Consider the following 72,089-nt stretch of genomic DNA (forward strand, 5'->3'; position numbering starts at 1 on the left):
ATTCCATCATCAATTCACCCTCTCAAACCAAATAAATCAGCTCTCAGGCAGGGAAATATAGTACATGGTGACTGTCCTTCAGTCACTTTTTAGCTTTCAAAATATCGCACATAACCTTGTGCATGTTTTTTTTCTTCCTGCGAGAGCTGAATAAAGATCCGTGCTAGATGGAGAAGTTTGGCTTTTGGGTGGTATATGCTTAAAAGAAAAGTATGGAGTGTGGGCTATTTTTTAAAAATATACTTACCTAGGTGGATGCAGCATTGGTCCGATGCTGCATTTGTCTCCCGCTACCTCTGCACCTAGAGCCGATCGATCAAACACTGCCGATCTCACAGCCCCCCCCGAGCAGAGAGCTGCTGACTGCTCTGCTCCCTCTTCGCAGCGCTGGGCTGTGGAGGGACGGGGAGCCTCTCAGTGGCTCGCTGAGAGGCTGAACTGGCTTTCGGTCCAGGCACCTTGCAGATCCAGACTCTATTGTTGTGATGACGTGGTGCCTCAACCGACTTCTGTGATGCCAGCAGAGGGGAGACTTCAGTCCGCTCTCTGCTGGAAATGGGTCACAGGAGTGCAAAACGAGCTTTGGCTATACTTCTCCTTTAAAGGAAAAGTCTAGCCCAACACTAAAATCGCGTAAACGTGAAAGAAGATGCTCTGGTCAGATGAGACAAAAATTAAACTTTTTGGCCTAAAAGCAAAACGCTATGTATGGAGAAAAACGAACACTGCGCATCATCCTGAACACACCATCCCCACTGTGAAACATGGCGGTGGCAGCATCATGTTGTGGGGAGGCTTTTCTTCAGCAGGAACAGGGAAGCTGGTCAAAGTTAATGGGAAGATGGGGCAATCTTAGAAGAAAACCTGTTAGAGTCTGCTTTTATGCCCATGGCTCACCACCCCCCTCTCTTCAACTATGGCACATTAAAAATTTTTGGGGGTGGGGGGGGGGGTTTGCAAGTATCTTGTTTTGGCAGGTACCCACTCTCACTTTTTTTTTTTTTTTTTTAAACGATTAAACGAAAGAATGCGTTTATTGAAACCGTTCAGTTACAAGAACAAAGAACAAAGTATGTAGCACTCAATGGATCCAGGATCAATAAAGTATGAAAATAGAAAAAGATATTCACCATAATTTATAACTCTACTTTAATCTGAGAGTAGATGTTGCCCCCCGCAGCCTCCTGGGAAAGGTCACAGGTTCCAGAGGGCTGCAGGACTATTAAAGCGCTACACAGTGGGAATCCAGATGCAAAACCAGAGAGCCACAGCTGACTTCCCCACACTAAAAATGTGGGCACTGGGGGACCCAAAGACCACTGCGGCGAAGTCACCAGGAAGTTGGGATGGTTACCTGTCAAAAATAGGTACCCGCTCACCCCTCCCGAAAGGTGCCAAATGTGGCTTTAGGGGGGGGGGGGGGGGAAGCAAACAAGCGGAGCTTCCCCTTTTGGGTGGAGCTCCGCTTTAAAGGCTAAGCTCAGCAACATAACATGTTACACTCATATCTGGGGTGTAACTAGAACTGCACCATTAATCATTAAAAAAAAAAAAAATCGCGATCTCGATTCACCACCCCTCATGATCTTAAAACGGCATGTCCTCGATTCTTAGACCTGTTCTCTGCTCACAGCTGTCCAAAAAAGGAGCCTCTGGCAAACGTATAGCAACGTTCTTGAGGCTGTTAGACAACTATAAACACAATGTTTTACAATGTACATTTCGTTCTTTTAGATCAAAGGAATGATCTTCCGTCTGTAAGGGCGGTTTAACCTCTTAAAGCGGAGTTCCACCCAAAAGTGTAACTTTGCTGTAAATACTCCTGACCCCCTGACAGGCCACATTTGGCATGTCATTTTTTTGGGGGGTGGGCGGGTACCTGGATTTGACAGGTACCCACTCCCACTTCCGCTCGGGCCGCCTAGTTCTCTCCTCCCCCTCCCTGCAATCTTCTGGGAAACGTCACAGGTCCCAGAAGATTGCCTGGCCATTCACTACACGCAGCGCGACTTGCACATGCGCAGTGTGCACCCTGCTGTGAAGCCGCAAGCTGTCACAGCCGGGTGCCCACACTTGCGATGCCAGCACCGCTGAGAGGCGAGGGAGAGGGGCGAGGCTTCTGGCGGTCGCATCGCTGGACCGTGGGACAGGTGAGTGTGTGGTTATTAAAAGTCAGCAGGTACACTTTTTGTAGCTGCTGACTTTTAATAAACACAATAACGACTGGAACTCAGTGGGACTATGAGAATGCAGAGAAGTTCTCAGTGGGACTATGAGAATGCAGAGAAGTTCTCAGTGGGACTATGAGAATGCAGAGAAGTTCTCAGTGGGACTATGAGAATGCAGAAAAGTTCTCAGTGGGACTATGAGAATGCAGAGAAGTTCTCAGTGGGACTATGAGAATGCAGAGAAGTTCTCAGTGGGACTATGAGAATGCAGAGAAGTTCTCAGTGGACTATGAGAATGCAGAGAAGTTCGCAGTGGACTAGGAGTATGCTGATAATTTCTCAGTGGACTATGAGAATGCTGGGAAGTTCTCAGTGGACTATGAGAATGCAGAGAAGTTCTCAGTGGACTATGAGAATGCAGAGAAGTTCTCAGTGGACTAGGAGTATGCTGATAATTTCTCAGTGGACTAGGAGTATGCTGATAATTTCTCAGTGGACTAGGAGTATGCTGGGAAGTTCTCAGTGGACTAGGAGTATGCTGGGAAGTTCTCAGTGGACTAGGAGTATGCTGGGAAGTTCTCAGTGGACTATGAGTATGCTGGGAAGTTCTCAGTGGACTATGAGTATGCTGGGAAGTTCTCAGTGGACTATGAGTATGCTGGGAAGTTCTCAGTGGACTATGAGTATGCTGGGAAGTTCTCAGTGGACTATGAGTATGCTGGGAAGTTCTCAGTGGACTATGAGTATGCTGAGAAGTTCTCAGTGGACTATGAGAATGCAGAGAAGTTCTCAGTGGACTATGAGAATGCAGAGAAGTTCTCAGTGGACTATGAGAATGCAGAGAAGTTCTCAGTGGACTATGAGAATGCAGAGAAGTTCTCAGTGGACTATGAGAATGCAGAGAAGTTCTCAGTGGACTAGGAGTATGCAGAGAAGTTCTCAGTGGACTAGGAGTATGCAGAGAAGTTCTCAGTGGACTAGGAGTATGCAGAGAAGTTCTCAGTGGACTAGGAGTATGCAGAGAAGTTCTCAGTGGACTATGAGAATGCAGAGAAGTTCTCAGTGGACTATGAGAATGCTGGGAAGTTCTCAGTGGACTATGAGAATGCTGGGAAGTTTTCAGTGGACTATGAGAATGCAGAGAAGTTCTCAGTGGACTATGAGTATGCTGATAATTTCTCAGTGGACTATGAGAATGCAGAGAAGTTCTCAGTGGACTATGAGAATGCAGAGAAGTTCTCAGTGGACTATGAGAATGCAGAGAAGTTCTCAGTGGACTATGAGAATGCAGAGAAGTTCTCAGTGGACTATGAGAATGCAGAGAAGTTCTCAGTGGACTATGAGAATGCAGAGAAGTTCTCAGTGGACTATGAGAATGCAGAGAAGTTCTCAGTGGACTATGAGAATGCAGAGAAGTTCTCAGTGGACTATGAGAATGCTGGGAAGTTCTCAGTGGACTATGAGAATGCTGGGAAGTTCTCAGTGGACTATGAGAATGCTGGGAAGTTCTCAGTGGACTATGAGAATGCAGAGAAGTTCTCAGTGGACTATGAGAATGCAGAGATGTTCTCAGTGGACTATGAGAATGCAGAGATGTTCTCAGTGGACTATGAGAATGCAGAGATGTTCTCAGTGGACTATGAGAATGCAGAGAAGTTCTCAGTGGACTATGAGAATGCAGAGAAGTTCTCAGTGGACTATGAGAATGCTGGGAAGTTCTCAGTGGACTATGAGAATGCTGGGAAGTTCTCAGTGGACTATGAGAATGCAGAGAAGTTCTCAGTGGACTATGAGTATGCTGATAATTTCTCAGTGGACTATGAGAATGCAGAGAAGTTCTCAGTGGACTATGAGAATGCAGAGAAGTTCTCAGTGGACTATGAGAATGCAGAGAAGTTCTCAGTGGACTATGAGAATGCTGGGAAGTTCTCAGTGGACTATGAGAATGCTGGGAAGTTCTCAGTGGACTATGAGAATGCAGAGAAGTTCTCAGTGGACTATGAGAATGCTGGGAAGTTCTCAGTGGACTATGAGAATTCTGGGAAGTTCTCAGTGGACTATGAGAATGCAGAGAAGTTCTCAGTGGACTATGAGAATGCAGAGATGTTCTCAGTGGACTATGAGAATGCAGAGATGTTCTCAGTGGACTATGAGAATGCAGAGAAGTTCTCAGTGGACTATGAGAATGCAGAGATGTTCTCAGTGGACTATGAGAATGCAGAGATGTTCTCAGTGGACTATGAGAATGCAGAGAAGTTCTCAGTGGACTATGAGAATGCTGGGAAGTTCTCAGTGGACTATGAGAATGCTGGGAAGTTCTCAGTGGACTATGAGAATGCAGAGATGTTCTCAGTGGACTATGAGAATGCAGAGATGTTCTCAGTGGACTATGAGAATGCAGAGAAGTTCTCAGTGGACTATGAGAATGCAGACAAGTTCTCAGTGGACTATGAGAATGCTGGGAAGTTCTCAGTGGACTATGAGAATGCTGGGAAGTTCTCAGTGGACTATGAGAATGCAGAGAAGTTCTCAGTGGACTATGAGTATGCAGAGAAGTTCTCAGTGGACTATGAGAATGCAGAGAAGTTCTCAGTGGACTATGAGAATGCAGAGAAGTTCTCAGTGGACTATGAGAATGCAGAGAAGTTCTCAGTGGACTATGAGAATGCTGGGAAGTTCTCAGTGGACTATGAGAATGCTGGGAAGTTCTCAGTGGACTATGAGAATGCAGAGAAGTTCTCAGTGGACTATGAGAATGCTGGGAAGTTCTCAGTGGACTATGAGAATGCTGGGAAGTTCTCAGTGGACTATGAGAATGCAGAGAAGTTCTCAGTGGACTATGAGAATGCAGAGATGTTCTCAGTGGACTATGAGAATGCAGAGATGTTCTCAGTGGACTATGAGAATGCAGAGAAGTTCTCAGTGGACTATGAGAATGCAGAGATGTTCTCAGTGGACTATGAGAATGCAGAGATGTTCTCAGTGGACTATGAGAATGCAGAGATGTTCTCAGTGGACTATGAGAATGCTGGGAAGTTCTCAGTGGACTATGAGAATGCTGGGAAGTTCTCAGTGGACTATGAGAATGCTGGGAAGTTCTCAGTGGACTATGAGAATGCTGGGAAGTTCTCAGTGGACTATGAGAATGCTGGGAAGTTCTCAGTGGACTATGAGAATGCTGGGAAGTTCTCAGTGGACTAGGAGTATGCTGATCAGCACCATCATAGTCTATTAATTCTTCCTGCAGCTCTGAGACTGAAAGCCTGTACACAGGTATGGGCAGAGTGCTGGAGGAAGAGTCTGCAGGAACATAACATTGCACCTGTGAACCAGCGATCATGAGTGCAATGCTCTGCAGGCACTGAAGAAAAAAATTAAATGCAAAAACATTTAAGTGCATTTAAAAAAAAAAATGTAAACAAAGGCGAACTTAGCTTTTAAATACAAGTCCAGGGTCAACTAAATAGCAGGGACACGTGTCTGCAGAGAAAATGGGATGGGGGAGGGGTGCAGGGATCTATTTGACAGCTCTGTGTTTACCTCTGGTGTTCTGTGGTGAGAAGGAAGGGATCTGTAGGGCTCCTTCTTCGATCTCCTCTGCATCCAGGAACTCTGGATCCGATTGATCTGCTGGATCCACATCTTCGTCCCCATCAATCTCCCCAGTTTCTTCCTTCACTGGCAATAAACGTCCCTCAAGTTTAAGCAATGGCTCACATCCCCACCGACCTCTCAGTCGCAGGCTGGTCATTTCCACTTCCAAATAGCCGCCCTTGTGCTAGTGCCGCATACATCACCAGAGCGCGTCCTGCTATCAACAACAAGGCGGAAGTGTCGCCGGAAAGGCGACGGTCGGCCATGTTTATGGTTAGACAAACTCAGGTTCGTTTCTTTTTTGTTTTTTTAATCTTTCATACGTTGGTCTAAGTTAGAAGTCAATTAAAGATCTGAAGCAGTTTGAGCTGGAATACTTTGGAAAACGTTTACATTTTGGTTGGAATGATCTGAGCACAGATTTATTCCATGCTGCAAACTATAACTACAAAAAGTAGAGTTGCCACCTCATCCCTTTAAAACAGAACACAAATTAGTTACACAGGTTCTGAGGCTAATTTAATGCAGAGAAGGCTCCAAGTGAGTTTAATTACCACCTTAATCAGCCACAGAACCTGTGTAATTAATATGTGTTCTGTTTTAAAGGGATGAGGTGGCAACCCTAACAAAAAGACTCCTTTATACTGCCCCAGTTCCTACATCTGGGTTCAGGAATGTTCTCAGCTTTTGCCCCCTTTTTCACATCAGGCTGATTTGATATGCAATTTGACATGTCAAGTCGCGTGCCAAATCGGAGCCTATTGCTGGTGTTCCATGAAAAAACCCTACCCGTGAAAATTCCCTACCCTCGTCACTTCCTGTGCACGTACGTCATTCAACAGCTGAGCCGCTTCCCACTGCGCATGCTCACAGCTGCAGAGGGTAGGGAATTTTCACTGGGTAGTGTTTTTAATGTTACACCGCGTCAGCTGTTGCCGCTCCAACATTAAATCATCTCCGCTCCAACCCGTCAGACTTCCCTGATCTCGGCTCCAAAATGTAAAAGCGGCGGGTCTATGAAAATATAAATCACAGAGCCGAGATCATGTGGGACGCCGCACCTGCTGATGAACGACGGGCGCCCGCAGGGAAATCTCAGGGTTGAAGCGGAGATGATTTAATGTAGTGGCTGCCCATGCACAGTGGGACGCGCGGCAACAGCTGATATATGACGCCGTGTAACGTTAAAAAACACTACCCCATGAAAATTCCCTACCCTCCGCAGCTGTGAGCCTGCACAGTGGGAAGCTGCTCAGCTGTTCAATGACGTACGTGCACAGGAAGTGATGAGAGTAGGGAATTTTCACGGGGTAGGGTTTTTTAACATTACACGGGCAATCACACTGTCCAAATTGATGCGACACCGACTTTGCAGCGCCGCACTGATTCCCAAAAATAGTTCCTACACTACTTTTGGCGACTTCGGGGGTGATTTCAATTGACATCTGTGCAGGAACCCACACAGGTTTCTCTCAAGTTCAGTTGCCCCCAGAGTCGGACTGAAATGCTGGTTTAAAAATCATACAATTTCAAACCCGCATTCAGTGTGAACCTAGGCTTAAGGTTGAAGCACAAAAATTGATTTTGGTTTTGATGGCATAACCGTAAAGTGACACTAAATTATATCCTTATTCTCCCAAAATATTCCCTATACATCCAGTACATTATAGTTTGTAATCTTTCACAAAAACATTTGTTACAGTGCCTGTTACTGTTCTTACTTTTCTGCCTCCTTGTTACATACTATGTGAGCTCCCCAACCTCTCCTTTTTCTCATCACTTTCATGTTGTTTGGAAAACCCAGTGCATATTGGTTGCGGCCATTTGCACTGCTCTATGCACACTAGGGATGAGCTTAAGTATGTTACTCTCTAGATGTGTAAAGCTGGTAGAGACATGCCCAAACAGACTTGCAGCTGTCATTGCAGCAAAAGGTGGTTCTACAAAGTAATGACCCAGGGGGGCTGAATACAAATGCACGCCACACTTTTTACATATTTATTAGTAAAAGATTTTGATAACCATTTGTCATTTTGCTTCCACTTCACCAGCCCCGCCTGCCATCATTCTAAACCCCTTAAAGGGCCAGCAGGCCCCAGCTCTAAGGGATTAAACTGGAACTATTGTTAAAAAATTGCTAGAAGGAATGTTTTATTTGCATAAGAACCTCTGTAGGTCTATTTTACAATATATGATTCTTACCTTTGTAGCACCCTCCTAGATAGGTGCTAGGTAAATTTAGTTCTGAGCCCACTGTTGTCAATGTAGCTGCATGTGATTAGTCAGGTCTGTTCAGTGTTTCTCTGGCTTCAGGGTTGACTGCTTCCCCCTTTCAGTCTGGACATGTTCTGGAAGAGTATGGGCAGGAAGAGTCTAATCAGCAGCTGAATATTTATGCTGCCCTGGCCAAACCCTGGGGAGAGGTGCCCAGAGGGTGGCTGGTGGCTGGGAGTGTGTATAAATACTGAGAGACTTAGAACAGAAGTGTCCCATCCCTGAGGAGATCACAACCTGGGGGGAGGTTGTTTGCCCCCTGGTCAAGCCTGCCATGCTTCTACTGCTCAATTAGGTCCTAGCTAGGCTAGCTGGGGGCCTACTTTACCAAAAGTTTGCTGAAGCTGACTAAAGGACTTTTTGTCTAGGGATCTATTCTATTATCACTGGAAAAGTATCTGGAAGATTTTAGAAGGAGGCAACCAAATAACCAAGGACATTAGAGAAGTTTAGTGTCTTTAAGTTCACTACTAAGTGTTACTGGAGTATCCCACAGTTGCACTTAAAGTGATTGTAAAGTCTTGTTTTTTGTTTTTTGAAATAACAAACATGTTATACTTACCTCCTCTGTGTAATGGTTTTGCGCAGAGCAGTTTCTTCTCGGGTCCCTGACTGGAGCTCCTGGCCCCTCCCTCCTGCTGAGTCCCCCCACAGCAAGCAGCTTGCTATAGGGCACCCGAGCCGAGCTGCAGCTCTGTGTGTCCATTCAGACACAGAGCTGCCGTTCTTCCCCGCCCCCTCTCTCTCCTAATTGGATAACTGTCTTTGATTGACAGCCACGGGAGCCAATGGTGCCGTGGCTGTTTCTCAGCCAATCAGAAGGGAGAGTCCCAGACGGCCGAGGGACTCGTGGACATCGCTGGAGAGAGATGGGGCTCAGGTAAGTATGAGGGGGTAAACAAAAACAAAGAAAGGGCGCACCGGCCTAGCACATTATCCTCAGTAAGGCTTTATTAGTACAAGATAAAAATGGATACTCACAAACAGAAGTTGTAAACCAGCATGTCACATTCAAACTTTGGAGTCCATTGTTGCAATGTCCACTATTCTTGATAGCATTGTGGGTATCCATTTTTATTTTGTACCAATAAAGCCTTAGCCCCGGTTCACATTTGTGCGATCACGGAGATCGCATGTAATTCGGAGCGCACTGCTCCTAAATTACATGAGATCTCATGTGCGGCTTTGTATGGCTGAATTCGCACTGCATCCGCACTAAACTCACACATGAGGCTTTTTTTTATCCGCGGCAGAATCGGATCGCACAGTGGTTCACACTAGTGCAATCCGATTCTGTGCAAACTTGCAGATCGCACTGCGATATGCGATCACAACTGGGGGTGTCGTTAACTTTTAATTGACACCCCTTGCGTATCGCATATGGCAGTGTGAACTGCCAGAGGTGCGGATGCAATGCGGGATCACGCTGCACAGTCGCAGCATTCCCGCATTGCACAAATGTGAACCGGCACTCACTGAGGATAATGCGGTAGGCCGGTGGGCCCTTTCTTTGTTTTTGTTTTTGCTTGAAGTACTTTGTTGACCACCCCGGGCTTAGAGGGCAGCAAGGTCTTAGCTATTGGGGATACCAAGTAAGAGTTCCGTGATAGGAGTGGTCTGGGAACCCTGTTTCTGAGTGCAGAAGCAAGGTGCTATGCATCGCAAATTTGTTTTGAAGTATGAGGGGGTGCTGGGGACGGCTGCTACATACAGAAAGTTTTTTTTTTTTTAATGCATAGAATGCATTGAGATAAAAAAAAAAATTCTGACTTTACAACTGCTTTCACCTATCCAAGTTCAAGTTCTGCAATAAAGATCAGAAAAGCATATCCCTAGACTGTTTATCGAGCCAAAGGAGTGACTGTGTGCCTAGCTGTAGGACATCTATTGGGAAAAGAACCCTGAGCATCTATTCCGGGGCCCCTGCAGGGGTGAGCGCCACACTTGCCTACTAGAACATTTTGTTAGACTTCACTATTCTGAGTTGAGTGTGCACAGTTCAATGTACAATTTGGATATGCCTTTGGCGCCTGGGTGAACTAACTCCTGCGCACATACTTGAGGGTTACATCATCTTGGGCTCACCAGACAATATGGCTGAAGGCAATAAACTTTAAAGAAGACCAGGAGAAGTGTTGAAGAAACTCGCAGGCATTGCATCACTGAAGGGGAGTGAAGTATAATGAACTTTAGTTCTGCTTAAGGCCCCTTTCACACAGGCGGATCTGAACGGTCCCCCCATGCATCCCTATGGGGCATTGGATGTCAGCGGAGACATGTCCGCTGACATCCGATCCGTCAAATCTGGACGGATGGAAACCCTATTTTCCATCCGTCCAGCTAATCGGATCGGATGGCATCGGATGAGAATGGACCGGCAGTCCGTTCCCATCCGATTCCCCCATAGAGATGTATGGGGAACTGACAGCTGTGTCTCCGCACATAGTGCGGAGACACTGCACACCCATCCCCCGCTGAGATAAACCGAGTCCGTCCAACGGATGGGCTGTGTGAAAGAGCCCTTAAGCTTGTTACTCTCTTACAACTTTTAACTTAGTATGTTGTATTTAAAGAGAAAGAATCATGTACCTTGTTATCCTTGCCATGCAGCCAATAATATTACTTACATTTCAGGAAAGCTCATTTTAATGTGAACACACATTTTTCACCCAGGGGTTGTACTCAAGTATGGAATATATATATTCCTCTCACTTTCTTTGTCATTTCAGAGTACAGATTGTGATGGGCCATGCTCTCCACATGTGTGTACAATAAATTTCATATTAAACTCGACTGACTTGATCAACTACAGTATTGTATACATTCCAACGCAAGGAGCATTGGGGAAGATTAGAGACTTCCAGAGGGAAAGTGTAAGAGCCAGTTTACATCTGTGTGGTGCGTTTTAGGTGCTTTTTTATGCATTTTAGGCATGCTACCATTGCACTGAACTCTATAAAATGTGCATTTTGTTGACAGCACACCAAAATGCAGCATGCAGGATTTATTTTTTAGCGACCACTTGTAAAATGCACAGGTGTGAATGGAGCTTTACTCAAGCAGATGATGAGTCATACCTGAGAGGTGAAGCTGTCTTGGAACACTACTTGCTGGTGAGCCCTGTAGTTTTAGATAAACTGGTTATTAAACCATTTGAATGAACTGCTAATTGTGCTGAAGAGAAACCATTTATCTTGATGCTTTGCATGTGTTGATGAGAAACGTTATGTTGGAAAATAAACTTGACTTGATTAAAGGCAGAACTCCTGGAATCCATCTCTCCTTAGCACAGTCATGCAGGCAGGAGGGTGTGCTTAGCTAAGAAAGGCCCTTCTCCCCTCCTGAAGACTCCTGAGATGACATCATATGCCTAGGCATGGAAACCAGTAAGTAACTGAAGAAATGTAAAAAAAAAAGTTTCAATCAAGTACATTTGATTTTACATATTTTCCTATTTACTAATGCTAGCAGCATTAGCATTAAAAATAATCAATGTTGACTAAAAGAGTGTAGCTCCACTTTGAAGTTAACATTTATGCATACTTTGTGTAATTTTGTAATTAATTACAAGGTGAGAGTCAGAAGTAGGAAACTAATCTGTGTGAGACAACATGTGTATACACAGCAAAAACTGTACAGGTACCATGATATCTCTGGGGTTGGCATCTCAGTTCAGGAATCAAATACAAACTATACACAATGCTAAAACAAAGATGGCGCTGACTTTCGGTGGAGAAGGGAAGATGAAATGTCCACTGGCTCAATCCTGGGAGAACTAATAGTCTCTAGTTAGTTTAGCAACAGCCCATTAAAGTCTAGGAACTTGCAGTCCCATGGTAAAGTAGCACATGTAGAGTGAACAGCATCTCTCCCCACCTTCTGCCTCTTCATAGACACTGATCTCAGTTCTACTGCTTGCAGAAATACTAGCACGTCTGACTGCCACCAGTCTACTCGGCTGCTTTCTCTTTCCAGTCCTCCTGACTGACACATACATGGAAACTCCCCAGTGTGAGGTTGGATGAAGACTTGGCACACTACTGTCTTCAAGAGAGCAGCTGTTACAGCTGGCAGTCTCTCCCCTTATCTGTCCCTGCACTGTGCTGATCTCCTCACTGTCTCTCCTTGCTTTCTCTGCTGCCTCTTCGGCTTGAATCCCTCCAACTACCTCCTTTGGTGGGATGTTTCCAGGCCAGCCAGCCAAGCTCCAACCCTCCCCCCCAGGTAAGGGGTCCCTCAAGGCCCTCCCTCAGCACTGCTTCTCCATCTTCCACCTGAACTCCCCAATTGCATGGCCCAGGTCTATTTATGGGTTTTCTCAGTCTCCTGCCAGGCCCCTTTCTGGGGATTGGCTAAGGGCCTATAAATATAAATAGTGGCCCTTCCTAGCCTCCATCCACTAGGTCCAGAAAATTCTCCATTGTCCTAGAAACAGGGGGAGGCACAAAAGAGCTGGCAGGATGAGTTATCCAGCCCCTGCTTCTAGTAACCCTGACTCAGATTTAATGACTCAGGCCAGCTATGTTTTTCCTATTCTCACTACTAGTAGCACATACTAGAGGGTACTACATTAACTTAATGACACCCTAAACGCAGGTCCAAAATTACAGCTGCAGGCATCAACCCGGTATAGCCACTGCAACTCAAGAATGTACAAGTACAATGAATGGCAATGTATCAAAATAATATTGATTGGATTTTGAAAGAAAATTACAATGATACTTTTAAGATTGTTTACAAAGCTATAAAAAGTGAACAAAGTCAAAGAAACAAAAACTTTAAATGAAAGACTCCATATGTTTGACTTTCTCTTAATGGTTTTTACAATATGTATACGACTTTACCCAATCTTATTGTGGCTTTATTCTTATATCTGTCTGTTGTTTTGAAAACAGTAAAATGTATATTTGTCTCTAAATTAAAGACTCTATAGAGGAAATACTGTATTAATGTAATGTGCCTAATAACAACCTAAAGTACATAAATCGTAGACATCAGATTCACATTACAATTTGTCTCATAAAACCTCATCTTCTTTCAACTGTCAGTTTGTAAAAAAAAGTTGTTGCAACCTACGTACGTGCAACGTACAGTAGTGATGGTCGTCTCCATCTATCAGCCAAGGGGCTCACTATTTAGTTCAATGTTATCCCACTACAGTGAACGCATGAGAAACCTTCAGAAAACTTAAAGGGGGGCCCCAAGATTTTGAATGCCTAGGGACTTCCACAGTATGTAATCTGGCACTGGGGTGCAAGGATTTATCTCAACTTGAAGAGAAGTTATAAAATCATTGTTAACAAGTGATCTGTTTGGTTTATGATAATGCCAGCATCATAAGGTATTGTGTGTATGTTCATATCAGAAAAGGTAATAACTTAAGGTACTTGAAGTGTTACTAAACCCGGGACCATGCTTCCACTCTATCTGGTCTCCCACAGTACACAGAACATGGAAATGCAATTATTTTAGTAAACTGCTAAATACTTTTTTTATCAGCAGTTAGAGCAGTCTTGTGATTTCTATCATTGTCCAGCAAAGCACTGGTTAAAGTTTGTAGGAGGAGTTTTCTGACTGTCCTATGAGACTGCAAGACCTCTGACCATCTGTCTGGACAGTGCTGATTGGCACCCTCCCAATACAAAAAAAAAAATCTTTCTAGCAATACACACCAAACTGAGCATGTGCAGCCTGACTCCATAGACTGTGTTATCAGGAAATTAGTAGAAGTCAAGGAAAGGAGGGAAGGGGAGGATCAGAGAAGACAGGATCGAACAGCCTTTTTACACAATGCAGAGGATTACCCCTTAGGTTCCACAGTGAGTATAACAAGCATGCTTTACTGCATATACAGACTAATTTTACCGTTGTGGGTTTAGTAATACTTTAACCACTTCCCGCAAACTCAGATCTACGTGAGCTGCAAGAAGTGGTTGAACCGGGGTGATGCCTGCAGCTAAATGCATGCATCATCCCGATACCTTTTTTTAGAGCTGGCGGTCGGCTTTCAGGTGGTAACGGCCGATGCAGCTCAGGAGCCATTTGGTCTCTACCCCAGGGAGCGGGAGGGGACGCCCCCCCCCCCCCCGCGGCCTCCTTCCGTGATTCTACTCGGGTCTCCCGTCCCAACGGCTTTGATTGGGTCTCGGATGATGTAACCCGGAAGCGGCGTCACGTCCGGGTTACTTGGTGGCTAAAGGCCGAATTTAAAAAAGTGACAGTATTCAAAAATGCAGTTTTCAGCATTTTAAATACATTGAAGTGCAGTGGAGGAGTCTGAGGTCTTTTAGACCCCCGATCCCTTCATAAAGAGTACCTGTCACTGCCTATTGCTGTCACAAGGAATGTTTACATTGCTTGTGGCAGCAACAAAAGTGATCAGATTTTTATTTTTTTTTTAAATCTGTGCTAAAATTAAAAAATTAAATAAAATAAATAGGAAAAAAATAATAATTTTAAAGCACCCCGTCACCGTGAGCTTGCGCACGAAAGAAAGCATATACGGAAGTCGCACCCGCAAATGAAAGCGCTGTTCAAACCACACATGTGAGGTATTACCGTGATCGTCAGAGTGAGAGCAATAATGAAAAATTAAGAGCTACTCTATAACTCTAAACTGGTAACCGTGAAAAGTTTTTAAAACGTCGCCTATGGAGATTTTTATTGACCGTAGTTTGTCGCCATTCTTCGGGTGTGCGCAATTTTAAACCGTAACTTAGGTATCTATTTGCTCGGCCTGACATCATCTTTCACAATATACAAAAAAAAATATATAAAAAAAAATGGGCTAACTTTACTGTTTAGTTTTTTTTAAATGCAGTGAAATATATTTTTTCCCCAAAAAAATGGTGTTTGAAAGACCGCTGCACAAATATTGCGTGACAAAAAATATTGCAACAACATTTTATTCTCCAGAGTCTTTGCTAAAAAAATATTTATAATGTTTGGGGGTTCTAAGTCATTTTCTAGCTAAAAATACAGATTTTAACTTGTAAACAACAAGTGTCAGAAATGGGCTCGGTCCAGAAGTGGTTAATATAATAGGGAAGGAATTTGGGGATCAAATTAAGGTGTTCATTTACTGAAGTAGTAGGGAAAAGGACTGAGACAAACCAGGCATTCCACTCCCCTAGCTTTATTAGAAACATACCATATAAAATATTTGGCTGTTTATTTGTTCTTATTGATTCAGGATACACAGAATGGATGCATCTGATTTTTGTGTTATATTGAAGATGCAGAAAAAAATAGCCAGACAATTATTGCTGCTAGCAAAGCCTATTACGCAAAATATACAATCATTTCAGTTTTATAGTCTGCACTAATAAACTCATCAAACTGAGACTATACAGCTCATTTTTATTGAAATGATACTTTGCTTTACAATTCCTGGCAAAACTCTACCATGCTAGTTATTCTAACAATAAGATGGACAAATAAACTGAATATCGGCAACATAATTATATATGAGCTCTGCAATTGTTACCATTACAACAGTCCTCCTCTACGTGAAGCCTGTTGGATGGTCTGATGAATTCATTCAGTTGCCAGAAAGCCCTTAAAATATTGAACATGATACAGAATATTTAATTTCCAAGCATCTGTTCGTACTCCCTTTCTCTTGCAGGAATAAAGCGCCCTCTAATGGAATTTAAATGCCATTTGTCACTTCATACAATGAAATTTTAATATCTTCAATAAAAAAAAAAAGAGTTTCCATTTTCCACATCATCCAGTTGCTTGTTGTTTCTATTCATTATTCATTATAGTTACCAAATTCCTCATTTATCTTCGCATCTTCAAAAGCAGGCTTGGGTAAATTTTTGTTTTTAGGCTACAAGGCAGAATTTTTACTGCACTGGGGAAAAAAATTGTAAAAGCAATAATAAAACAATGTTAAGCTGAAACTAACAATGTTTACAGTTATCTTGTGGTCAGGAGGAAGCATTTTTTTCATGCAATATGGTTCACATACAATAAGAGCCGGTTCACATACAGGCGACCCGACTTGCCGGGGCGACCTGTGAAGTTGCGGTGCACAGCTCGCACCGTGACCTCGGAGCGACATGCACGGACTTCATATAATTGAAGTCAATGCAGGTCGCCCCAAAGTAGTACAGGACCCTTTTTCTAAGTCGGAGCAACTTGTGTCGCTCCTATTAGAACGGGTCCTGTGCTAATCTATGGCAGGCGACCCACGGTGACTTGTCAGGCGACCAAGTCGCCTGACAAGTCGCCCCAGTGTGAAACGGCTCTGAGTTAAAGAGGAAAAGAGGATCTTAAGTCCCCCCCCCCCAAAAAAAAAAATTAAAAATAAACAAAAAGTCAGCAGATACAAATACTGTAGCTGCTGTCTTTTTTAATAAAAGAACATTTACCCATCCAGGGATCCTGGGCTGTCCTCACCTGGGCTGGTTCTTTGCTGGTTTTTTGGGTCCCCAGGCTTCACCATGTTTAGTGAGGGAAACCGGCTGTGACTCCTTGTTTCTTCAAAGCCAGCTTTCCACTATGCATGCGCGGGCTGTACTGTACCTTTTGAATGTTCCAGCAGCCTTCTAGGACAAGTGATGTGTCCCAGAAGACTGCGGGCAAAGAGGGGAGGAACTTCCTCTCAGAAAGTGGAAGTAGGAGTTGGTACCTATCAAAATGTCCAAAAGTTAACCACTTAAGCCCCGGAAGATTTTACCCCCTTCCTGACCAGGGCCTATTTTGCGATTCGGCACTGCGTGACTTTAATGGACAATTGCGTGGTCGTGCAACGCTGTACCTAAACGAATTTGACGTCCTTTTTTTTCCCACAAACAGAGCTTTCTTTTGGTGGTATTTGATCACCTGTGGGATTTTTACTTTTTGCGCTATAAACAAAAAAAGAGCATCAATTTTGCAAAAATAACAATATTTTTCACATTTTTTTATATGAAATTCCCCAAAAAAAAAGTAAAAATCTAATTTTTTTAACATTTTAGGCCAATTTGTTTTATGCTACATATGTTTGGTAAAAAAAAATGCAAAAAGCGTATTTTGATTGGTTTGCGCAAAAGTTATTGCGTTTACTAACTAAGGGAAAGATTTTTGTCATTTTTGTTGTTTTTTTTTAACGCGTAATGGCGGTGATCTGCGATTTTTTTGACACTTTTTGGGTTACCAGTGACATTACTACAGTAATCAGTGCTATACATATGCACTGTTACTGTAAAATGACACTGGCAGTGAAGGGGTTAACTTTTTTTTGAGAGGGAGGGGTTATGTGTGTCCCTAGGGGCGTGATTGTAACTGTGACTGGCTGTGGCTTGAGGTGTATGAACAGTGATCAACAATCCTACATAGTAGAACCGTATGATCACTATTCATACACAGGGGAGAATGACAGGCGGCTTGTTTACATTAGCCGCCTGCCTTTCTCCTGCTCTAACGGACGATCGCGAGTGACCGGCAGACATCGGGTGCGCTGGTCACACACGCGGGGGGGTCCGTGACCGCGCGGGAGCGGGAGCGCGCCTCCGGTTGCCCGCGCTCGCTCCCTAGACCCTCACAGGCTAGCAACGTAGCCCTACGTTGCTTTGCCTGTGAGGGGCTGACTGCCAACATAAATCGTCGTGTGGCCGTCGGCAAGCGGTTAAAGAGGAAGTGGGGGTGGGTGGAAAAGCGTAACTTCTTCTTTTGAGTGAAGTTCTGCTTTAAGTATTTAATTGAAACTGAATTGGGCCTACCTAACCTCCAATGCCCCAAAGCATGTCTCTTGAGGGTGGTAGAGGATTGCCAAATTCTCTCACATGCTAAGATATTACTAATAATATATAATATGACGTACTTCCTGGCAGATGTCAACCACCCCACGTCACTTCCTATACTCTGTGGAACGCACGCCGGCAGCGTTCCCGGAAGTGGACGCATTGGATGTATTATTGTGGTTATTCAACGCTGTTTTACCTTAGAAAAGGTATGTAGGTAGTTCTCAGATCATGTGTTACCGTAATCCCTAAATACGTTAGAAGAGGAAAGAAAAGACCCCCTAGGAAGGGTGGGACTTTAAAGGTAACTAGTAAGGATCTCTTGGAAAAAGATAAGTTGAAATAAAATAAACAATTTATTGGAACAATTGTGATTGTAAAGGATCAATCAGATAGGTAATGATACATTCAAAATACGATACAGTATAATTGCAGATGCATGGCATGGCATTTACCTTATGCTCTTGTGAGTAGTTTTAATCTTTGCTAATTTAAGAAATATTTTGTGGGCTTCGCTATTTCTGGCTCCTTCCCTTACTTTTTTGAGTGCCTGAACAAGAGGGGACTGTAATTAAAGGCTGGAGGCTTGCTGGAGGTTTGCTGACCCATCCATACCTATGGGCTGTATTTTGGAAAACCACTGCTCATTTGAAGCTTGATTATCTTTAAAATCTGGTGAGTGGATCCCCAAAAGGGTCTTTTGAAGCACCTTTGTCACCGTGTGGAGCACTTCAAGCACTTTTTGCCCAGCACTTTATTGGTATTTTCAGTGGACTATTTTTTTGGACTGCACATTATTTAGCACTTTTGTACCATTAGCACTGCAAATAACTTTGATATTATTGCACCTTCATATGTATAAATTGATACATTTTTGTTACCACTAGTGCACTTTATATATATTATCACATTTATTAATTGGATGATTTTGTATTATTTATTTGATGATTGCATCTTTTATTTATTCACATTCCTGGTAGCGCTGTTTTTATAACATTTCAATAATATATAATATAACATATCATTTCTATACCAACAAAAATGGATTCTACATACCTGAAAATGGTCCTCTCCCCCTTTGCTAACTGAATGAAAAAAAAATGAATAACTCTACCCTCCTCTGTTTTAAATTACATACTCTAACAAGGGTTCTCTGTTGAGGTTTGACCAAATCTGGGCTCCATGATATCATTCACCTTATACAACAGCATCCACAGATGGAGGAGATAGGAAATAGCATCATTATTATCTATTCGATCTGATATGTTACAAGTGATTCTAGGTGTACTTTACTCCAACCACAATGGCTTTTGACAGTTTTCTGTCTTTCTTAAATGAAAGACACGCGTCTAAATAGGTTTTTCTTGCATGGTATATTGTAAGATATGCTGTTGCTTGATTGTCACATGGTGTGTTATTTGATTACATCCAAATACAATAAAAAAACATCTTTAAAAGAAAAAGAAATGATAGTGATCTAACTGGTCTGGTCATCAAGGGATCCATGAACAGATCCTCTGGTGAATCAGAGCAAAACAGGACAGATTTCAGTTTTTGACATCCATATCCATTCAGTGTTAAGCTTAATTTAAGAAACTGGAGCTTTCTCTATACATGTTGAATCCATGGGAAGCTGGATGTAAAAACTAGTTTGTGTCCATTCACATTAGACTATCTTCTATCCGTGATGATTAGGTCCAGAAAAATAGAAAAGGATGCAGACTTTTTTCAGTTATTTTCTGGACCTGGACAGAGCGTCTGTAAACTAAATCACATGTGCCTGCCCCCAAACTTACATGGAGCTTTCAATCAGGTCCACCTAAAAAAAACTGATAGACAGACCTAATGGGACCTCCTGTGTAAAAGGAGCCTAAAGGCCTGTACACACTTGATGAAAATCAGACGAAATATCCTCCGTTTTTTTCTCCCTCATGCTCAGAGGTCATAACCATTTTTAGTTGATAGTGCATAATGTTCACGAAATTTCTCGTCCGATTTGGTCTTTCGTATCCGATTTTTCGCGGACGTACTGCATACACATTAAACGAAAATTGGTCGTCTGGGGGACGGACAATAAAAAATGTAATTTTGTCCCTCCGTTTTTTTTCATTGAAAATGTCGGCAAAGGCTGCTGAAAGTGGTGTACACACTAGCCGAAAATCGTACAATTTTACCTCGGAGGGGAATTTTCAGCAGATTTTCTACTAGTGTGTACCCCACTTTATAGCTTTGACATGAGGCACTCTTCTAGTTTTGTCTCTGTACTAGCATATCAGCCTTATACTCTGTAAAGTCCTGTGCTAGCTCTCTATCTCTGAACCCCATCAAAACATCCATTGTTTTGGCAGTAATATAGGTATTTGTTACTGTATGAAGCTTCTAGGAAAAACATATTAGAACATTGTGCTCTCACTAATGGGAACTGTCATCATTGTTTATTTTTACAAAAGACCTCTGACTGAGTTACTTAATGTGAGATAAAATACTTATCACGAGTATAATAACTCAACATTTGAAGCCAATAATGAAATGCTTCATTTGTAAACTCTAAACATTAATGAAATAGTTATAAATAGCTACCGGATAGCTAAATGATGTGTTATGAGGAAGCGAATATTTAAAAGGCATAAAGATGTCATTTAACATTGGGAATTGAAAAGTACTATCCCTAATTATGTGTTAGAGCCTATGTCAACAGGCTATGTTTGGGTGTGTGCTGATAGATTAACACAGCTTGCTTTCTGGTGCATTCCGCTTGCAATTTAGAAGATAAAAATGAAAACAGCGCAATGGATAGAGCAGATAAAACCTCTTTAAACCTGGACACACACTATGAGAAAGATTACAAAATGTTTCCTGTATGTTAACAGAATTAACTATTTTCATTTAATGTCTACTGTTTTCGTATGGTTTTCATGTAAGAAAAAGTCAGATACCAAAAACTGCGGATGATCAGAAACAATAAAAAATGTACGAGAATTTTCAGACATTATTTCCATCCTCGGTTTCGATTTGCTGTGATACATCGAGGAAAACCGGACGATCGTTCGCCTGATTTTCTTATAGTGTGTACTGTGTACCCACCTTAATAAATGAAAAATAATATATTTGTACTCGCAATGAAATTACTTGATCAGGGCATATCCACAGGAGCACCCAGACATGCCACCAGTTACAAGACAATCTCTCATAGCATAGTCAGGAATAAGAGTGTTGGGCAGAATAGTAATGCTGATGGGATCACTGGGAGAACTGATGAGGATGCAAAATTATCCCATGCTCATGTGGAAAGGTAGGCCAGTGCTATGTGCTAAATAACTAAATTACTGTTGAACCTCCATTAATCACTGACATGTTTCAGAGGCCATGCCAGTGGACTGACTCGCCTCACCCCTCCCCCCTTAATGTTTGCTTTGTTCAAACAGTACCTTAAAGAGGATCTTAAGCCCCCCCCAAGAAAATTAAAAGTCGGCAGCTACAAATACTGAAGCTGCTGAATTTTAATAAAAAGACACTTTCCTGTCAAGGAATCCAGTGCCATCCTTACTCAGGCCGATTCTTTCCCAGTCTTCAGGTCCATGTTCATTATTGGAGGCTCTGACTTCTTGTGGTTTCCCACTGTGCATGCGTGAATGGTCCGGCTGCCTCCTGGGACCTGTGATGTATCCCAGAGGGCTGAATGCAAAAGGCGGGTTGCTGTATGATTTGAGCGGATGTGGGAGTGACTACCTATCAAAACTAGAGCCCTCATTCCCCAAAAAAATAGATGTCCTAAAGTGGGAGATGAGGGGGAGGTGGAGGCGGAAAAGCGGAACTTCCCCTTTTGTATGGAGTTTTGCTTTAAAGAGTTTCAGTGAAAAAGAGAAAGAGTCTGAAAGAAAACTGCATCTGCAGCTGTGTAGTATATTTGGATAACCCATATTACAATATGAATCAGATTTTGACTTTAAAGGCAGGTGAGATACAGGGGGCATTCTTTAGGGTGCTCTGTTTTACTTTTTGTAATATCTAAGTGATGTTGGGCATCCTGCACCTTCATCACTTCCTGCCTCAGCACCTTTGGGACATACAGAATACTTCTCTAGTTTTCTCCTGGAAACATTTGGGCTTGAAATGAAGGGGGTGTTTGACCCTAGTTGCATATTATGGACCCTGAGAAATTTCTATCTATCTATCTATCTATCTATCTATCTATCTATCTATCTATCTATCTATCTATCTATCTATCTATCTATCTATCTATCTATCTATCTATCTATCTATCTATCTATCTATCTATCTATCTATCTATCTATCTATCTATCTATCTATCTATCTATCTCTATCTATAATAAAAAATATATATTTTTGGGCATTAGCTGAATGGGGGAGCCCAATAAGTATTCTTGCATAGGGGACAAAACATCCATCAATGGTATTCTCTACAAAGTTTGCCATATTGAACAACTTTATTGGTGGCTGGGTCAAATGTATTAAGATGGGCAAAGTGGTAAGGTAAAATAAAAAAAAAAAAAAGTATTTTATATGTACTTGTTGGGGTTCTTTCAAACAAATTGCCTTTGAACTTAAGCATAAAATGTACTTGTAAACTATATATGCTTTAGCCCCGGTTCACACTTGTGCGTGTGCGGGGTTCGCATGTAATGTCGGAGCACACTGCTCCGACATTACATGCGATCAGCTGTGCGGTGCGAGTTTAGCCATACAAACTGTATGGCTAAATTCGCATCGCTCCCGCAGCAAACACGCACAGGAGGCATTTTTGCAGCCGCATCAGGATCGGATCGCACAGTGGTTCACACTTGTGCGATCCGATCCTGTGCGAACTGCACGATCGCACTGCAATATGCGATCAAACTGGGGGTGTCGTTAAGATTACATTGACACCCCCAGCGTATCGCATATGGCAGTGTGAACTGCCGGGGGTGCGTGTGCGATGCGGGAACAGGCTGCGAATTCGCAGCCTTCCTGCATCACATATATGTGAACCGAGCCTCACAAAATGTATTTATTAGCTTATATATATAAATAACAAAGATACATTCAAATAATTTATACACAAGATAATTGTTTTTGAAGAAATTACAGATAAAGACCATTGTTTGCTGGCATGTGGGATTTGCTCTGCTAATAACATGAAGTAATACAAATTACCACTTGTTGCCTTATGAGTTTATGTGTAATATGTTGCCAATAAAACTAATATTGCTGTTTTGAAGGTTTCACTCATGGTCAACAAACTCTCATTTAACCCGAATATTGTCTGAGGTAAATTAAATCTCATATCTTCTGGGTAACACACTCTTCTGGTAAAAGCTCAATCCCATTTCCCAGCTAAATTCTCAAACTGCGTTTCATACTTCTATACCAAAACTCCAATCTCCCTTTTTTCTTGTACCCCCACGTTCCAAAGCAGCATAGCAGCATATTCTCAAAATCCTCTACAGTCTAACTTCCCTCAACTGAAAGCCACTGGACAGAAGAACATAAAGATGTTTTCACAAATGAATGTATCCCATGCAGCACAACTGTACCTGCTATGCCACAATAAATAATTCTATTGAAATGATATAAATTTGTCTATGAAATCACAGAAAGAATCTAGCAAGTAATGTCATATTCTTCATAGTAAAGTTAAAAAGTTCACATTCTCTGTTAATATTAACATACCTTGACATCTGTATTACAGATACAATATATATCATACTACTGTATTGTGTTGGTAATTTTGTTTCTAATCGAATATTACTCAACATTCCTTTTTTACTGGCTGAAACCATTTGCTACACACTCTTCACAGAAGGTTCCGCTGTATGGCTCAAATGAGCAGCTGCATTCCACTGGCCTGCTTGTATACACTCTACCTGGTGTATTCAAGGAAATATTATGTAATACAGTTTTGCTTTGCATTAACAAAGAACTAACTTTTTCTGCAGGCCTATCCTTTTTAATGTTGCCTAAAAATGACACCTGTGATTGGCCACATTCTATTTCCTTATTTCGTTCATATATATTATTGGGATCGTCCATGGTTTCATCTGTCTCCACAGGAACCTTGAATTGTCTCTTAGGCACAGGCCATATGGAAGGTGGAATGGACATCAGCGACTTTGGATGGTCTTCGGCAGGGTTTTCAGAAGTTGTACAGTTTTCAATTATTTTCAAAACCTAAATGAACATTAACAATTAATCTTCATGTTTCAAAACAAATTCTAAGAAAATAATAACCATCAGCTCATAATAAGGGCACAGGGACCTAACCCCTCACCTCGTTCATTGTGGGCCTTCGTCTGGCACGCACTTCTGTACTATCAATGGATACACGCAGAAGATTTTTCATAATACAGGAAGGCCACTTGCTCGTTTTCAAATCCTTAAAATGGACTGGATACTCAATTCCATTTTTTTCCATTTGCTCCCAAAAAATTTCCCTCTGTTAAATAAAAAAACAAGTTTCCTTAAAGAGAGGTGCCCCGGAAAACACAATCATAAGTATACTGGATATTCTCCTTCTACCAAACACCCTTGATGTACTGCTTAAGTATGTAAGAAAAAAGAGTTTTAATCACTTGCTGACCAGGCCTTTTCTGGAACTTTTTGTTTACAAGTTTAAATTAGTATTTTTTTGCTAATAAATGGCTTAGAACCCCCAAACATTATACATTTTTTTTTAGCAGAGACCCTAGAGAATAAAATGGCGATTGGTGCAATATTTCAAATGCAATTTTTTTGGTAAAAAATAGACTTTAATGAATGAAAAAAACACATTAGTTGTCCCGATTTTTTTGTCTAATGTGAAAGATGATGTTACACCGAGTAAATAGATACCTAACATGTTATTCTTTAAAATTGCGCACACTGGTGGAATGGTGACAAACTCTGGTACTTAAAAATCGGCAACACTTTAATTGTTTTTTTTTACAAGTTACCCATTTAGAGTTACAGAGGAGGTCTTGTGCTAGAATTATTGCTCTTGCTCTAACAATTGCAGCAACACCTCACATGTGTGGTTTGAACACTGTTTACATATGTGGGTGTAACTTATGGGTTCGCTCCTGCTCGCGAGCATGCAGGGATTTTTTTTTTCTTATTTATTTTACTTTTTATATTTTATTTTTACACTGTCCCTTTATTTAATATTTTTTTAACACTTTCATTCCTATTACAAGGAATGTAAACATCCCTTGTAATAGAAATATTGACGGGTCCTCTTTATTGAGAGATCTGCGGTAAAAAAAAAAAAAAATCTCTCATTTACATTTAAAAGCAAAAGAAAAGAAAAAAAAAATATTTGTTTTGGCCCAAGAACCAGAAGTGATGACAGACATTGCTCCAGTCCTCCAAGGGCATAGAGATGAGTGGCAGTCATCCTGGTCTCACTCAACATCCCAGCAAACGGCCACATTGGATCGCTTTCAGGCTTTACCAATGGCTCGGGTAAGCCCGGGAATGATCAGGAAGCAGTGGAAGGAGGGATACTCCTCCTGTCGCTTCTAAAAGTGATCCCATGGTGAATCTTTCTGCAGGACCACTATCTCTAATGCAGAATTGGCCATAGTAAAAAATTGACACTATATCTAATGCAGAATTGGCCATAGTAAAAAAATTATACCAGTTTTATGGCAGCTATCTGCTGCCATAACACTGGTATTAAACGTCAAATAATGACCTATTTTTACTATAGGCCAGTATGAAGGGATACAGAGAAACACTATAAAAAATCTTTGGTAGATTAGAACACAGGCTATTTAAATCTCTTGCTTGAGAAAGATTTAACTTTTGCTTGAACTATAGGCAGAAATAAAAGAATAAAAATTATACACCATTAAGATGATATTTAAATCCTTGTAGGTACCTGAATTTGACTTGGATGGGAGAGGGAGGTGTAATACTAGGAACATATTTATGGCTTCAATGCTTGTGCTAAAAAAAGAACATGCAGAAAAACATGCAGATAGGAGGACAGAGCAGAGTGACAGAGATGAGATCATAAGTCTGCTTTTTCTCATTTGACTGTACAGTCACAGGTTAGGGGGGAGCCAGTATTATAGAAAATCAGGTCTCCTCCCTTGTGCTGTGTATCAGAACTGTGTAAATCTCAGGGCTGGGTGGATATTAATAAAAATTCTTAGGAAAGGTAAAACAGAACCCATATACTGTACAGTATTTCATATGTGAGTTCAGCTGTTTCAATAGGGTTCAGCTAGAAAGAGAAACAATGTTTCTATGTTTTATATATTTTTTGGACACAAATATGGTCAGCTTAATGTACATATCTAAAAGCACATATCAATTACATATAGAATTCATGTTATACATTACGTACAAATACAGAACAATGTGATAATATAGCCCTTTAATTAAAGGTATGTCACTGAAAAAGTGGCTTAGGAAGCAAAAAAAAAAACCATGTTCCATATTTTTCATGCTAATAAACTATGACATACATCCTTTTTCCTGCCCCTTTTTATTTCTGTTTTCTTGCTGGAAAGTGGTAGGAAAAAGTGGAACTATACTTTATCTGAGCACCAAAAACCAATAGCGGTATTTCATAAATTTTTAATAATTTACCACTTCTCTACCGCCCACAGCAGTTATACTGCGGCAGGCAGCCCTCCCCCCTGCGCAAACCGACGTAGGTATACGTCGGTCGCGTGCCTGCAGCAAGGGGGCAAACGCCCACCCCCACTCGGCAGCGGGGATGACGATGCAAGGGGCAGGCGGCTCCGATTGCCGCCTGACACCCGCGATCGCTCCCCTCTGACAGAGAAGGACGGGCAGCTGTTGTAAACACAGCTGACCGTTCTCTCTGAAATGATCACAGAGTGCCTGTAATCTTGCTATATAGGAACACGGGTCTCTATGATCATTTCACAAGCCACAACCCCCCCCCCCCCCCACAATTAGAAACACTCCCCTAGGTACACATTTAACCCATTAATCACTTACTGTGTTAACCCCTTCCCTGCCAGTGACATTATTACAGTAACAGTGCATATTTTTAGCACAGATTACTGTAGTAATGTCACTGGTCCCCCCAAATGTGTCAGTCAGAGTCCAATCTGTCCGCCGCAATGTCGCAGTTCCACCAAAAATCGCAGATCGCCGCCATTACTAGTAAAAAATAAAACGACATAAATCTTTCCCGTAGTTAGTAGACGCGATAACTTTTGCGCAAACCAATCAAAATACCCTTATTGCGATTTTTTTTTTACCAAAAATATGTAGCAGAAAACAAATTGGCCTAAAATGTTAAAAAATTTTGATTTTTACATTTTATTTGGGAATGTTATATAGCAGAAAGTGAAAAATATTGTCTGTTAAAGTAACGCAGTGCCGAATCGCAAAATATGGCCTGGTCATTAAGGGGGGAAATCTTCCGGTCCAGAAGTTGTTAAAGCAAACTCCCCCATCCATCCATGTTTCCATGCTTTATTTTTTTGAAAATAACTTTAAAAAACACCCCCAAACATTTCTGGCCATGGCCATCATGACTAAGGGCAGATCATTCATGTAGCATTTACTTCCTGGAGTCCACCTGCCTTTTGCTCAGGCATACAGGCAAGAGAGGGTGTGCTTAGCTGAGAAACCCCTTCTGAGCTACTGAGGACTCTTGGGATGTATGACATAATTTGCCTAGACATGGAAGCCAGGAAGTAACTAAAGAAATGTAAAAAACTAATTTTAAAACAAGTAAATATGATACACTTTCCTATCCATTTACTAATGTTAGCAGCATAAGGATTAAAAACAGCCAATGTTGATTGAGAGAGTGAAGTTCTGCTTTAAAAAAGCTTTACAAAAAACAAATTTACATACTCATCTTGATGGCTGCAGCATCAATCTGATGTTGCAGCTGTCCCCTGCCAACTCTACACCAAGAACTGAGCGATCAAAGACCGCTGATCAGTCAGTTCTTTGTTTTCGGTAAACAGAGAGCCAGTGGTAAATGTCAGTCCCCGGCTCTCTGCTTTGCCTGCCTATTACTTACTGGTGGGTTGTAGCAGCTAGCCCAGGCTTTCAGCTGCACGCTAAGAGACAGAGCCAGCTGTTGGTCAGGCATAGGCAGAGCCTGACATTATTGTCAGGATCCCTGTGGAGAGTGGACCAGCTATGTGATGTCAGCTGAGAGCAGTCATTAGCCCGCTGTATGCTGAACCTGGGACAAAAGGTAAAAAACCTTCAGGGTACCCCTCCCCAGCCCCCCAATCTTTACCTGAGCTCCCTCCGATCCAGGGATGTTCAAGATAGCCTTGGCTGTCCCAGGACTCTCCCTCCTCATTGGCTGAGACAGCAGCTGGAGCCCATTGGGGGAGGAGCCAGGAGTGCCAGGATGGTACCCAAAAAGAAGAGAATCTGAGCTACTCTGTGCAAAACTACTGCACAGGGCAGGCGAGTACAACATGGTTGTTATTTAAAAAAAAAAAAAAAAAACTATGTTTTAGTACCACTTTATTCACATATGATTTTTCAACCGTAATGTATGTACCTGTTTCTAAATGTAATTTGCCAATGCAAATTGTATTCTTTTTTGTTTTTGTTTTATGAAAATACTTACAAGGAAAGTAGTCTTGGATCCATTTACAACCACAGCTTGACATCCACTTAAAACTTCCATTATGATCTAATAAGAGGAATAGAAAATCATACATTAAAAAGTAATGGCATGTTAATTAAAGAGGCAGAACACTTTATACAATAGAATAGCATATTGATTTACATCCTTTTTGTGTAGTAGTAGGGTTGCAGATAATTTTGTTCATCTATGAAAAAGAAAACCAATTGCAAAACCTATTGCTAAAGAATCTCTGATCTTGGCACCTCTTGGTACATCATTATTCGTATCAACAATAGCAAGTTTGTAATATTTACAAAGTTCTTAGAGCCAATTTAAATATATGTGTTGTGGCAACACATGGCAACTCATGTTACATGTGTTGACACACTACAGTACAGTTTATTTTGAATAGTGTTGATGCATTGGAAGCCCATTGACTTCAATGTGCTATCTAAAAGAAATATTAATAAAAATTAATTAACACGTGACATACTGTGCCTTAAAGCACATGCATTAACGCAGTGCACAAATAGACCTTAAAGTCCTTGACTTAATAGTTTCAAACAACAAAAGGAATGACCGCACTTCCGATAAATTTCAAAAAAGGAGTGTCTTTATTCCACATCAATCGAATTGGCAAGTACAGATACACACTGTGAGTGCAGGACAATCGGTGGACGCGTTTCACGACTGGATGTGTCGCTTATTCATCATCTGGTGATGAATAAGCGACACATCCAGTCGTGAATCGCGTCCACCGATTGTCCTGCACTCACAGTGTGTATCTGTACTTGCCAATTCGATTGATGTGGAATAAAGACACTCCTTTTTTGAAATTTATCGGAAGTGCGGTCATTCCTTTTGTTGTTTGAAGCTATCCTGGATTGCGGATCCGACCAGCAACTGATTCCAGTCTCACCTAGAGCGGTCTTCCCTGTTTGGATTCTGCCTTGACTTAATAGTATCAGGAGTTCTGCATACTTGTTTTGGGTCAGTGACTTAGGAAGTATCGAAGCCAGACACAACCAAGCAACTAGATTTTAATAGGGCAGCAATCGTAGCCTACATATTTCTCTCACTACAAGGTACTTTTAAGGGAGAGTTAGTCTTAAGGTCAGGGGTTACTTAGTTACAGTTAAGGGTTAAGGTTAAGAGGAGGGATAACTGTATGCAATTATGTTTCATATAAGTATATCGACCTTACCATATGCTGTAGTATTCCTACTCTAATTTTAATGTTGGCAGTTTGCCTGTATCCAGCCTGAGCTCTGTCTGTTTACCTGATCTGGATTTTTTGAGTTTCTCTAACCTTAAAGACATTGTTTCCACCTGTTACTGTTGTGTGTTCTTCAGTAGGTGGAGCAAGAAGATATAATGTATTGGGGTATTAGTATTTAGTCCACCCTGGCCATATGCAAGTTTTTGCCATTGGTGTGGGCTGGAGAAGGGAATACATATTTGGAGAGACCTTCTAGAAAGGTCCCTTTCCACCCAAGGCTTTGCCTGGGGTGGATTTAGTGGTGAAAGGTCCCTTGCCTCCCAGGACTGCTCTCTGGGGATGGTACAGCCGTTGAGAGGTCCAGCTAATGCTTTTCAAGTTCCTTGCCAAGTTGAGGATGCTGAAGAAGAGTCCTACTTAGTCTGGGCTTATAGGTCTACACGGATAAGTTTCCAATCTAGCCTTAAATGGCCACAATTGGCCTGTCAGAAAGGAAGAGTTTGCTGTCAGTCTGTCCTACCATTAGTCTGCAGCAGAGGTTAAAGATACTATACAAAAAATGAGCAGTTTTGGGACTAGAGATGAGACACCGGCGAGCACTGCTCAGCATCTCCATCCCTATATAGAACAAAATTGAAAAGTTAGTGTTAGGAAGTGTTAGGACTGCAAGATACACAGGGTGCCTTGTTGTTGGCCTTGCAGCTTATACATGCGTTTGCAAATGTGTGTTGACTAAACCCCTGTTTTTAACCTATTTTGTTAGACAGGTTCATTTGGTTTGTTAGCAGACTGGTGGGTAAGTATATCAAACTAGGGACCGGCTGGTTTCCACACACCTTCTTTAATCCCCCTTGCTTTTCAATGAGGTTAAAGATACTAAGCTGAGAGAACTTTTGCTGCTGTTTTTGCACATGCTTTACCCCAAACCTTCCCTCCACTAAACAACAGAGCCAATAAAATAGCAAAAAGAAGACTGATAGAGTGGAAATATGTCTATTTATCAACTTTGGTGGGTCAGTGTATGTCTGGGTGTAGCAACAAGGGCTGTCAATGCATCACAACTGCCCTAAAAATACGACTGCACTATTTTTGCCAACACAGTGCACCACAATGCACAGTAGTGCTTTACAGAGCACTAAGTTGCCCTGCAACAAATGTGAGTTGACATTGCTTCAGTTGCCATTGCTATTCAAAATGAATGTAGCTTTAATGCATCACACTGTGGTATGTGTGTTACAGTAGCGTATGTTAAAACACACATTTACTGAACACATATACTCTATGTTCCAACCCCTGCCACTTTTACTTTTGCCAAAAAGCTTGGCCCGCATGTAAATGTTGAGTAAAATACAGTGAAAATGAAGGCACGGAGAATAAAAAAGTAAATTATATAATGAATACTATTCTTATGTGAATTAACAGCATACTGTACTGTTATCAGCATGCAATATTTTTCTAATCACTATGGTGTGATGAAGTCTGGGAGAAGTGATGACTGTTTACAGGGCTGTAGGAGTGAATTGACAAATTACTGATCACTGGTAAAGAAGTTAAAATGGTATTATATGTTTTACCTCAGCAACAATTATCACGTGTCACAGACTTCATGGGATTGGATTATGTAATTAGAACAGGATGGTTTCACAAAGTTTTACACCTCCCATCATGTTCTTGGACAATCGACATCTGACACATTTTATGACATCACGGTAATTACCTTAAAGTGCAAGTTCACACTTTCAGAAAAAAATGAAAAGGTGAACTCACACCCTCCTGACCCTCTCCAGTCCCCACTGCACTTACCTCCATGGGTGATGGCCTGCCACTGCCCATGCAGCTGGTGGAGCGATCAGAATCGATCTGATACATTACAGAAGCCATACAGAAAGCACGGGGAGAAGAGCAGGGATTTAAAAGCCTCGGACTACTACACCAGCTGTGCAGGAGCTGACAGCTAGTCATCCACAAAGGTAAATGCAGCAGGATCTGGGGGGCGGAGAGGGTGTGAAGTTTTAGTTAACCCTTTAAGGCAATTGAGTTAGAGATGAGTGGCAACTGAGGTGACTATGGGTGATAGGAAGGGATATAGGGTTTTCCTGTGTACAGAAATCCCACATGTGTCAGAATTTATGCTAGATACTGCTGCTTTTAGCTGTCATTTTTTTTTTTTTTATAACCACAGGTCTTTTTTTAGAAATTCTCCCCACACTGAGTGTTAAAAATCCTTCTTACCAACATATTTCTTTGGCAGACAATATTTAGTTTATCCATTCTTTCTGCAAATTATACTTCAGCATTAACTGCAAGATTCATCTTCATAAAACTTTATATGAAGTATAAACCTCTATAATGAAATTCCTGGTTCAGAATCAAAGTTTTAAAGGTGATTCTTCACACACTCACAATTCCGTAGCTATACACATCAGTTTTCACTGACAGATCTCCCCTCCTAATGTACTCCTCTGGCAAGTATCCCAGGAACTTGAGAGTGGCATGATCCATCTTGATAGTTTTAATGTGATTTATCAGGTAAGACCTCAAATGGACCATGGCAAAGTCAGAGAGCTTTGGCTGAAAATGCTGATCAAGCAATATATTTTTGCTGGAAGAGAAAAAGGGAAAAGATGAACAACATTTAGAAGATGTGAAAATGGTGCAATGCCATGGTGCAATATAATGTTTGCAATAGTGCTGTGTTAGCGTAATTAATGTTACAGTATAACAGTGACACATATTAAGGCAAGTAGAAGTGTCTATTACTCTAGGGCAGTGGTCCCCAAACTGCAATCCTTTGCTTGCCTTTATCCAGCCCTTGGGGCACTCACTAGTCCTCCCACTAATAAAAGACACTATTCTGCCAACTGACATCAACATTGGGGCACTATTTCTCCCACAGACACCAACAATAGGGCTCTATTTCTCCAAATCATTTTTACGATGGGGCACTATTCCTTCCAATCATACCAACAATTGGGCACTATACTAAATGTGGTGATTTTTACTCCAACTGATGCCAGGAAAAATGGCCCCACTGACCCCCCCTAAAGTCTGAAGGACAATAAACTGACAGTTTGTTTAGAAGATTTGGAGACACCTGCTCTACGGCCAGGAAAGCAAGTCATAATGAGGTAAGAATTGGGAGGTAAGGGAAGCAGGAGGGCATTTGCCACATGAGCCAGTACCAATAAGATGTGTTGGGTTAGTAGCCCAGAATGGACATACTTTACCATTTAGACAGCAATCAAAGTAATTCCTGCCCCCACCCTTAAGACATGCAATATTAGTGCCTAGCAAAGTAAAGATTCCCAGCATCATCTTACCTGGTGGCTCTGAGATGCTATGTGAACAATGGTGCTAGAAGATGTGAAGTTGTCACAATAAACCATGGCTATAGGAGTATCCATTTTCAACATACCCACCAATCAATGCAGCACCATGTCACACTTTGCATGGGAATCTTTCTTTAATGCACAGAAATCTGCATTCTACCATGAAAAGGCTTATTGATTGTGCTCACCACAAAGTTTTCTACTCTTCTCCTGGTCACAATGTACACATAGGACAGTCTGCACTCATGGCCTGAACATTCACAGGTAATGGCTCCATTGAAGATTACATGTGAGAGGCTGCGATTAGCTGCGGGAGCTGTCAATCTCCCATTGTTTTCAATAGGACAGCTTTTTGTCAGGAACCCCTGCTGGGTCCCCCCCATGTAATCGCTAATTACATTAGCAAGGGGCCTGTAGCTCGCCTCCAGGCACACAGCTAAAAATGATATTGAAATAGCCATAACTGCTAAAGGATTAACAATTCTGCTCAGCCAATTTTATAATTATAGTACCTTTGCTAGACAACGTCTGATCTTAGGCTTTTTGCATCCAGTTTATTGCAGTTGACCAATACAACCTGGTCTAGCACCCACCCCAGTGACTGGACAAATAAGTAGCAGCAGCATATTGATGAGGTCACCTTTGTTTTTGCCTCTGTCAGTCAGAATGTTGCTGTGCTAAGAATTGCAGAATAGGCAGTTTCAGAGAGTTTGGATTGTTTTATGGAAAAACACATTTTGAGATTTTTAGTGCTTTTTTATGGCTCTACTTACCTAGTTATGTTTCCACAGATCACAGGACTAGGGCTCATTGTGTGTAGGTGGAGGATGGCCTTTGCTACTCCAACTAGAATATTGTAGCGTACTTGCCAGGAAAGAGGTGCAGTCTTATCCTACGGTATAATGAAGTAAGCCAATATGAGGGCAAATTGATTTACAACCAGTGGAAAAATAGCAGAATTATCTACCAACAGCAATAACAGAAAATATGTTAACACACAAAAGTTAAAATAATACCACCTTTCTGACATAATTATGAACACATTTGTGAACAGATAATATTTGAAACTCACAGTATAATGCAACCTTTTGAAGAGGGATCCATGTTTCAGATATGGGTACACCAAACATGTTGAGTCATCGGTTCTGACATATCCAAGCAAGTCTAATGCATTTGGATGCTGGATTCTAAGAAGATGAAAAGTGTTTTAAGCTAAAGACAGTACATTTTCCAGTTATAAGTATGCTTGCTTTAACATTGAGTTCATTTAAGCTACTCTAACATGAGGTTAACACTATGGAGTCTATTTATAAAAAATGTGCAGTTCGAATGTCTCAATCTTGCAAAAGTCACGAATAATGCCTGCAATGTTTGTTATGACCCCGTTCACACTGGGGCGACGCTACTTGCCGGGGCGACCTCACAGGTCGAGGTGCGCAGCTCGCACCGCGACCTCGGATCGGCCGGCACAGACTTCATATCATTGAAGTCAATGCAGGTCGCTCCAGGTCGCCCCAAAGAAGCTCCTCTGGACCCTTTTTCTAAGTCGGAGCGACTTGTGTCGCTCCTATTAGAACGGGTCCACAGCTTCTCTATGGCAGGCGACCTACGGCGACCTGTCAGGCGACCAGTGTGAACGGAGTCTTAATGTGTAAAAAAAAAAAAAAAAATAATGCAGCAACCACATCTAAGGACTGATAAGTCACATTTTGTTCTTTTGTTTTGAAATCCTTTAACCCTTTCAATTGCACTGAAATTTCAACCAGCAGCACGACTTGTAAACAAGGTACAGCAGCCTGGGGTTGTTCACTTTTCTTTTTTTTGGCTGCGGTCTCGCTAAATCATTTTGATGCTTCTAGGAATGTGAACCCACGCCCCCCTCATCTGGACCCTTACTGCCATTTTTACCATGCTTACTTGTCCCTCCTGGGTGCCTGGGATCTTCAGAACACTTTGCATTCTATGAAAGAATAATACCAGTTCTATGAATGAAGGAGGCATGCGTGAGGGGCAGGCAAGTGGCAAAACTCTTTAACACTCACAGTGAGTGAGCTTCTGATGAGCACCAGGAGATCAGTGCTCTAGGGAAGGCCCACCAGCAGCTAGGAGAAGATTTCCATGCAGCAGCCAGGCAGATATAGGACACACTTAATAAGAGATAAGTAATATCCCTTGTGCTCCATGGAAAAAAATTAACTAAACTAAAATAAACTTTAGCTTTAATATAGCAGCAGTAAGCTTTGTTACCATCTTGTGAGAATGTAAAGAAACTTATGAAAGTGACCTTTTAACAGACTTATTTGTGTTACTGTTAATGCATATACTGAATGAACATTTTGTTGAGTAGCTATAATTATTTCACAGTTTTTAGGTACATTTATAAATGGAGTCATCTAATACAAACCATGCTTTCTCCACCTTTTACCATAAGGAAACATGTAAAGTAATTTTCAGTTTTCAGAGAACCCCTGCTAAAAACTATGTTTACAACTCATGGTACATTAGTATGCTTTGTAAGTTGCATACTTAAACAAAAGAAAAAAGAAAGTGGCACTATGGGGACCTGTGGTCTCAAGGCAACATTGCAGCGCTGGATTAGTGGTCCCCCACACCAGAAATGACTTTTTAATAATCTTCACAATTTACACAAATAATGTGAAAAAAGTGTACAAAAAAAGGGTATTTCTACAAATTCTTACCTAGGTAAGCACTCCCATTGCGCTAGGAATAATTGAACTTGCTTCTGATGATCTTCTGACGCATTCTTCTATACAGACAAAAATCAGAAATGTCATTGGTTGCATTATTTTGATAAAGACTTTTTGAAAGGCATTTTACAATGAAAATTGCAAAATCTATTGATGGCAAACTAAAGACTTAACAAGATCATATATGCACAGTTCACTTAAAAAAACAAAAAATAGTCCCATCGGTAAAATGTTACATATAAACTTTTGTGAATCACTGTAAGCCAAAACTAACTAGCTATGGCTTCTCTACAATACAGGCCAATACAATAAGTAGAGCAAAGTGAGGCCAATCAACAAAGCGGGTTTATCTGTTGAGTTTAACCACTTCCCTACTGTGCACTTAAACACCCTTCCCATCCAGGCCAATTTTCAGCTTTCAGCGCTGTCACGCTTTGACTGACAATTGCGCGGTCATGCTACACTGTACCCATATGAAATTTTTATCATTTTTTTCACACAAATAGAGCTTTCTTTTGGTGGTATTTAATCACCTCTGGGTTTTTTATTTTTTACAAAAAAAAAGAATAAAGACAGAAAATTTTGAAAAAAAAAAAAGTTTTTCTTATTTTCTGCGAGTAAATTTTGAAAATAAATTTTTCTCCCTCACTGATGTGCGCTGATGAGGCGGCACTGATGGGCACTGATAGGCTGCACTGATGGGCACTGATGAGGTGGCACTTATGGGCACTGATGAGGAGGCACTTATGGGCACTGATGAGGTGGCACTTATGGGCACTGATGAGGAGGTACTAATATGCCGCACTGATGAGCACTGATAGGCGGCATTGATAGGCGGCACTGATAGGCGGCACTGATGAGCACTGATAGGCGGCACTGCTGGGCACTGATAGGTGGCACTGAGAGGTGGCACTGCTGGGCACTGAGAGGCGGCACTGATAGGCGGCACTGATGGGCACTGGCGGATGGCACTGATGGACACTGACGGGTGGCACTGATGAGCACTGATGGGCGGCACTGATGAGCACTGATGGGCAGCACCATCAGTGCCCACACTCAGTGCCCATAGTGCTGCCAGTCAGTGCTCATCAGTGCCTAGATGAGCAGGCACTGATGGGCACTGACTGGCAGCACTATGGGCACTGATTGTGGGCATTGATGGGGGCACTGATGGCGGGCACTGTGGGCACTGATGGGGGGCAATTTGTGTGGTTTTTTTACGTTTGGTAATCAGGGCACTGGTGATCAGTGCCCTGATTACATTGCTGTATCCCCGGCGGCTGTCGGCTCCCCCTCCTTCCTCACACTGCAGTGTCTGTGTGAGGAAGGAGCGCCGGCGATGAGAGATGATCTCATATGTTTACATATGAGATCATCTCTCATTGGACGGCTTGATCACGTGGTGAATGGCCGCTGTGATTGGCCATTCACCACGATCTGTGATCGGCCGTGTCCAAGGGACACGGCCGACACAGATTCTCCCCGATGCGCGCTCGCGGGAGCGCGCGGGGAGAGTCTTTCTGGGAGGCCGTTTAAAAACGGCCTCCCGAAAATTCAAGTCCGAGCTGCAGCCGTATATAGGCTGTAGCGCGGATGGGAGGGAGTTAAAAAAGAAATATGTTGTTTTGCACAAAATATACACCAATAAAATGAGCTTGCCATTTTAGTATCATTAAAGCAGACTTAGCTATATACAGTCAGGTCCATAAATATTGGGACATCAACACAATTCTAATCTTTTTGGCTCTATACACCACCACAATGGATTTAAAATGAAACAAATAATATGTGCTTTAACTTCAGACTTTGAGCTTTAATTTGAGGTTATTTACATCCAAATCAGGTGAAAGGTGTAGGAATTACAACAGTTTGTATATGTGCCTCCCACTTTTTAAGGGACCAAAATTAATGGGACAATTGGCTGCTCAGCTGTTCCATGCCCAGGTGTGTGTTATTCCCTCATTATCCCATTTACAAAGAGCAGATAAAAAGGTCCAGAGTTAATTTCATGTGTGCTATTTGCATTTGGAATCTGTTGCTGTCAACTTTCAATATGAGATCCAAAGAGCTGTCACTATCAGTGAAGCAAGCCATCATTAGGCTGGAAAAACAAAACAAACCCATCAGAGAGATAGCAAAAACATTAGGTGTGGCCAAATCAACTGTTTGGAACATCCTTAAAAAGAAAGAACGCACCGGTGAGCTCAGCAACACAAAAAGACCCGGAAGACCACGGAAAACAACTGTGGTGGATGACCGAAGAATTCTTTCCCTGGTGAAGAAAACACCCTTCACAACAGATGGCCAGATCAAGAACACTCTCCAGGAGGTAGGTGTATGTGTGTCAAAGTCAACAATCAAGAGAAGACTTCACCAGAGTGAATACAGAGGGTTCACCACAAGATGTAAACCATTGGTAAGCCTGAAAAACAGGAAGGCCAGATTAGAGTTTGCCAAATAACATCTAAAAAAAGCCTTCACTGTTCTGGAACAACATCCTATGGACAGATGAGACCAAGATCAACTTGTACCAGAGTGATGGGAAGAGAAGAGTGTTAGGAACGCTTCCTGAGCATGTGCTGTCATGAGTCTGCAACCTAAAGGGTTAACCTAGAGCAGACTAATTGCAATAATTGGCAAACAGGCAGCCTTATTTAAACAGCTCAGCAGCACTGCACTTTGCTGTGTTGTCTTCAGCTCTCCTGTGTTCTGAACCTGCTTCCTGTTGATTTCCTGTCTGATACCTGTTGACCTTTGGCTCGTCCCTGACTTCGCTTGTTTGCTGCCTGTCCTGATCCCGGCTCGTTTTGACTACTCTTCTGGAATCTCCTTGTCGGCTCATCCACCTTCGGACCTTGACCGGTTACCCCCTGGTGGGGCGACCCTGGGGACTGCGACCTGGTATCCACCTGCAGCCAAATCCATCCTCACCATCAGAGGCTCTGGTGAAGACTGGTGGATGCTTAGACCCTGCACCTCAGGTTAGCCTGGGCTACTCACCTCGGGTTTCCAACCAAGCTCCGCCCACCGGCAACGGTAAGCCTTCTCTGCATGACAGGCTTCCACCTGCCTCATAACAGTACAACACAGCCATGTCGGAGCCTGCAAGAGAGGCCTCACTGTTGGAGGAAATTTGCCAGCACCTCGCAGCCCTGGCGCAAGCCGTGAAGACCCTCCAGGATGGTTACACACAGCTAGAGGAACGATTACAATCCGCCACTTCCCCCAACCCTCCAGTGTTATCAGCTCCGTCCACCTCTGCAGCGTCCACAGGATCTGCTCCTAGTCCCACGGTGGTGATGTTGCCACCGGAACCCTGTGTTCCGAACCCCGAAAAATTCTCCGGATACCAGGGTAAATTCCGAGCCTTCCGTAATGCCTGCCAATTGTACTTCTCCTTGCAGCCCCGGACCTTTTCCCTGGAGGTCACCAAGGTGGGGTTTGTCGTTTCTTTGCTCTTAGGCGAGCCTCAATCCTGGGCCCATCGGCTTCTAGAGGAGAGCAGTCCCCATCTGGACTCATTATCATTTTTTACGGCCATGGCTCAACTTTATGATGATCCGCAATGGTCCTCCACCGCAGAAGCTGCACTTCACTTTCTCCAGCAGGGTCGCAGGCCCGTCAAGGACTACGTCAACGACTTCTGCCGCCTGAGTTCCGATACCTCCTGGAACGAGGCGGCACTGCGCTACCAGTTCCGCCTGGGCTTATCCAAAGGACTGAAGGATGAACTAGCCCGAGTGGGTATACCTGACACCCTGGAAGATCTGATTTCCCAGGTCATTCCGATCGACCGCTGGCTCCGGGAGCGCCGGGCAGAGTGGCCTCCACAACAGTTTCGGCCAACCTGGATGCTGCCACGGGTGACTCCTCCCGCGCGTTTTTCCCCGACTGGACCAGTCCCTGTCTGTCCTGCTCCTACCGGTGCCACTCCAGATATGCCTGAACCCATGCAACTCGGGATCATGCGACCAGCCCTGTCTCCAGAAGAGAGGTGTCGTCGGCAAATCGGTAACCTCTGTCTCTATTGTGGAGAAGCCGGCCATTATGCACATTCCTGCCCTGCAAAACTCTGCAAGTTTCGTTCTGTTCCTCCACCCAGTTGTGTGGCATCTGTTACCAATAACTCTCACCTAGCTTTCCCTGTGTCATTACAGCTCTCGGAAGGTCCCGTCCCGGTTACAGCGATCATTGATTCAGGAGCCTGCAGCTGCTTTATTGATCGCACCTTCGCTGCTCAACACGGCATACCTCTCCAGCCAAAGACCCAAGGCCTCACCATCTTGTTGGCTGACGGATCCCACATTAAATCCGGACCTGTGACCCAGGAAACCCCTCCTCTTCCCATGGTCTCCTCTTCTGGCCACAAGGAGATGATAAGTCTGGACATTATTGCATCTCCATTATTTCCCGTTATCCTGGGGTTGCCGTGGTTGCAGGCCCACAACCCGCAGATCGATTGGACCACAGGAGCCATCCAATTCCCGTCATCATATTGCAGGAACTCCTTCCTATCCATGCCGCTCTAAGCTTCCAAAGCCCTACTCTGTCCCGAGTCTGAGCCTGACCTACACTCCGTCGTGCCCCAGGCCTACCATGACTTTCTGGACGTGTTCAGTAAACTGGGCGCCGAGACCTTGCCCCCCCATCGTCCGTATGACTGTCCCATCGAATTGCTGCCTGGGGCTGAGATTCCGTTCAGCCGGATCTATTCCTTATCTGAATGGGAACTGGACGTGCTGAAGGATTATGTGGACGAAAACCTAAAAAAAGGGTTCATCCGCCCATCCACTTCCCCGGCGGGTGCAGGCATTTTCTTCGTGGAATAGAAAGATCACTCTCTCCGACCTTGCATTGACTACAGGGATCTAAACAAGATCACTATTAAGAACCGCTACCCCCTTCCTCTGGTTACCGAGCTTTTTCAGAGACTCAGGTCCGCTGCCCTGTTCACAAAATTGGACCTCCGTGGGGCCTATAACCTAGTCCGCATCCGAGAGGGGGACGAGTGGAAGACGGCTTTCCGCACCCGGTTTGGACATTTTGAGTATCTAGTGATGCCGTTCGGCCTCTGTAATGCTTCGACTACGTTCCAACATTTCGTGAACGACATCTTCAGGGATTGGCTGGACATCTTTGTCATTGTATACCTGGATGACATTTTGATCTTTTTCGCATCCCTGGAACAACACCGCGAGCATGTCCGAAATGTTCTCAGCCGTCTCCGCCAGCATGGTCTATATGCCAAGGCTGAAAAATGCGACTTCGAGCAAAGCAGCATTTAATTTTTGGGGCTAATAATTTCAACGGAAGGAATAAAGATGGACCCCCAGAAAGTCTCTGCTATTCTGGATTGGCCTCCGCCATCTGATAAGAAAGGAGTGCAGCGCTTTGTCGGCTTTGCCAATTTTTATAGGAGGTTCATAAGGGGATTCTCCATCATCTCCCCTATCACCCAGCTCACCAAGAAAGATGTCCGTTATTCTTGGACTCCTGAGGCCCAGTCCGCTTTCATGATTTTAAAGAAGCACTTTACATCTGCTCCTATCCTGAGCCATCCAGATCCCACCTTACCCTACCTCCTTGAGGTAGATGCCTCAGAAGTCGCTATTGGGGCAGTCATCTCCCAGAGACAGGGGGTCAAGGACCTGATGCACCCAATAGCTTTCTTTTCCCGAAAACTCTCCACGGCGGAGAGGAATTATGATGTGGGAAACCGGGAACTTTTGGCTATTAAAGCCGCCCTGGAAGAATGGCGATATCTGCTTGAGGGTGCGGCACACCCTATTCTCATTTTCACGGACCACAAGAACCTTGAGTACCTGAGATCTGCCAAACGTCTGCGACCCCGTCAGGCACGATGGGCACTGTTCTTCTCTAGGTTTTGGTTCCACATCATTTACTGACCTGGATCCAAAAATGTCAAACCAGACGCCCTGTCTCGGATGTTTGTCAACCCTAAAGAGGTCCCAGTACCTGACACCATTCTGTCTGAAAAGAACTTTCTGCTTCTTCTCACAGGTCTGAGGTCCCGTCTCGAACAAGCCTCGGCTAAAATTTCTGACCCACCGGGAACTCTCCTGTCACGCAGGGATGGCTTGTTATGGGCCGGGGACAAGATTTTTGTTCCGGAGGACGTCCGAGTGGCAGTTCTGGGTGCCTGTCATGATCATCTTCTAGCCGGTCATTTTGGCATCCAAAGAACTCTTGACCTTCTGCAGCGCACCCTTTGGTGGCCCGAGATGGAAAAGAACTGCAGACACTATGTCCTTTCCTGCACCACTTGCTCCCGGAGTAAGACCGCAAGAAGCAAGGCTTGGGGGCTTCCCAGACCACTCCCAGTTCCTGACCGGCCCTGGCAGACAATCGCCATGGACTTCATCGTGGAACTGCCTCTTTCAGCAGGGTGCTCTGCCATCTTTGTGGTCGTAGACCGGCTTTCCAAGATGGCCCACTTTTTACCCCTCAAGGGTACTCCCACTGCGAAAGACACTGCAGACATCTTTCTCAAGGAAGTAGTAAGACTACATGGTGTACCTACCAGTATCATCTCTGACAGAGGGGGTGCAATTCACGTCCCGTTTCTGGAAGGCATTATGTGGGCTCCTGAAGATCGACCTGGCTATGTCCTCATCCTACCATCCACAAACCAACGGTCAAACCAAGAGGACTTACCAGACCCTGGAGCAATAACTCCGGTGCTTCACTACCTTTGTCCAGGATGACTGGGTAACCTTATTGCCATTTGCAGAATTCGCAAATAATAATTCGAAACATTCCGTCACTAGGCAATCCCCCTTCTTCGCCAATTACGGGTTCCATCCCTCCTTCCTGCCTGACATCTCCTCTGAATCTGGAGTTCCCGCAGTCCAGGACATTTTCAACTTTGTCACCAGCAATAACAAACTTCTGCGGGAAACGTTGACCAAGGCTCAGGCAGCGTCCAAGAAAACCTTTGACGAGAAAAAGAGGGGAGAGTTATTCCTCCAGCCCGGTGATCAGGTTTTGCTGTCCACAGCTAACCTCCACTTGGCCTGCCCGTCCAAGAAGTTGGCTCCCAAATTTATCGGTCCATTTTCAGTTAAAAGGAGACTCAATGCTGTTGCTTACGAACTATCCTTACCTGATACCCTGCGGATCCATCCTGTATTCCATGTCACCCTCTTAAAGCCCGTGGTTCCTGATGCCTTCCCTGGCAGAAATTCTGGACCTCCCGAACCTGTGATTGTGGATGGAGACGTTGAGTATGAAGTGGAGGCCATACTTGACTGTCGGAAGAGAGGTAACCAGCTCCAGTACCTGATCAAGTGGAAAGGCTATGGGCCGGAAGAAAATTCCTGGGAACCGGAGCGGAACATCCATGCTGCAGATTTAATCCAGGCGTTTTTTCTAGCCCATCCTCAGAAAAGCAGTTTGTTGGGCACCCGGAGGTTGCCCTTAAGGGGGGGGGGGGCAATGTTAGGAACGCTTCCTGAGCATGTGCTGTCATGAGTCTGCAACCTAAAGGGTTAACCTAGAGCAGACTAATTGCAATAATTAGCAAACAGGCAGCCTTATTTAAACAGCTCAGCAGCACTGCACTTTGCTGTGTTGTCTTCAGCTCTCCTGTGTTCTGAACCTGCTTCCTGTTGATTTCCTGTCTGATACCTGTTGACCTTTGGCTCGTCCCTGACTTCGCTTGTTTGCTACCTGTCCTGGTCCCGGCTCGTTTTGACTACTCTTCTGGATTCTCCTTGTCGGCTCATCCACCTTCGGACCTTGACCGGCTACCCCCTAGTGGGGCGACCCTGGGGGCCGCGACCTGGTATCCACCTGCGGCCAAATCCATCCTCACCATCAGAGGCTCTGGTGAAGACCAGTAGATGCTTAGACCCCGCACCTCAGGTTAGCCTGGGCTACTCACCTCGGGTTTCCAACCAAGCTCCGCCCACCAGCAACGGTAAGCCTTCCCTGCACGACAGGCTTCCACCTGCCTCATAACAAAGAGTATGAAGAAGGAAAGAAACTGCTCATGATCCAAAGCATACCACCTCATCAGTGAAGCATGGTGGTGGTAGTGTCATGGCATGGGCATGTATGGCTGCCAATGGAACTGGTTCTCTTGTATTTATTGACAATGTGACTGCTGACAAAAGCAGCAGCATGAATTCTAAAATGTGTTTCGGTCAATATTATCTGCTCATATTCAGCCAAATGCTTCAGAACTCATTGGACGGCGCTTCACAGTGCAGATGGACAATGACCCGAAACATACTGCGAAAGCAACCAAAGAGTTTTTTAAGGAAAAGAAGTGGAATGTTATGCAATGGCCAAGTCAATCACCTGACCTGAATCCGATTGAGCATGCATTTCACTTGCTGAAGACAAAACTGAAGGGAAAATGCCCCAAGAACAAGCAGGAACTGAAGACAGTTGCAGTAGAAACCTGGCAGAGAATCACCAGGGATGAAACCCAGCGTCTGGTGATGTCTATATGTTCCAGACTTCAGGATGTAATTGACTGCAAAGGATTTGCAACCAAGTATTAAAAAGTAAAAGTTTGATTTATGATTGTTAATCTGTCCTATTACTTTTGGTCCCTTAAAACGTGGGAGGCACATATACAAACTGTTGCAATTCCTACACCTGATTTGGATGTAAATACCCTCAAATTAAAGCTGAAAGTCTGCAGTTAAAGCATCTTGTTTGTTTAATTTCAAATCCATTGTGTATAGAGCCAAAAAGATTAGAATTGTGTTGATGTCCCAATATTTATGGACCTGACTGTATATAGTCCAATTCAGAGCTTATACAGTATCTCACAAAAGTGAGTACACCCCTCACATTTTTGTAAATATTTTATTATTTTTTTGCATGTGACAACACTGAAGAAATTACACTTTGCTACAATGTAAAGTAGTCAGGTGTGAATAGGGAGCAGGTGTGTTAAATTTGGAGGTACCGCTCTCACTCTCTCATACTGGTCACTGGAAGCTTAACATGGCACCTCATGGCAAAGAACTTGCTGAAGATTTGAGAAAAAGAATTGTTGCTCTACATAAAGATGGCCTAGGCTATAAGAAGATTGCCAAGACCCTGAAACTGACCTGCAGCACGGTGGCCAAGACCATACAGCCGTTTAACAGGACAGGTTCTACTCAGAACAAGCTCATATCCAGAGGTTGTCTTTGATAAATAGACGCATGAGTGCTGCCAGCATTGCTGCAGAGGTTGAAGGGGTGGGGGATCAGCCTGTCAGTGCTCAAACCATACGCCGCACACTGCATCAAATTGGTCTGCATGGCTGTTATCCCAGAAGGAAGCCTCTTTTAAAGATGATGCACAAGAAAGCCCGCAAACAGTTTGCTGAAGGCAAGCAGACTAAGGACAAGGATTATTGGAAACATGTCCTGTGGTCTGATGAGACCAAGATAAACTTATTTGGTTCAGATAGTCTTAAGCGTGTGTGGTGACAACCAGGTGAGGAGTACAAAGACAAGTGTGTCTTGCCTACAATGAAGCATGGTGAAGGAACTGGTGAGCTACAGTTCATTGAGGGAACCATGAGTGCCAACATGTACTGTGACATACTGAAGAAGAGCATGATCCCCTCCCTTCGGAGACTCGGCCGCAGGACAGTATTTCAACATGATAACAGCCCCAAACACACCTCCAAGACGACCACTGCCTTGCTAAAGAAGCGGAGGGTAAAGGTGATGGACTGGCCAAGCATGACTCCAGACCTAAACCCTATTGAGAATATGTGGGGCATCCTCAAATGGAAGGTGGAGGAGCGCAAGGTCTCTAACATCCACCAGCTCTGTGATGTCGTCATGGAGGAGAGGAATAGGACTCCAGTGGCAACCTGAGAAGCTCTGGTGAACTCCATGCCCAAGAGGGTTAAGGCAGTGCTGGAAAATAATGGTGGCCACACAAAATATTGACACCTAGGGGTGTACTCACTTTTGTTGCCAGTGGTCTAGACATTAATGGCTGTGTGTTGAGGTATTTTGAGGGGACAGCAGATTTACACTGTTATACAAGCTGTACACTCACTACTTTACATTGTAGCAAAGTGACATTTCTTCAGTGCTGTCACATGAAAAGATATAATAAAATATTTTCAAAAATGTGAGAGGTGTACTCACTTTTGTGAGATACTGTATAGTATTTTTCATGTTAAGTGCATGCAAGTGATATTTAGGCGTAATACTACCGTACTCTCTATGACTTTGCCTTTACTTTTCTTTCAACTTAAAAATATGACGCTATCCTTGCTCAGGCATTAACTAGGATCAGCAATTACTTCACGGTTTGCAATGCTGGCCTAAATATAATGCAATCAAGTAAATTCTACTACCCTCCACAGTAGCCTTTATTAATTTTGATGTGTGCATGCAGGTAGTAGCACATATTACATTTGCTCTTCTGCTTCAGTCTTTGACCATCCAGAGTAAAAATCCATCACACAGTTGCAAACTCAGCGCTTTTCCTGCCTCTCACCCTCTGACCTGTTAAGGTGAAATTACCTGAAGAATCATGCAGCTGAGTTCCAATGCTGCAACATTTCACTGTGTGAACTGCCAAAAAAATAGTACAAGGGACAGTCTGTGTTGAGGCTCATACACACTAAAAGAAAATCAGGTGAGAATTTTCATCCAAAGAACCTTGGTATGATTTTCCTATAGTGTGTACACAACTTTCTACAGCCGATTCTGACCTTCTGAACAAAAATTTTCAAAGGGATCATCTCCAAAATGTTTCTGGTATGGGAACAGACCAAAAATTTTTGCTTAATGTGTACTGTTTTCGCATAATTTTCGTATAAGAAAAATCAGAAATGAAAGACTGCGCATGATCAGAAACAATAAACAGCAAAAAAAAGCCTTTGTCGTACAAAAATTTTCATACGAATTTTCTTTTATCAGTTCTGGTTTGCTGTGAAAAAACAAGGAAAATTAGATCGTTCGCCCGATTTTCTTATAGTGTGTACCCCACTTTAGTGGAACGAGGGGCTGAGGAAATCACCTCTCTGCATATTCAGAAGGCTAAATTTCCCCAAAGTGCTTTTCTCAGGCACATCTTGACTGAATCTCAAGGGTTGCTAGTTAATAGAAAAGGTTATGGTTATTTCAATATTCTCTGCAACTTGCAAAGAATGTGTTCATGTAGTTTGTAAAGTTAAATAGAGCTGCTGTAATTGATTACAGTGTAACAGTAAATGGTAGCTATGTAATTATTTCTTCACCTGTTTAAGCAACTTGACAACACATGACTTTTTCTTAATGTCTGCTTTGTAAACATCAAAAAACTGTCCTTCTCCAATTAGGAAGTCTCTGCTGAAGTTCTTAGTTCCTTCTTTAATCTCCTGCAAGCTGACAGGTGACAGGACATTTATCTCTATGAAAAAGATGAAAACATGAAAGATGTTATCCCGCCATGCATTATTTCACTTTACTGAGCTATTAATTTAGTGGTTGGTCATGAAGAGCTTTCAAAGCATTGAACCCTACAAGACAGATGAAACAAAGGACACTCTGAATGTGCAATTATTCAGAAAATAAACGTTAGTTGCAAAGGCAGAAGCACATTTACACTCATATGGCCGTATTTGTTAAAGCCCAACTCCAGGAATTTAAAATAATGTACCCTTGTAGTGGGGCTCTCCTGCAGCTGCAACACTGCATAGGGTAAATGCTAGAGTCTGCGCTGTGTACCCCTGAACATAGCTATCACTGACCCTAGGCTCCCACTAATGCAGTGCCGGAAACCCTGCGATCTGTGCATTTGCTGAACCAAATTAAAATCGCACTGCCCTTGCGATCCGCTGCAGGTGTCTGTGCAATCTTAACAACACCCCAACTCCAGGTCAGAAACACGGTGCATTTGCCGGCACTGGTTCGCATGGTATAATGTACCATGTGATCCGGTTGCAGTGTGGTTCCACAATTGCTGCATGCACGACTTAGCGGTTTCTGTGTGATTCACATACAAACGTAGTTTGAACTGAGGCTTACTATCTACTCCCGTAGCCGGCTCTACTGCTCTCCCCCTCTGCCTAAAACTCTGGACTGTGGGCCCAGCCTCTGCATTATTATGTACAATACAGGGCTTACAACCCTGTACATTAAGGAGGCTGAAGTGCATCCAAGCCAGCTGCAGCTTACAAAGCAGGCTGTGGGGGACTGGTCAAAGCACTGGAGGGACTTAGCTGAAGTGAGGAGTAAGGTAAGTATTTACTTCTTTACTCATCTTAGATTTGCAGTGCAGGGGTCCCCACTGCAAGGGGGAATTTTTAAAAGATCCTGGGGTTGGATTTTAAGGCTAAGAGCAAAGTACAATAACTCATAGCAACCAATTAGATGTAATTTAAAGTGATTCTAAACACAAGATTTGTTTTTTAAATAATATGTTATACTTACCTGCTTTGTGCAATGGTTTTGCACATAGCAGCTCCAATCCTCTACTTTTTAAGTCCCCTGGCTCTTCCCTCCTGCCGAGTGCCCCTAATAGCAAGCCTATTTGAACATGGACACAGACAAACAGCTATTTCTCCAGAGTTACAAAAGGTAGGTATCTGCAACAAAGTGTGTTACAAAGCTTGCAATGTACACAGAGCACTCAGAAAGGAATATTATTTTCTCAACAAAAGTAGAGTTACTCTTTAACCACTTTATGACAGCCTGCAGCAGTTATATTGCGGTAGGCAGCCGCTCCTGCGCAAACCGCCGTAGGTATACGTCGGTTGCACGCAGGCAGCCAGGGGGAAAACGCGCGCTATTTCTCCAGAGTTACAAAAGGTAGGTATCTGCAACAAAGTGTGTTACGAAGCTTGCAATGTACACAGAGCACTCAGAAAGGAATATTATTTTCTCAACAAAAGTAGAGTTACTCTTTAACCACTTTATGACCGCCTGCAGCAGTTATATTGCTGTAGGCAGCCGCTCCTGCGCAAACCGCCGTAGGTATACGTCGGTTGCACGCAGGCAGCCAGGGGGAAAACGCGAGCCGGCGGCGGCGCACTTCCGCCCCCGCTCGCAGCGGGAAAGCTGATGCACGGGGCAGGCGGCTCCGATTGCCGCCTGACACCCGCGATCGTTCCCCGCTGAGAGAGAAGAACGGTCAGCTGTTGTAAACACAGCTGACCGTTCTTCTTCCTGGAATGATCATAGAGCCCCTGTGATCCTTCTATATAGGATCACAGGTCACTATGATCATTTCACAAGCCACGCCCCCTACAGTTAGAATCACTCCCCTAGGCTCACATTTAACCCCTTGATCACCCACAATGTTAACCCCTTCCCTGCCCATGTCATTATTACAGTAACAGTGCATATTTTTAGCACTGATTACTGTAGTAATGTCACTGGTCCCCCCAAAAGTGTCAAAAATGTCAGTCAGGGGTCTGATCTGTCTGCCGCAAAGTCGCAGTCCCGCAAAAAAAACCGCAGATCGCTGCCATTACTAGTAAAAAAAAACAATACAAATGACATAAATCTTTCCTGTTGTTAGTAGACACGATAACTTTTGCGCAAACCAATCAAAATACGCTTATTGCAATTTTTTTTACCATAAATATGTAGCAGAAAACAAATTGGCCTGAAATGTTAAAAAGATTTGATTTTTTTACTTTTTTTGGGGCAATGTTATATAGCAGAATGGGAAAAATATATTTTTTTTTTTAGAATTGTCGCTAATTTTTTGTTTAAAAAAATAAAAATCGCACAGGTGATTAAATACCACCAAAAGAAAGCTCTATTTGTGGGGAAAAAAGGACATCAATTTTATTTAGGTACAGCATCGCACAATTGCGCAATTGTCCGTTAAAGTAACGCAGTGCCGAATCACAAAATATGGCCTGGCCATTAAGGGGGCAAATCTTTCTGGTCCAGAAGTGGTTAAATAAATTTCACCACTCATCCAAGTGGTTTCCTCTATCAAAAATAGTTGGAACTAGGCTTGTGACGGTATCAGATTTTCATGCTGCGATTAATTGATTAAGGTTTTGCCACGGTATACGGTATTATCACGGTATTCTATTATTAAATTTAAATTATTAAATTTCCACCTCACTTCAATTTCATTGCTGAATTTAGGGGCTTTGGTTCACTTATGCACATTATTATATAGTCAGTCAGTACAGACTCTGTGAACCAGGCCTAAAATAGGTCATCAAGCAGTGTCTGGCCTAACTGGTGATAACTGGTTCTGGCGCTCGGCTCCGATCCGATGGCCTGGTCATTAAGAGGGCAAATCCTTGTGGTCAAGAAGTGGTTAAACCTGAAGGAGGTGTTGTTTATAAATTACTTTACTATTGCTTTAGGCCTGGTTCACATGTATGCGGGTTGGTGGTTCACATGTATGCGGGTTGGTGGTTCACATTTGCACAGGCATAGCAGCCCATTGATTTGAATGGGCTGCTATGCCCTCATTTTCCGCAGAAAAAAGGTGCATGCAGCATTTTTTTAAAATTCAGTGGCCTTGAAATCCATCCTGCTTTTGCACCATGCGACTAACCTGCAGTTCCTGCTCTGGCAAGCTTTCTGCATTTTTTGTATACGTGGGCACGGCATTTAAAAACAGTTTGCGTGTGCAGCAACGGCAGGTAAGTCGCATGGTGCAAAAGAAGGATGGATTTCATGGCCACTGCATTTTTTTAAATTCTGCATGCACCTTTTTTCAGCTGAAAACGCAGGCATAACAGCTCAAGCCCATTCACATCAATGGGCTGCTATGCCTGTGCAAATGTGGGCCCCCAACCCGCATACATGTGAACCAGGCCTAAAGCAATAGTAAAGTCATTAATTGGTTAAACCTGCAGGAGGACCGGTGTTTTTATCTATTAATGACTTTACTATTGCTTTAGGCCTGGTTCACATGTATGCGGGTTGGTGGTTCACATGTATGCGGGTTGGGGGCCCACATTTGCACAGGCATAGCAGCCCATTGATGTGAATGGGCTTGAGCTGCTATGCCTGCGTTTTCAGCTGAAAAAAGGTGCATGCAGAATTTAAAAAAATGCAGTGGCCATGAAATCCATCCTTCTTTTGCACCATGCGACTTACCTGCCGTTGCTGCACACGCAAACTGTTTATTTTTAAATGCCGTGCCCACGTATACAAAAAATGCAGAAAGCTTGCCAGAGCAGGAACTGCAGGTTAGTCGCATGGTGCAAAAGCAGGATGGATTTCAAGGCCACTGAATTTTAAAAAAATGCTGCATGCACCTTTTTTCTGCGGAAAATGAAGGCATAGCAGCCCGTTCAAATCAATGGGCTGCTATGCCTGTGCAAATGTGGGCCACCAACCCGCATACATGTGAACCGCCAACCCGCATACATGTGAACCAGGCCTAAAGCAATAGTAAAGTCATTAATAGATAAAAACACCGGTCCTCCTGCAGGTTTAACCACTTCTGGATCGCAAGGATTTGCCCCTTTAAAGACCAGGCCATCGGATCAGAGCGCCAGGACCAGTCATCACCAGGTAGGCCAGACACTGCTTGATGGCTATATAATAATGTAATGTGGGCTGCTATGCGTGTGTGTGTGTATATATATATTTATTAGAGCTGCACGATTCTGGCCAAAATGAGAATCACGATTTTTTAGCTTGGAATAAAGATCACGATTCTCTCACGATTCTCTGTGTAACAAAAAAAAAAAAAATTGGGATAACTTTACTGTTACGTTTTTTTTTTTTTTTTTTATTCATTAAAGTCTAATCATTGCGTTTGAAAGACTGCTGCGCAAATACAGTGTGACATAAAATATTACAACAATCGCCATTTTATTCTGTAGGGTCTCTGCTAAAAAAATATATAAAATGTTTGGGGGTTCTAAGTACTTTTCTAGCAAAAAAAAAAACTGATTTTAACTTGCAAGCAGCAAGTGTCAGAAAAAGATCCAGTCTTTAAGAGGTTAAACTTCCTTTCTCCCTGGCAGAGGGAAGGAAAAGATACAAATGTAAATCATTTTTGTTTATAGTTAGGAGACTTAATGCTGAAAGGTGTTAGCTGAGTGAGTGAATGAGTCATCCAGCTCACTGAAATGTATCAATTCACAAGTCAGGCAGACTTGACAGAGAAACTCGGTATTTTAAAAATGCCACAATAACAATACCGTGGCTATGCATTACCGCGATATATCGAATTACCGAAAACCGGCATATGTCTAGTTGGAACTGAGAAACCCACTTTGATAAATTATAAAATGTCATTAACATTACAATGTCAATTCAAGTTCCATGTGTCCAACTCCCACTAGGTAAACAGAATATACATGTTGTGCCCTCTAGTGTGCTACCAGTGTTAGTGTAGGCAAATTTATGTTATGACTCATGGTTAATTTGCGAGTCACGGTTACTGCAGGTCAGGCTGGATGGCTTAACAGAAGCAGGTCTTTGGTACTTTCCCCTGGATCTGGAAGTTTGGAGAAAATTCTAGAAGTTAGTGGGCGGCGGCCAGGAGGGTTGATCTACATACTTGAGGGAACTTGTTTATTGTTCATGCAAGTGTATTTGAGCTTGGCTTGGAATCAATTTGAGTGCACAGTGCTCCAAAAGATCCAATTTATAATTCAAACACTGCAGTTAGCTTCTATAAAAAAAATAGCCCATGTACTCTAACCTCTAGATTGTGTGTGTGTGTTTTTTTTTATCAGGCAGATTATTCTGACTGGTGCAATATGTGTCTTTAGTATTTCCTTACCTCTGAATAAGGAGATGGCTCTCTGCTGTCCCATTTCCTGTAGAACTAATAACAAGTCACTGACTGTCTTATTTTTATGTGCCCAACTCCAGACAAGCTCCTTTGTTCTGCTCTTTCCTTGTTCAGCGTACTTCTCAATTCTACGAAAGTCCCTCCAATCAGAAGATAGCCGCTCAGCTGCAGAAAACAAGTTAATTTATTAAATGTGTATTTACAACAGATATATGTTGCTTTTCCCATCATTAAGGCCCCATTTAAACATGAGCGATTTTTTTGAAGCTTGTACCTCTAAAACGCTCAACAAGCCAAATCTCATTCATTTCAATGGCCCTTGTTCACCTCTGAGCATTTTGTCGCCTGAAGCAAAACACCTGTCACTCAAAAAAGTACATGAGCTTCTTTTTGGCACATTACAAGCATTTTTGGCCTCATAGACTGCAACAGAAATGCCGGACTTGAGCATTTATTGAGCATTTTCTATTCAAATATCAGCTCTCCAACCCTAATTACCTCTCCCTTTTCTTCCCCCTAGTGCTTTCTATTGGCTAAACAAATGCCTGAAGCTGGAAAAGGCTTGTAATACACTTCTAAAACACTTTAAAAATGCTTGTAAAAAGCTGCAAATCTTAAAAAAAAAGCCCGCTCAGGTGTGAATGAAGCCTTACTATATCAGAAACAATGGTCACCAGGACTTTTCATCACTCTGTCCAAAATTAAATAAACGTATACTTCAAAGTGGACTTACAACTAAAAATCATTCACCTTCCTGCACCTCCTCTCACCCAGCCTGGTCAGATATGACAGGTTTTTTTTTACTTCTTTGGGGAGTGAGTCCCCTTTTTACATGGTACCAACACCCACTTCCTTATTCCTCACCTAGGCAAGCAAGAAGTCGTTCAGCTCACTCCCTCCTTCCTGCCTACAGTCTCTTCTCTATCCACAGCTTCCAAGGATCACGTCACACATCCCAGGAGGCTGCAGGACCAGCCCCACTGTATGCTGTGATCTTATGCATGTGCAGTAGGGGTCGGCTGTGAGATACCAGAATGAACAGCCAGCTCCCAAAACCAAGATGGCACCATGGAAGAGTAGCAACCCTGAGAAGAATTGGCTGCACAGAACAGTGCTGGACTTGACGCTTTAAAAGCCTATACAGGTTATCACTTTAGGATTTACACAGGAGGTCTGGCGCTAGAATGATTGCTCATGGTCAAATTTTTGTGGTGATACCTCACATGTGTGGTAAGATCGCTGTTTACGTACAGCGTGGGACCGATGCGTCTGTTTGCATTTGGGCATGAGCACGGGGGGGACAGGGGCACTTTAAATGTTTTTTTATTTTAGATTTTTTACACTGTACCTTCATATTTTTTTTTTTATCACTTTTATTGTTATTGTAAACATATCTTGTCATAGCAATAGGCAGTGACAGGTCCTCTTTACTGAGACATCTGGGGTCTATTGGACCCCAGATGTCCCCTCTGCCCTTAAAAGCTTCAAATCATACTAAGATCGGTATGATCTGATGCTTTTTATAAACAAACCATTGATGGTTTATTTATAACCGGTGAAAACGGAGGTGACTAAATAATCATCGCTTCATGTGTCGTCCGATCCCTGATAAGCTCTATCATCAGCTGCAATCCCGGGTTTCCTGGTTGGATGGGAGAGCCCAAAAAGGTGGCAGAAGGTGACCGGAAGAGGGGGGCCCCTCCCACTGCTTCTAAAAGCAATCCAGTGGCTATTTAGCCTCTAGGATTGCTTTCACAATAAAGTGCTCTGCCAGCTGAAAAGAATAAAATTGTGATGACGCTTACAGCTTCAGGCATCATCCTGGTATAACCACTCAAATATGGGTGTAGCGCCCCCCTGACCTGTGAACAGGTGCAGAAAAGATGGGTGCCAATCACTTTTTGGATGAACAAAAGTGAGTTTATTGCTCACAACAACAAAATGTAGAGGGTTAGGGCACAGGACACCCTAGGGCTGTAGGCAAACAGATCAGCAGACTCCAAAAACAAAACAGCCAGGTAGACAGCAATACAGAACAAGGGCCTTAGGCCTGCACCCAATGTTCTGTACATAGCAACAGCTGTCTTCTATAGCAACCAAAAAAACCTCACAACACCGTGCAGGTTTTCCTTTGATGAGCTCCTCTCAAAGCTTTCCCAGCCTCTCTACAGTCTCCTGCTCATGGTAGAGTAACCTCTGGTACTTCATCTCAGAACTCCATCCTTTCCCCATGCCTCCAAGCAGCACACAGGCTCTCTTTGGCAGAGCCTCAAGCACATGGCCAGGCCTTAGACTCCAGGCCTCACCCAACACGGTTCCTCACACATCCAATACAGACCAAGGTCTGGGTGGGAGGACTCTGATCACCTGACTTTCTCCAAATATATACTCTCTCCCAGCATGGTCAGTGGCTTGAAACAGCTGCTGATTGGCTGAAAGAGATATGCATATTCATAACTCAGTCTCACTGAAGCTCATCATACTAATGCCAAAGGCAACAGTGCCACCCATTGACAGAAGAGAGAAACCACAGTTAAACCAGGCTTTGGAGAAAACCCAAATGATCACAAAGACTACGAATTAGCCAGGTTAGTTACCACCTAGCACAGCTAAATTTACTAGTATCCCCTGTGTAAGACAAGGGTGGTACACAACTGGCAATGTACATGTGGTTAAGCTTTTTTTTTATTTTCACCTGGTGATCCTGCCAGTAACAGCTTCCTGTCCCAAGGTGTCTCCTTTGGACATCAGCATTGTCAGTCTGGGGAGAAAATAGTGTTAAATGCACTAGCAGATTTGAATGGATTTGACTAACAAAATAAAAGAAACTCCAGCTTTGTTTTCCTTTAGGCATAAATGAATAAACACTGATGTATGTAAGCACCCCTATCACTGTTAACTGCCCTAACCCTCTATGTGCTACTTTTTCTGGACAGTTTGGTCTATTAAAGGAAGTTGAGAAATAACTGACTTACTAGCCGGATCACCAGATGAAAATAAATGAAAAAAAAAGCCTAAAAAAAAAAAAGAAATCTAATGTAGCCACCACATCTAAGAATTAGATGCAATATAATACATTTTGTTGGGGGAGTTTTGTACCACTTTAACCATAGAAGTGGTTGGTAACTGTGATATTATACTAAAGTATGAATAAAATGGTTAAAGCAGAAGTCAGTCTATTGCTATCTAGGCTTAAAATGGTATTAAAGGTTTGGCTTAAAAAAAAAAAAAAACATAACAAACCTGGTATACTTACTTGCTCTGTGCAGTAGTTTAGCACAAAGAAGACCTGATCATCTTCTTCTTGCGCTCCTGGCCCCTCCCCCTTGACCAGTGCCTCCAATAGCAAGCCTCTTGCTATGGGGACACTGGTACATGCTCGCTCCCCAGCCCTGCTCTATGCGTCCATAAGACGCACAGAGCTGCAGCTCGGCCCTGCCCCTGCCCTCTCTTCATTGGCTCACTGGCTGTGATTGACAGCACTGGGAGCCAATGGCTCCAAATGTGGTTTCAGACAAAGAGGAGAGGGAATTCCGGGACATCCGGGGCTCTCATGCACATTGCTGGATCGAGAGAGAGCTTGGCTAAGTATTAAGTGTGGCTGTGGGGGGAGCTGCACCCAGAAGGTTTTTTATCTTCATACATAGAATGCATGGATGGTAAAAAAAAAAAACCTTTAGCCTTTACAACCACTTTAAAACATCGTACACACGCACCGATTGTTGGCCGACCGATCGGCCGACTTTTGTCCAGTGTTGTTGTGTTGGTTGAAATGTGCTCTAGACTGCACACAAATTTTTTCGGCCAACAACAACCAACTTCAGAAGTGATGTCATGTGCTGGTTTACTTTCCGTGTGTTTTTTCTTCTCTGAGCATGCCCAGTCTTGCTCATCTGATTTTTGTCGGCCGAAATCTGTGTTGACTGACGAACAATCGGCCGTTCTGTTGACGGCCAACAAAAATTTTATAGCATGCACACCAGATTTTGTTCGGCCGAAAAGTCGCAGTCGGTTGTCGGAAGCATCATACTAACAAGCCGATAATCGGCCGATCGGACGTTGGCCGAAAATTTACGGCCAACAATCGGTGCGTGTGTACGAGGCTTAAGTCTGCTCCCTCTCCCATTCTAAGCCCTACAGTAAATAGCCTGTAAAGAAAAGATGTCAATATGTACCTATTCTGAAGGCACTCTGGTATAGTCATGTACTCAGCTTCTAGCGCCGGATTCAAGGGAAAGGAAAGACAGTGGACAACAGATGCCCCATAGCAAGTCTATGGGGGATTTCACTGACCAAGCATTAAAGCTGTTGTCGCTACTCTCTCCTCTCCCGTGAAGCCAGCCACTGGGAAGATCACATGACAGGACCAGAGCGCCCTTAGATTAGGTAAGTATACACATCTTTTCTTTACAGTAAAGTTAGTATAGGGCTTAGAATGGGGCTGGGAGCAAGGTTTAAGCTTAGATAGTATTCGCCTGTACTTCAGTTTAAAGTTGAATCAAAGACATAATGAAATAAAACAATTAATTATTCCAAACTAGGCATTCGTCATGAAGGTATACTTACCCAGCCCTCTCCATCCTAATTCGTCATCGCTGCAGTCCATCAGATCACAGAACTTTTCCATAATAACCGGAGGAACATCAAACAGAGAAGTGCTACAACTGGGACTAAGATGTGCCATTCTTCAGATATGAAAGTCACCTATTCATCAAGCAGACTGAATTCTTAAATACTATTATCACACTTGTCGTAGAGATTCAGGGAGGCGGGAAATTCCCACACAGTACACACCCAGCAAAGCGAACAATTACCTAAACAGGGAAACACTGATGTTGCACAAGTACAGAGCTTGCAGCTTGCCAGCAACAGCTGGAACTTGTAAAATATGTTCCTTCCGTTGTGAAATACAACTTTGTTTTCTTTTATTAGAGCCAATGGGGTAAATTCACTAAGAGTTAAATAACAGCTAATAAAATATGGTAAAATAACACATGTGGTAAATCAGTTGTAAAAGTTGAATTCACTAAGAATTTAGCGTTAAATAACGAATGCGGTATTTTTTCGATTGTTCGGTAACTACCGCATTTTCTCATGCAGTGATTTATCGCTTAGTTAAGGGTTGTTTAACCACTTGCCGACCAGTCACGTTGACTGTACTGCGGCAAAGTGGCTCGTTATCGTCTGGCGACGTAGACCTACATCACCAGACATTTCCCTCTCTCGGCGGCGCGCGCGCGCTGCCGGAGGCTCGCTCCCGCTGTACTCAGTGGGCCGATCTCCTAAGTGACAGGCAGGGTCAGATTGCAGGGTTCAGGGTTCAGGTTAGCTGAACCTGCTATCTGTCCCTGTGTCACTCAGTCACCTCCCCCACACACGTTAGTAAGCACCAGGCATATATTAACCCCTCCCTCTCCAATAAAAATGAACCCCTTCCCTGCCAGTGTCATTTTTACAGTAACAGTGCATATGTATAGCACTGATTACTGTAGTAATGTCACTGGTACCCCCAAAAGTGTAAAAAATGTCAGTCAAGGGTCCGATCTGTCCGCCGCAATGTCACAGTCCCGCAAAAAAAAAAATTGCAGATCGCTGCCATTACTCGTTAAAAAAAAAAACACCAAAAATGACCGAAATCTTTCCCCCTAGTTAGTAAACGCAATAACTTTTGCGCAAACCAATCAAAATACGCTTATTGTGAATTTTTTTACCAAAAATATGTAGCAGAAAACAAATTGGCCTATAATGATAAAAAATTTTGATTTTTACATTTTTTTGGGGTGGAATTTCATATATAAAAATGTGAAAAATATTGTTGTTTTTTCAAAATTGTCGCTCTTTTTTTGTTTATAGCGCAAAAAGTAAAAACCACAGAGGTGATCAAATACCACCAAAAGAAAGCTCTATTTGTGGGGAAAAAAGACATAAATTTAATTTGGGTACAGTGTTGCACGACCGCGCAATTGTCAGTTAAACTAACGCAGTGCTGAATTGCAAAATATGGCCTGGTCAGGAATGGGGTAAAACCTTTCCGGTCATAAAGCGGTCAAAAATACGCTCATTGAGAATTTTTTTGTCAAAGACATGTAGCTAAATAAATTTTGGCCTAAATATATGACAAAAATTGAATATATTGGATATTTTTTAACTTTCAAAATAGAAAATTATTGTTATTTTTTCAAAATTGTCACGATTTTTTAATTAATATCGCAAAAAATGAAAATTGCACAGGTGATCAAATACCACCAAAAGAAAGCTCTGTTTGTGGGAAAAAAAGGACATAAATTTTGTTTGGGTATGGCGTTGCATGACCGCGCAATGGTCAGTTAAAGTCGCACAATGCCGAATCGCAAAAAGTGGCCTGGACGTAAGACAGCAAAATCCTCCGGTGGTAAAGTGGTTAAGGTCATTTCCTTATAACATTTTACGTTTTAACATGTTTGTTATTTTTCTTTTGCAAAAAAACTTTTTTTTAATCCAACAATTTTTACAGTAATTTGTATTTGGAGGCATTGAAATTTGAACTACCTTCTCGAATGTTTGTCCCCAAATGCTTGGTAATCCATTATGTTAGCCCTCAAATTTTCTACTCGCCTGCTCGCATTTTGCGAGTGGAAAATAATTTAGGGCGAGTGTGGGGCTGCTCCGGGTGCCGCTCAGGGGAAGAGAGTGGAAGTGGAAAGCTGATGGACGGGATTACCACAGAGCGGGGATCATTCTGCTGTAACAGCTTTAATTTTAATTGCCGGGCACTCACCGACACACACAGTCCCGCCTCCTGGCCCGGCTTCTTTGATAGACAGAACACCTGGCAAACCGGGATGTGTGCATCTATCAAAGGAGTCGGGCCAGGAAGCGGGACTGTGTGTGTCGGTGAGCGCCCGGCCATTATTGCGATTATCCTGCCAGATTTCCTCTTCCTCCCTCTCTCTCTTCCCCTGCACTGGTCATTGCATTGACAGGCACAAGTGAATCTGCATTACCAGGCCCAGGTAAAACTGCATTGACAGGCACAGTTAAAGCTGTATTGATGGGCACAGGTGAAGCTGCATTGACGGGCACAGGTAAAGTTGCATTGACGGGCACAGTTGAAGCTGTTTTGACGGGCTTATGTAAAGCTGCATTGACGGGCACGGGTGAAGCTGCATTGAGGGGCTTGGGTGAAGCTGCATTGAGGGGCTCTGGTGAAGTTGCATTGAGGGGCATTGTGTCACGGAACCATGAACCAGACGTACAACAACAGATAAGTGAAAATAAGAAAGCTTTATTGAAAAACAAGCTATAAAGCAAAAGTCCAAACGGATGGCGAAACCGAAGCAGAGTCTTTGCGAAGCCAGGGGACAGGAACCAGCAGGGTAGTCAGACGAAGCCAGGATCAGGAACCAGCAGGGTAGTCAGACGAAGCCAGGATCAGGAACCAGCAGGGTAGTCAGACGAAGCCAGGAACAGGAACCAGAAGTAGCAGCAGTCTTAGTAGCATGTGAACACAGGAGGACCAAGCAGGGAACTGAAGCCACAGACCTCCTATATATAAGAGCTAGGTATCCAGCTCCTCCCAGTGGGAAGGAGGAGCTGCAGGGTGGGAGGCTACAAGAAACCCAGAAACCAAGATGGCCGCCAGCACATGTCAAACGAAGGAGAACAGCAAGAAGGTAAGACCATGACAGTACCTCCCCCTCAAGGGCCCCTCCTCCGCGGAGTAAAGAACGGTTTCTGAGGGAAGCGTGCGTGGAAGGCTCGGAGCAAGGCAGGAGCATGGACATCTGCGGAGGGAACCCAGGAACGCTCCTCTGGACCATAACCACGCCAATGAACCAAAAACTGCACCCGACCGCGGACCAGGCGTGAGTCCAGGATATTGCTCACCTCATACTCCTTACGATTGCCCACTCGGACCGGACGAGGCCGAGGAACCGAGGAAGTGAAACGATTACACACCAGAGGCTTCAACAGGGAGACATGAAACACGTTGGAGATCCGCATGCCAGGGGGAAGCGCAAGGGCATAGGCTACCGGGTTTACCCTGCGAAGCACTCGGAAGGGACCAACAAAGCGAGGCGCCAGCTTGGGAGTGGGCACTCGAAGGTTGAGGTTGCGGGTGGACAACCATACACGGTCTCCGGCCTGGTAGGAAGGAGCAGGCGCTCGTCTGCGATCAGCCTGGAGTCTCTGGCGCTGCGCAGAGACCTCAAGGGACTTCTGGATCTGTACCCAAGAAGCACGTAGGACGGAAAGGTGATCCTCCACAGCCGGAATATCCTGGGGAGAGAATACCTCCGGTAACACGGCAGGTTGGAACCCATAGTTGGCCATGAAGGGAGACGTCCCAGAGGAAGAGTTCACCGCCGTGTTCCTGGCAAACTCAGCCCAAGGCAGGAGGTCAACCCAATTGTCTTGGTGATCGGAGACATAGCAACGAAGGAATTGCTCCAAGGCCTGATTGGAACGTTCTGCGGCCCCATTGGACTGAGGGTGGTAGGCCGAGGAGAAGGAGAGATGAATCCCCAACTGGGAGCAAAAGGCGCGCCAGAACCTGGACACAAACTGACTCCCCCGATCCGACACAATCTCCTTGGGCAAACCGTGCAACCGGAAGACCTCCCTGGCAAAAATCGTGGCCAACTCCTGTGCAGAGGGTGACTTCTTGAGAGGAACACAGTGACACATTTTGGAAAACCGATCCACAATCATGAGAATGACCGTATGGCCTCGGGATGCAGGGAGGTCCACAATGAAATCCATCCCCAGGTGTGACCATGGGCGCTCCCCGGTGGCTAAGGGTTGCAGAAGGCCCAACGGAAGGTGCCGAGGGGACTTACTCTGGGCACAAACGGAGCATGCCGCTACATATGCGGCGATGTCGGAACGTAGGGAAGGCCACCAGAACAGACGTGAAACAGCCCAGGACAGCTGATTCTTTCCAGGATGCCCCGCGGTCTTGGAGTTATGGTAGGTTCGCAACAACCGAGTGCGCAACTCCTCAGGCACAAAACATCTGCCGTTGGGTCTCCCAGAGGGAGCACCAGATTGAGCCGCCAAAATCTGCTCACCCAGGGGAGAGGTCAGGCTGGTGCGAATGGCAGCCAGGATCTGATTCGGAGGTATGACCGAAGTCGGAATCGACTCCTCCCTGGACAGGTCGGAGTACTGCCGTGATAAGGCATCAGCCCTGATGTTCTTGGAACCGGGTAGGTAGGAGACCACGTAATTAAAACGTGACAAGAACAGAGCCCATCTGGCCTGACGTGGTGTCAATCTCTTGGCCTCAGAGAGGTAGGTCAGATTCTTGTGGTCCGTCAGGATGAGGACCGGAACCACCGAACCCTCGAGCAAGTGCCTCCATTCTTTAAGAGCCTGCACGATGGCCAATAACTCCCTGTCACCAATCTGGTAGTTGCACTCCGCGGAAGACAGTTTCCGGGAGTAAAACCCACAAGGAAGCAGAGGACCCTCTGGTGTTCTACGCTGAGACAGAAGGGCGCCTACTCCCGTCTCAGACGCGTCCACCTCGAGGACAAAGGGCAACCCAGGGTTGGGATGCGACAGAATCGGAGCCGACACAAAGGCGGACTTTAGAGCCTCAAAAGCTCGGATGGCCTCGGGCGGCCAGACCTGGGAATTACTGCCCTTCCTGGTCAGATCCGTGAGAGGCTTGGCTAGCATGGAAAAGTCCCTGATGAACTTCCGATAATAATTGGCGAAGCCCAAAAAGCGCTGCAGGGAGCGAAGACCACTGGGCTGGGGCCACTGTAAGACAGCCGAAACCTTCTCAGGATCCACGGAGAACCCCTCAGCGGAAATGATGTAACCTAAGAAGGTTACCTGGGATCGGTGAAATTCGCATTTCTCAAGCTTACCGAACAGCTTGTTCTCTCGTAACCGTTGCAACACTCGTTTGACATCCAGAATGTGGGTCTCCATGGACTCAGAATATACCAAGATGTCATCCAGGTAGACCACCACACACTGCTGCAACAGGTCACGGAAAACATCGTTGATGAATTCCTGAAAGACTGCGGGCGCATTGCACAGCCCAAAGGGCATAACCAAGGATTCATAATGACCGGTCCTGGTGTTAAACGCGGTCTTCCACTCATCGCCCGCCTTGATCCTTACGAGGTTATATGCCGCCCTCAGGTCGAGTTTGGTAAAGACCGTGGCCCCTTTAAGGCGATCGAACAGCTCGGAAATCAAGGGTATCGGGTAAGCGTTCTTGATTGTGATGCGATTGAGACCCCTGTAATCGATGCAAGGCCTCAACTCACCGCCCTTCTTTTTCACAAAGAAAAATCCAGCCCCTGCCGGGGACGAGGATTTGCGAATGTGTCCACGTGAAAGCGCCTCCCGCACGTACTCCTCCATGGCCTCATTCTCCGCTACCGACAGTGGATAGACTTTGCCACGAGGAGGAACGGCACCAGATTGTAACTCGATGGCACAATCGTATGGGCGGTGCGGAGGTAGGGCAACCGCGCGCACCTTATCGAATACATCCCGGTACTCCTCGTATTCAGGGGGCAACAGAGAGTCCGAGGAAGTACACAGCAACTTGACAGGCCCATGGATGCAACTAGCCCCACACTGCGGTGACCACGAGAGGATCTCGGCCGATCTCCAATCGAAAATCGGATTATGCTTCTGGAGCCAGGGGTACCCCAAGACCACCGAGTAGTGTGGAGACGAAATAACCTGGAAGCAGACCGACTCTCTGTGGACGGCACCAATGGCTAACCCCACTGGAAGGGTCTCATGAGTCACGTGTGGCGGCAGAAGGGGTCTGCCGTCTATCGCCTCAAGAGCCAGAGGAGAACCTCGAGCCTGCAGAGGAATGGAATTGGCGGCAGCGAACACACTATCAATGAACAAACCACCAGCACCAGAGTCCACCAACGCCTGGGTCGTCACCGAGCCCCCGACCCAGGAAAGGACAACAGTGATCAGTGGTTTGTCAACACGGGAAACCGGGGACGAGGAGACTCCACCCAAGATCTGCCCCCGACAGGATCTCAGGTGCGAGCGTTTCCCTGGACGGTTCGGACATGCCAACTGAAAATGCCCACCGAGACCACAGTACATGCATCGGCCCTCGCGTCTCCGGAGTACCCTCTCCCCCTCGGACAGGCGAGCAAACCCCAGCTGCATGGGTTCACCCCCAGACAAGTCATCCCCAGGAGGCGTGGGAGGAGAGGGAGGCACGGGTGGGACAACAAAGGTAGGCGCCAATCTGTTAGGAGGCCTCCGCAGACTCTCCTTAAAGGAAGGTCTCTCCCTGAGTCTGGTGTCAATCAAAATCAGGAAAGAAATAAGAGACTCGAGCTCCACTGGTAGGTCCTTAGCTGCAACCTCATCCTTCAAGGCATCCGAGAGACCATGAGAGAAAGCAGCGACCAGAGCCTCATTATTCCAGCCCACCTCTGCTGCCAGGGTACGAAACTCAATGGCGTATTCAGCTACGGATCGTGAACCCTGTCTGATGGACATAAGGAGCTTCGCAGCAGAGGCAGCACGAGCCGGCACATCGAATACCTTCCGAAGAGAAGCAACAAAACCGGAAAACTCGGCAACCACCGGATTGTTGTTCTCCCATAAAGGGCTGGCCCAGGCCAAGGCCTTGTCCGAGAGCAGCGAGATTAAGAAGCCCACCTTTGATCTCTCAGTAGGAAAGGCATGTGGCAGCAACTCGAAATAAATGCCCACCTGGTTAAGGAAACCTCGGCACTGAGTTGGCTCTCCCCCAAAGCGCTGTGGAAGGGGGGCAGAACCGGACATACCCCAAAACACCGCAGGCGCAACAACAGGTGTCGGGGTAGACTCTGGCGCAACAACCGGAGCGGCAGTAGGAGCGGACCCAGGAGCGACAACCGACCCATCGGCAACGGGAGCGAAATGAACCGTGCGTTCAAGCAGGGTTTGCAACGCCACGGCGAACTGACCCAACAGGTGATCCTGCTGATCAAGTCTGGCAACCAGCGTGGGTAGTGAGGATGGCCCTGCACCGTCAGAATTCGTGGCCTGTGGTACCGTGCGTTCAAGCAGGGTTTGCAACACCACGGCGAACCGACCCAACAGGTGATCCTGCTGATCAAGTCTGGCAACCAGCGTGGGTAGCGAGGATGGCCCTGTACCGTCAGAATTCATGGCTTGGTCCTAATGTCACGGAACCATGAACCAGACGTACAACAACAGATAAGTGAAAATAAGACAGCTTTATTGAAAAACAAGCTATAAAGCAAAAGTCCAAACGGATGGCGAAACCGATGCAGAGTCTTTGCGAAGCCAGGGGTCAGGAACCAGCAGGGTAGTCAGACGAAGCCAGGATCAGGAACCAACAGGGTAGTCAGACGAAGCCAGGATCAGGAACCAACAGGGTAGTCAGACGAAGCCAGGATCAGGAACCAACAGGGTAGTCAGACGAAGCCAGGAACAGGAACCAGAAGTAGCAGCAGTCTTAGTAGCATGTGAACACAGGAGGACCAAGCAGGGAACTGAAGCCACAGACCTCCTATATATAAGAGCTAGGTATCCAGCTCCTCCCAGTGGGAAGGAGGAGCCGCAGGGTGGGAGGCTACAAGAAACCCAGAAACCAAGATGGCCGCCAGCACATGTCAAATGAAGGAGAACAGCAAGAAGGTAAGACCATGACACATTGGTGAAGCTGCATTGACCGGCATGGGTGAGGTTGCATTGAAGGGTACGGGTGTGGTTGCATTGACGGGCACGGGCGAGGCTGCATTGACGGGCATGGGTGAGGCTGCATTGATGGGCACGGGTGAGGCTGCATTGATGGGCAGGGGTGAGGCTGCATTGATGGGCACTGGTGAGGCTGCATTGATGGGCACAGGTGGGGTTGCATCGATTGGCACAGGGGGGCTGCATTGATGGGCACAAGGGAGGCTGCATTGATGGGCACAGGGGAGGCGGCATTGATGGGCACAGGGGAGGCTGCATTGATGGGCATTGGTGATGCTGCATTGATGGGCGCTTGTGAGGCTGCATTGATGGGCACTTGTGAGGCTGCATTGATGGGCACTGATCAGGCTGCACTGATGGGCATGGTTGAGTTTTCACTGATGGGCACTGATCAGGCCGCACTGATAAGCTTCATTGATGCTGCTGCACTGATGGGTACTGATAGGCTGCATTGATGGGCACTGATAATGTTGTTATTAATATTTATTTTTATAACTTCTGCATTAATGCAAAAACATTTAACAGTGTAATTTTATGAGATAATTTATAAAGGCTTGTTTAGGGGTGTAATTAGGGGCGGGGCAGGGTAGGAGTTGGGTGGGGCAACTTGTGGCGAGTAACCCTTAAGGCCTGGCTAGTAGCTCAGGACTTTAAATTTTGAGCCCCGCATTATGTCATACTGTACATTCAGAAAAAAATCAGTTTTTTGTAAATGAATGGACTACAGGAGCTATTGAAAGTGCTCTTTTCTATGTTTTTGGCCCAATTATGTGCTGCTGCCTATGTTTATATTGTGGAAACTAAAGCAAACTTCACTTCATTTTTTTAATTATTTTTTTAAACATTTGTATTTATTTTTCATGTTCCTATCCAAGTTTAACTTGTTGTAATGGTGTATATAACCAAAAGTATTATAGTGGCCACTTCGAGAGGTCACTTCTAGCTGGAGTAATTGTCATGGTTGACACACTTTTTTGATGCACTTTTGTAAACAACGTTTACTTTTAAAAAGTTCTTGATGTTACATTTCAGCTGATGTTTACAATTTATTTGCACTACATGTCATGCCTGTTTGATTTTTTTTTTTATACTGCACTGGTGATGTATAATGCCACATTTTTGTGTGTCCACTGCTGTGGAATAGTGTCAACTTTCTGTGGGTCCTCTGTGGCTGGAATAGACCCCTTTCTGAGGGTTGTATTGCACCCCTTTCTGTGGGTGGAATAGTACCCCTTCCTGTGGGTGTTCTGGGGGTGGAATTAGGCCCCCTTCCGTGGGTCTTCTGTGAGTTGAATTAGGCCCGCGGTGGGTTGAATGCCCCTTTCTGAGGGTTTAAATAGTCCCCTCTTTTTGGTACCGCACTGGTTACCGCCACCAAATGTGTGGTGTGAAATATTGCACTCTTTTTTTTATTCCCTGGTTTGTTTCTGAATTGGATTTAACAGATTACTGCTTGATTTTTTGGGATTTTTACTGACAATTTTCTTTGTGCACACAGAATCTGCTGCAGCTGTGCATAGCAACCAATCAACTTCTAGGTTTTATTGTCAAAGCTTAAAGGAGTTGTAACGTTTCAGGATTTTTCACCTTAATGCATTCTATGCATTAAGGTGAAAAACCTTCTTGGTTTTAGCTGCCCCCCAGACCCCCCCATTATTCTTACCTGAACCCAAACGTTCCAGTGATGAGCACGAGCCCAGCAGCTCCAGCCGCTGTCTTGGGTCATCATTGGATATGTTGATAGCAGCAGGAGGCATTGGCTCCCTCTGCTGTCAATTAAATCCAGTGACACGGGAGCGGAGGGCGGGGCCAAGTCCCACTGTCTGTGTTAATAGATGCAGCAGCAGAACTCATGTGCCCCCATGGAAAGTGGCTGTCCGTGGGGGCACTCAATATAGAGGAGGAGCCAGGAGCGCCGACGGGGAACCCCAGAAAAGGAGGATAGGGGCTGCTCTGTGCAAAAAGTATAACATGTTTGTTATGTAGCAAGGTTTCCAGGCCTATGGCCTGATGTGGGTCTGCCATTAGTACCGGTAATCTCTCCAGCCCATGTGAGCTGTGACCCTGGGTGTGATAACTGAAGCAGCGACAACTCCGGCATCTTTGTTTGTGGTTTTTATTGGAATTAGGGGATGGGAGAAGGGAATGAGTTGGATACTCCTTGAGGCTTAAACTAATTAGAATTGGGACTTTTACTTCTGAAATGCCCGTTGGCGCTTCCTTGACGCCAGCCGGCACCGGCCAACGCTCACTGACACTGAGAACATTCTGTAAAACAGAAGAAGTGCTGAATCCTCGACTTATAGTCCAGAAGATCCAAGACTGAGTACTGTAGAACTCCTGACACTGTTGCACTGTGAAAGTCACTGAATACCTTCCCCCGCCTGGCACAGCTTGAGGTAGTATATAGTAGAACTCTGTATAGCTGTCACTGTAACTGGCACGCTCTGTACAATTCAGGGCCCATACTGCAGGTGCCCCCTTTAACCTCAAACTCTTCAGGGTCAACTGACTATGTACCCCCTCTGTAGCTTCAGGGTCCTCAACCTAAGTACCCCCTTTGCAGCTAGCTGACACTGGATCCCAGAACCTCTTCAAGATTGGTCGTCTCTAACTTCAGGCAGACCCCCAGGGGCAATCCTCAGTACTCAGGACCTGTGTAGGCTTTCCTAGGACTGGACCCCTGTCTCTCTTTGTAGGCTCTCGGCACACCAGATCCCCTCAGCTCAACTCAGCACTCTCTGGACACTCAGGCGACACCCTGAGACATCCGCCTTCCTCAGACAGGAGGAGAGACAGCCGCACTCTCCTTCCTGGGACTCTGCTCCCGCCAAAGACACTGTGTCACGCACTTCCCCCCAAACTTATACCCACTCCCAGAATCCTTTGCAGCATAATCTGCCTTCGGGGGCAGTTACAAGCTGGGAAGTGTCCTCTGATTGGGCCTCCCACACTGCCCTATGAGAAGCCTCTCACAGGAGCCAGTGGGGATACTTCTCCCCTCAGCAGGCACATCTGGAAGCCCTGACACCCTATCAACAGATCACAGCCCTGCTGTTAGGCAGACAAGGCCCACTATACATTTACCTAGCACCTACCTGTAGGGTGCTACAGTTACAGTATTTAAAAAAAAAAAACATTTACAATCACTTTAATTGAACATGCTTAGGTCACAAACTGGTTGGTTACAATGCACAGCTGCACCAGATTCTGTGTGCTCCAGTTTTAGTAAATCTCCCTAAAGCGTCCTCTGAATGGATGAAACAGAGATTGTGATGTCATTCACCTGCCTTTCCACCTCTGTCAATCAGAAGAAGCTTTGTATTCATTCATAGAATACAAAGCTCCCTGCGGATGGCTGAGCAGGAGGTTCTTGTCCTGCTGAAATACTTTATAAAGTTATAGTATAAACTGTACGTGTTCAGATGTGCCAGAGACCTGCCTAATGTTTGCAGTGCAGTGCACATGTACCTCCTCACATGTGTGATGTGGAAATCCGTAGTGGCAGTGGTAAGGTAGCAAGAAGCAAGAAAAAGGAAATGTTTTCCAATTCTGTAAGAATTAGGGGGGAGGGACCAGAAGAGACAAGGTTAGTTTAATGGCTGAACATCTGCTTTGAAGCTAAATTCCAAGGATGATCTTTATTGCATTATAGTTACATAGGTCCAGCTTAGCACAATGTAAATATTTATGTAAGCAAGTAGAAGATTTTCTCTATAAGGCTCTGTTCACACCTGAGCGTTTTTCAGCTCATAAAACGCTCATCTGTGAAAATCTAAAACGCCCAACAATCAAAATCCCATTCATTTCAATGGCCCCTGTTCACATCTGAGCGTTTTGTCCCCTGAAGCAAAACGCCTGTAGCTGAAAAAAGTACAGGAGCTTCTTTTTGGGCTGATTACCAGCATTTTTGATAGATGTCAAAGCCTGCCTCCAAAAACGGGTGAAAAATCGCGGTAAAAAACGCTACGCTCAAGTGTGAATGCAGCCTAAGGGTTGCTCCTCCTAGTGGTGATGTGGGGTGCCCCTTTCTAAGGAGGAAGGAGGCTGAAATTCGGTGCTTCCTTGGAGAGACTGTCTGGCACCACCAGAGGAAGATAGTTTTGTGTGCTCTCCCCTTCGGGGGAGAGGCAGAAAAGAAATCTCTTAGAAAGACCTGCACTAAGAAATGAAGGCCCCTTTGACATGGGGTGGACTCCGCCAGGAGTCCGCCTGCTCAGTGGGGAATCTGTCTGTTGATCCCCACTGAGCAGGCAGATGGCTTGTCTGTGTCTGCTCTGACACAGACAAAGCCTGCTGTCCTCTATGGGCAGTCAGATGTAAACAGACTGCCTGTCCACACTTGACAGCCATTTGATCTGCCTAAAATATGGGGAACATATCTCTCATCTGCCTATTTTTTCGAGGGTAGAATCGGATGTCGGCGGGTGCCAATGGTCAATGTATGTTGACACCTGCAACTCCATAGAGGGCAATGGCAGTTTGGTCCGCCCGTGTGAAAGGGGGCTAAGAAATAACTGTGGTTGAGGGTATGAATACCACTATGTTCCCTCTGGTCTCTAATGGGACAATGTTATAAAGTTTTGAGCAAGTTTACTTGCCATTACCTTTCAGTCGCCGAAATGCCCATAGGAAAGCATTAAATAATGCTTTCCTATGGGGAGGTCTAATGCGCGTCCTTATGCTGTGCGCCGCCTGAGCGCTACAGCAAGTCACGCTATGCGAGGGCTCCAGTGCAGTGGCGGCTAGTGCTCCATTGGTTGGGGGGGGGGGGGCGGCAGACGGACCTGGCCACAGACACCCCCCCATCACTCCAGAGTCCTGTCCACATCATACCCCCCCCCCTGCCGGGCACCAATTCACTTACCTTGTTCCTCTGGACTGACAGGCGGCGGCCTCCTCCTCAGTCTCCTCCAAGTCCCCTCTCAGCGGCCGTCTCCTCCCTCCTCCTCCGCCAATAGGATGCCTTCTCCTTTGGCCAATTAGGAAACAGGTCTCAGGACCGGTTTCCTGATTGGCCGGGAGGAGAATCAGTGTGGCAATAGCAAATATTAATTTGCTATTGTCACACAACTGGGTGGGCTTAGGGCGCAGTGCTCTGCGCCCCGAGCCCACCCTTTTTTGAAGCCTATCAGAGCATCTGGTTCTAATCACGTGCTTCAAAAAAAAAAAAAACCCTTGTTGGATTCCATGCATCCAACGCCCTGCATGTAAATTAGGGGGCCGGACGCATGGATGGGGGGGCGGCGCCCCTAATGTATGGGCCGCCACTGCTCCAGCGTCGCCGAAATGCCCATAGGAAAGCATTAAATAATGCTTTCCTATGGGGAGGTCTAATGCGCGTCCTCGTGCTGTGCGCCGCCTGAGTGCTACAGCAAGTCACGCAATGTGAGGGCTCCAGCGCAGTGGTGGCTGGTGCTCCATCGGTCGGGAGGGGGCAGCAGATGGACCTGGCCATGGACACCCCCCGTCACTCCAGAGTCCAGTCCCCACCATAACCCCCCGGGCGCCAGTTCAGTTACCTTGTTTCTCCGGACTGACAGGCTGCGACGGCTCCCTCCTCAGTCTCCTCTATGTCCCCTCTCGGCGGCCGTCTCCTCCCTCCTCCTCCACCAATAGGATGCCTTCTCCTTTGACCAATTGAGAAACAGGTCTCAGAACCTGTTTCCTGATTGGCCGGGAGGAGAATCAGTGTGGCAATAGAAAATATTAATTTGCTATTGTCACACAACTGGGTGGGCTTAGGGTGCAGTGCTCTGCGCCCCGAGCCCACCCTTTTTTTAAGCCTATCAGAGCCTCTGGCTCTAATCACGTGCTTAAAAAAAAAAAAAAAAAAACCCTCATTGGAATCCATGCATCCGGCGCCCTGCATGTAAATTAGGGGGCTGGACGCATGGATGGGGGGGGGGGAGGGCGGCACCCCTAATGGACGGGCCGCCACTGCTCCAGCGTCGCCGAAATGCCCATAGGAAAGCATTAAATAATGCTTTCCTATGGGGAGGTCTAATGCACGTCAGCCAGCGGGGGAGACCTAATGCGCATGTGCGGCAAAGGAGAGTGGACGGAGCCTGACCCAGCGCCGAGGTAAGTCAGTGAAGGGGTTTTAACCCCTTCAGTAACTTGGGATGGGGGGTGGGAGGGAGAGGGGCACTACAAGGTCCTGCAGTGCCAGGAAAACTAATATGTTTTCCATGGGGCGGCAATTTTTATTTTGCCTAGCAAAAAATCCCTGCCTGGTTGGTGAGAGAAAAAAGTAGCCTTCTGCCTGACAGTAAAAGAAGCCATTCCCCTATGTATTTTGTGTCAGGTGGCCCAGGCTCCCATGTCTTATGGGCCCCGGGTGGTTGTTGGACTTCTGGAGCTTCTGTCTGGACCATATGTAAAAAATAGGTCTATGTGTACTCCAGGTGTAAAGGGATTAATGTGGACAGTGACCAGGATGTGGAGAAGAGGTCTAGGACTGACACCAGTGTATATAAGAGTATGTGGGTTTGGGCTGAACACAGGAATTATACCCTAAGATCCTGTATGTGAAGATGGAGCTCTGTTGCACATGATGGCCATGTAGAAATAAGCTGCGGTCACCCTCTACACATATATCAAACCTGATGGGCTGCTGGGGGAGCGGAAGTCACTGTAGTAGGCAGTGCTACCAAAATGAGAGCTGCAATCTTCTGGGCACTGTTCTAGGAAGTTTCTCCCCTGCAGACTGTTTACAGGGGTTGCTCACTTGGCTCTGCCGTCATTCATAGGACACCTTGTATTTTTCTCTGTGAATAAAAGGCATTCTCTGATTGAGTGAGGTAGAGATCATAACGTCAGTGCTCCTCCCTTTCACCTCGTCCAATCACAATAATCCTTGTGTTCACTGAGAAAACTACAAGGCGCTCTTCGGTGGCAGTGCCAAGTCAGCTACCCACTGTGGTTAGAGAAACTAAGCACCTGGAAGATGACAGCAATCACTGTGGTAGCACTGGACTACCACAGTGATTGTCAGCTTCCCCAGCAACCTATCAGGTAGGAGATATACTTACATTGTGCTACTCTGGACCAACAGAACTATACAATACTAATCAAGCTTAGAGTTCAGATTTAAAGTGGTTGTAAACCCTTCCATATA

General features: G+C 44.5%; 2 protein-coding genes across 2 annotated transcripts in view; both read right to left on the reverse strand.

Moving 5' to 3' along the window:
- The window catches only part of HELB (DNA helicase B), a 102,427-nt gene extending 96,495 nt beyond the window's left edge, over window positions 1–5,932 (reverse strand). The window contains exon 1 of the mRNA XM_082253546.1: window positions 5,709–5,932. Coding sequence (XP_082109672.1) covers window positions 5,709–5,919 — 211 coding nt within the window. The 5' untranslated portion in view covers window positions 5,920–5,932. The remainder of the gene's footprint in view (window positions 1–5,708) is intronic.
- A 17,518-nt stretch (window positions 5,933–23,450) lies between these two features.
- On the reverse strand, window positions 23,451–57,017 carry IRAK3 (interleukin 1 receptor associated kinase 3). Its single transcript, XM_082256494.1, has 10 exons — window positions 56,846–57,017; window positions 52,268–52,444; window positions 46,809–46,960; window positions 35,573–35,640; window positions 33,946–34,060; window positions 33,647–33,765; window positions 31,948–32,146; window positions 28,326–28,391; window positions 24,036–24,200; window positions 23,451–23,935 (listed from the first exon to the last, which is right to left on the reverse strand). The coding sequence occupies exons 1-10, from the start codon at window positions 56,961–56,963 to the stop codon at window positions 23,531–23,533; spliced, it is 1,584 nt and encodes a 527-aa protein (XP_082112620.1). The 5' UTR covers window positions 56,964–57,017; the 3' UTR covers window positions 23,451–23,530.
- Between the last annotated feature and the right edge of the window lie 15,072 nt (window positions 57,018–72,089).

This window comes from Pelophylax lessonae (assembly GCF_965119305.1).
Source record: "Pelophylax lessonae genome assembly, chromosome: 4".
NCBI classification, from domain to species: domain Eukaryota; kingdom Metazoa; phylum Chordata; class Amphibia; order Anura; family Ranidae; genus Pelophylax; species Pelophylax lessonae.

Coding starts and splice junctions, on each gene's coding strand:
- IRAK3 (XM_082256494.1), bottom strand. CDS start 56,963: ATGGCACATCTTAGTCCCAGTTGTAGCACTTCTCTGTTTGATGTTCCT. Junction 33,766..33,945: donor TCAAAAGGTTGCATTATACT/GTGAGTTTCAAA, acceptor ATTATACCGTAG/GATAAGACTGCACCTCTTTC. Junction 32,147..33,646: donor ATCTGTGGAAACATAACTAG/GTAAGTAGAGCC, acceptor TTTCTCTTCCAG/CAAAAATATATTGCTTGATC.